Genomic DNA, 58,229 nt, shown 5'->3' with positions numbered 1-58,229 from the left:
ACCTGACTCTGCGGTTTATGGATAGAGTCTCTATATTAATTAGTGGGAAACCCGTGCGTCCGCACCTGATGTGGGTTTGACTGGGTTTATCAAATACATAATAAAAATAAATAAATAAATAGTGTAATTAAAAAAATAAAATGCCATATCAAATAGTGTAATTAAAAAAATATAAAATAATTTTACCAAAATAGTTTAACCTTTTTAAAAGAAAGACATACTTTTAAAATCTGAACAAAATTCTATCAATTTTTTAATTATTTTTTAAAGAAAAACATAAATAATATATATTTTAATTATTCATATATTATATATTGTATTTTAACTTAAAAAATAAAACATTTAAAATATTTTTATCGGGTTTGAATTTATACATTATTTTAAATATTTTTACTTTTATTTTTTTTAATTGTACAAAAAAATGTAATAACTCGTGCGTTGACACGGGTACTGGTGTGGGCTGGATCGGTTGAACCAAATAAGATTTGTATTTAATTAGAAATCGAGAAGTATTTCATGAAAATTAATAATATATATGTTTTAATGTAGAAATAGCACCACAAAATCTTTGTTCAAAGACAATGATATAATTAATTTTTAAAAAAATATTGTCAAAAACAATGATATAATATTTAAAAAGTTAATTAAATAGGAAGAATTTAAAAAAAAAAAAAAAGTAGTCACCTGGTAAAATAAAGACATTTTTTTAAATAAAAACAAAATTGAAAATTTGAAGTTTATTCAGATAATTAAAAGGTAAACAAAACCCAACATAAGCTTACATACAAACTATTTAACATAATATCTAAAAGATCAATGCAGGTTCTTACATACCAACATAAGCTTATAGCAAAACCACCATCCATATTACTGAAGGTGTTTTCATGTTAGCTGCATTAGTGGTAAAACATACTTGGTTGATATTGTGCTATGCAGGCTGCATATGTGTGAAGCTAATACAGGTTCTGTAGTTAATGTCATGACCGATGGCATGACATCCCTGTGTGACAGCAGGAGCTGTTATTATTTATTAAATGTGTTTCATGATTTATCTCAATTATTAGTTTAGGAAACCTTTTATTGTGTGCTGAATAATTCGTCCAGAAGATCCTGCTGACAACACATTTTGTAACAACCAGATGGCGTGTAAATTAGGTTAACTTGGTTAACCCTAATTTGTTTCTAAAAAAGCCCAAGGCCCAAGACTGCATATAAAAAGACTACAGTCCTATTTTGGAACGCAGACAGAAGTTTGTGTATTGTGAAGAACCATAGTTTTGTAGCTCTCTCTTGTGATCCAAGCAACTGTCCTTGATGATTGCGTTGGAATAGGTTGTGTGTGTTTATTGTCACTCTAAGCTTTTAAGCACGAGTGTGTGTCTCTTGATTGAAGCTTTTAAGCAGATCAAGGTGTGTTTTTGAAGAATGTCTTCTCTCTGTAATTGTTTATGTTTATTTGTAATCGCTGTTGTGATTGAGAGGGAGTGAGTGGAGATACTTAGGTCTAGGAATAGGTTGGAATTGCATTGGGTAGGTTTTAAGTGAGGAGTTGTAAACGGGAGAGTTTAACTCCGAATTAATTCTGCTTATATTGGATTCCCTCCCTGGCTTGGTAGCCCCTAGAGTAGGTTGTTTGAACCGAACTGGGTAAACAATTTTGCGTATTCTTTAGTGTTTTTATGCTGTTTTGTTATAATTATATATGCTGTGTAATTGTGGATGTCATAACATCCAGTAAGACATCGAGCGTGTGTTACTAGAATTTTCAATTACAAGTCCAATTATGATTACAAAGCTCCTAGTTCCTAATTTACAAGCAGAACAATCTGAGGAATTCAGTGATTGTGCAGGGGCGTAAGAGAAGGTGTCATTTCTTCCAAAATTGCATATAACCATAATACATATCAAACACTTGTAACCAAAATTAATATAAAAAACACATAAAGTTATTAATAGAATTAAACAAAGAGAAGAATGTTTTTACCTTCTTAAAAATATACAAGAACCATGACCTGCACTCATTCAGAATAATATCAACAATGATCTCTGTAACACTGCCACCTCTCAAAAAAGTGTGTTGGATAAAATATGCACGATTGAAACTTGTTCTTTTTTGAAAGCAATTCACTTATGCATTTTGCATCTGACCAGACTTGTGCACAATCTTCACTGACGATAGCAAGAAGCTTTCCACTTTTATCCCAACAAATGGAAGCAACATCTTTAACATGTTGCAAAACCCAACATTCAAGCAGTGAAATGAAAGTTATGAACCATGTATACTATGGATAAGAATCAACCTTTATGTTACCTTTAGATTGCAAACAACTATAGCAGTTTGAATGTCAATTAGTTTAGGAATGTTTCCAATAGCAGTAGACATAAATTTCTCATGAACAGGCTAAAATCTAACGTGTTTACTACCTCCCTAATATTGACAATAACAGGCATAAGTTAAGAATAAAAGACATAATATTATATTCAAGCGATAAAACTTTTTCAGCAGAAGTTATGAGGACAAAACCTGCATATAACTTTCTCATTCCGCACGAAAAGCAGCATGTATCAATGCAGCTTTCTGAGCTACATTTCAGACAGTACAACATCCAGAACATTAAGAAAGGAACAACTAATTCACATAATTCACATAAGTTTCTTCTACAAGCAGGATTTGAAAATATCTTTTTTACGCAAAAGTATCATTAGTTAAACTACAAATGAAATTTAATAAAGGGAGGTGAAAGGAATGGAATACCTGAATGTCAAGGTTTGTCATGCAATAATGTACACCAACCTTTGAACAACCTTTTAAAAACCTTTCACCAGGCCTTGCTCTAAGGCCCAACTCAATGTGACCTTGCTCTAAGAATATAAAGTATTCTTCCAAATTAAGCCTAAGAACAATCAAAATCAAATTAGTGAGATAGTTATCTCCAATATGTGTGTGCGGGTGTGAAGAATGTAAGAATAGAAAGTTTACTTTGAACATCAAGACTTATTTTGTAGAAAAGCAGTAAGACACTTAATGGAAGTTTGAAGAGTGCAGGATTCCACATAGCAAAACATGATAAAATGTATATACAATAGAAAAATCAGTTCAGTGACAAACTTTCCATATGATACAGTAACTACAGACCTGTTTTTCAGCTTCTCTTTCACATCAAAACTCCAAATTAGTGGACGAAGCTCTGCACGCACGCGAATCTTCACAGGGACGAGCCACTGTGCTCAGGCCTCAAACACGTCATACAACACCGTTCAACCTCGGCCCTCGACGGACTGCGCGACAACCACTCAATGGCGAGCCCTAAACCGCAAATCAGAATCACACTGCATTCATTGTGCATCTAAGTTACAATAGATCTCCTTTACCAATAAGGCAGCCAATTACCAATGATGATACCAGCAGACTGGCAGTGAAAGATATTATTACACATTCTCTTTCATTTTTTCACTGCAAAAAGAAACAGAACCAATGCATTATTGTAATGATGAGATGATAATCTCCCACCCACCAATCTCACACACCATATTCGTGATATGCCATCCATCAAGCCAACTTTATGTACCTGCATCACATCAACCCAGACAATGCTCAGCAAACTCAAACAATTCTCATCCAAAGACATAAATTGTCTTAAAGAAGGGGTGGTGAATATCCTTTAATTTTGACAACGTATTAAATCACACACACGAACAGTTTCGTCAAGAGAATCACTAAGCACAAAATTGTTATTTGCCATAAAATGCATAATTGTAACAACATTAGTGTGCTCAGAAAACGAAACAAAGAAAAAGTCATAGAAAACACTCCAAACCTGTAGCAAAAACCAGAAAATACAAAACAGCAACAACCATTTTGGAGCACAAATGTCCAAAGTTTATGCTGGTTCAAAGCTACAATATAAGAAGAAAGGAGTTCTTATTCTAAATGAATGTTTGCAGCAATAAAACATAGGTAAATAAGGTAGATAATTTTATTGGAATTTAGATTCTTTAAAGTTACATACAAAATGACATGTATATTTCACCATTTCAAAATTACAATGCCATGAGATGAATAACTCACTTGTGTGGGGAAATATCTTATAACATTGGCCTGGTTGCCTCTCCAGAATAGAATTCAAATTAATTTGTTATTATAAGATTCAAATTAACTTGTTATCATAATATTCAAATTAATTATTTGCCATGTAGCTTAGTTAATATTACCTCGCGGCATAGAGGAAGTACATCGACAATAGATATCGATGCAGCCGAGCAAGCACAAATGTAACAGAATATATGACCACAAGTTAGAGAAACTGGATCAAACACTGTGTCCTCTCATAAAAGAGAGAACGATGAAGAAAACCATCCTCCCTCGAATTCGTAAGAATCTCAAACTGTTTCTCAACCTCAAACCATCCAACATCGTCATCCTCCCTCAACAACAGTTCTTGGAAGCATATCAAAACCAGAAACTAATATTTTAATATATATTTAACAAATTACTAAAAAATTCATGTCCATCTATATAATGACATGGGTGATGATACCGATACCACCCGTAGTGTCATCAATATATTGAAAACAAAAAATTAACATAAGTCAGACAAATCAATACATACCCAGTGCTTGTTTTTTATTGAGCCAACTCCAACTTTCTCATGAGAAAGATGATTTTTAAAAGACACATCCTCGGTGCAAACCTTAAGCTATGGAAGCGTTAGATCTGGAAAAAAAAATGAGAACATCAAAACCCTCTTCATCACCACTTAGTAACAACAAAAAAACTCCAGATCTAAAGAAGAAGATCCTCACATCATGTATGTGCCATGGTGAAGTAAATAATTGCATAAAATGAGATGAGTACATACTTGGAACACATCAACAGCGACTGAATCATTGCGATCCAGATGATAATGTCAATATTCATCAACAACTGCTTCATCTGGCCGACCATCTCCATCCTCGGCTTCAACATAAGGCTTACATTTAACACGATTCAAATCTTCATGAAGGATCTACATTCAAAGCTTTTGTTAATATCCCATTTCTTTGATTTGAAACTCTGCTCGTTAAGTTTTTGGGTGTGTTATTTATATATATATATATATATCAATTTCCATCAGTCCCACACAAACTTCCTTGCATCTCCCAATAATAACTTATGTTACGAAACTAATGTATTTCTCTTTTGTTCAAAAAATAGCTCTACAACATTCTGTCCATCAAGGAGCTACTTAAACTTGAACCTGCTTGTAACCAAAATATTAGTTCCAACACTAAAACAATTTATCATTTATTCAAACAAAAGATAAGCATTTCATCAAACAGTTAGTGGGGATTCTAAATCATACAAACACAAAAAAACTTGTAGTATATGAAAGTTATAGACTCACATAACTTTCCAGTATTTTCCAGCTTAGAATTTCAGACATACTTGCTGCAAAATAAGAACAAAAACTTATATTCACATAATCAAACTATAGATCTAACTTCTCAAATAATCATAATCCAGGAAACACAAATACAAACAAAACAAAAACCTAAAACGATGTTGTTACGTGTAACCCACCCATTTAGCTTCTCAACAACTTGTTGATAAAACGGTATAGATCAACCGATTTCTCGAAACCTTCAAAAATAAAAAATATCAACAACATCATCACCGGATTGTTACGGTGTAATCTACCCATGTAGCTTCTCGACAACTTGTTGATGAAACGGTTTAGATCAACCGAATCCAATTTATCGAAACCTGCAACAACAACAAAGAATATATCAACAACATCATCGTCGGTGTTTTGTAAATCTAAACAGAGAAGGAAAGGCGAAAGAAGCTGAAAATGGTGAAGAAAGAGATGAGAGAGATGAGATAGGTGATATCAGAAAGACTGTTGTTATGTGATATTAGAAGTAGGTATGAGAAAGTGTAAATGACACGCATAAGAAAGGAGGAGCAGAGCCAGCATGGGAAACCGTGATATGGGAGAGAGGTTTGAAAAATTGGTTTAGATGTGATGGAAAGGTAAGTCATCGTTGAAACAATATTGGTTAGTAGTACAAATTGTGAGTAAATCGTGTAATTTCATAGTAAGTAGTAGTTGTATATTTATGAGAAGGGTAGAAAAAGACACAAAAAGTGGAAATTTGGGTTATGTGGCAATCAAATGGAAAAGGGTAAGAAAGGGTTTTCCGGAACCACAAATCTTCTTATTTGGTAGATGATGTGGTCTCATTTGTTTGAATTTGTTTCAACCCCTTTTTCGATGAGGTAGAATTCAATGAATTTAATGACTTTGACCTTGAATGTGCACTTCTCCATATTCAATCTCATGTCGAACTAGTGTACCGGTTGAATACGATAGTAAGATTGTCTTCGTGTAACTATTCGTCCTCGAATTTGACAATCAAGTCATCTATGTAGGCTTATAGCATGTCAATGTTCTCTTGATCAAAGATCTTATTCATCATCCTCTAGTAGATACCACCTGCATTTTTAAATCAAATGGCATTACATTGTATTTGTAGTTGGTGTGCTTCGTCATGAACATTGTCTTATTATGACTCTTCTTGTGCATGAGAATTTGTTGTACTCGAAATAGACGTCAAAGAGAGATAAAACAATGGGGAAGATAGAGGATAGAATTAGAGAGAAAAGGATGATAGAAAATAAAGAGATAGAGTTTGAGATATTACACTAGAGATTTATACAGGTTCAGTCTACCATTTGATCTACTCATGTCCCCAAAAATTTCCTCTAAAGAGTTCCACTAATAAAATGTCTTGAGATTTTAACAGGATATGTCCACGAACCTTCTTACAACAAATGATAGATTTTACACAAATTATCTCCAAACCAAACAGAGTTTTTAACAGACTAAACTCATGAACGAAACAGAATTTTTAATCGTCTAATCTCAATAACCAGATAGAGATTATCTCAATAACCAAACAAGGATATTACACAAGTGAATCACACTATTGAATAAGAAAAAACTTAGAACAACATCAATGTACAACAACGGTATCACATGTATTATCATACTCGCGGCACAAAGGTAACCTTGGTGAAAGGATATAAAAAATAAAAGAATAGAGTAGAAAGTGAGAAAAGATGATTTCAAAGTTGAATAGGGGTGTAAAATAAAATGAGAAAAAACCCTCTATTTATAAGAAACAAATTGGCTCAAAAAGGAAAAGATCCATGGGCATTTTTCATGTTCTAATCAATTAAACCTAGATGCTAATTTATTAGACAAGCCAACTATGGAAACAATTTGAACTCTGTCGTCATTAAACAGTTAAAGGATTCTCTAATTGATTGTAGGTGTTTCAAATGTGCTAATTGACTAGCCCAAATCAGACAATTAATTGATTAGCCCTAATCATGTAATCAATTAAACAAATATGTTAATTGATTAGCCCTAATTGATTAAATAAGTCCTTACTCGATAAAGCACGTGTATAAAATATTTTTCAGTTGTTTTAGTAAATTGAGAGAGGATTCAAAAATATTTTGAGTGTTTGTGAGTTGCCTTAATGTATCTCAAGATTTACTCTTATACCTCTACATTTAATTGATCACTCAGACACAAGATAAACGCATGATCAGACAAACTTTCACACTTCATCTTTTTCACAACTTTGAAGCTTTAAGTCCCTTTTCTAGATTCAAAATTGACTTTATCAATTCATATGTAACTTGGATCTTATGATTGATGAGGCTTGAGATATATTCTTGATTAGATGCCATCACCTGAGATTACAGGATAACTTTTAGCAAGGACTTCATCGAACGTCGTTTGAACTAAGGTGTTATCATCACCGAGCTGGCTTGACCTTTGACATCACAAGGAACATATTGATTGTTAAAATGACTTTGATAAATATAAACTTTATTGGTTGTCATTGGACATAAGGTGTTGCCATCATCAAGTCTTACAACTTCAACTAACGGTTGTAGACAATTGTACCTACAAGCACATAGATTCATACTTATCAATGTCGGGGAGATGATTCGAATCTTTGGGAGAAATTATGTTGAGGTTGGTATAGTCAACACATGTGAACTATTTTCCATTCATTTTCTTGACTAACACTACATTAGATAGTCATTTTGTATAGTTTAGTTCAGATATGAAGTTTGGCAACTCTCATGCACGGTCGAAGTAGAATAAGCCAACTTTATGGATCCCTTAAATGTCGGAGAAGGTTCATTTACTAAATATCCCTACCAGCTCTCTTCATGGAAACCATATCGATAAAACCCCATCTCGACTAACAACCTTTTCTAAAAAATTTATCACTGACACCGGCCTTCTAATGTCCAAAGGGAGCAACCTCGACAAAGTTTACTTCCATCACATAAAGTTAATAAAATATGTGTATTACCAATATTAAATTTAATCCCCAGTTTTGTCCCTACCTCCCGCGTGATGTCAATGACTTTAGCCACCTCTTTTGAATCTTCTATGATGATCTCATCATTAAGCTACCAAACATGAAGACAAAAATTTCAATTGTTTATTATCTTATGAATAATAGGGTGTAACATAAGAGCAAAAAGGAGATGCCTTAATGGGTTTCCTTGTTGCACTCCAGAGGCTAACATAAGAGAAAAAAAACTCTCTCATGATTAATCTAAAAACTATTCTCCATGGTATGTTATTATTGTTCTTGTTGTTATTGTTGTTGTTTGTGTTCTTCATTACTATTGTTCTTGTTGTGTTCTCCAATACTGTTATTTTTGTTGTTCTTGTTGTTGTTGTTGCTCTCCATTATTGTTGTCCTTGTTGTTCTTGTTATTGTTGTGCTCCATTATTGTTGTTCTTGTTGTTCTCTATCATTGTGTTAGCTGGAGATTTCGATCGTTGTATATGCTTTTCGAAGACTTAGGCTTCAAAGAGAAAATGACTTTGGATGGCTATTTCTGAGAATGTTATTTGTGATGAAGATTCCTAAAATTGAAGCTGAATCGAGATAGGTGGTCTTCGGGACTTAAATGGTTTTCCGAAATACAAGGTTGCTGAAACTTAAAGTATTTCGATGCATTCTCACGAAGAATACGTTGCCACGTATCGAATAAGATTCGAGCGGGAGGTTTTGAATTTCGAAATGTTTTGTTTAAACCAACGAAGACAGATGGCGCCCCAGGGATTCGAAATACATGCATGTCGGCAACGTGGCATTTCGTTAGCGTAGGACTGTTAGAGTCGAATTAGTATAAATAAGGGTCTTAGTATCAGGATCCAGGGTGTTCATTTTGTACAAATTACTCACAAATCACTCAAGTATCAAGCGTTAAGAGAAAGAGTTGTCGCTGAAAAATGTACGTGTAACACCAACACTTTACATATGTTTGTATTTTTATTACAGAATCGAAGCATCTTTTAAATTCCTTTAATTTTTCGCCCAGTCTTTTTTCAATTTAAGTTTCTTTACTTTTTCGTCAAGTCTTTCCATTCCTGCAATTTACATTCCTTTTACATTCTTGTCGAAGTTTTACTTATGTTTATTTCATAACAAATTTACTTTTCGTTGTGTATTTCTCTAGTTTATTTCGCAAGTCACTTATACATTCACACCATAACTAAGTTTTGAAACCAATCAAAAAACCAAGAGAACATGAACCAAATCATCTTGAAAGACAACTCTTTGACACATGTTCTAGGATCAATCTAGTCGATCCTGCGAGTAACCAAAGTATATTTATAATTTGGAAGACTAGCGGTTGTTTACCGGAAATCACCGTAAACACATTGTTGTTCTCGTTGTTGTTGTTGTTGTTGTTATTCTCCATTATCATTGTTCTTGTTGTTCTCGTTGTTGTTGTGCTCCATTACTGTTATTCTTGTTGTTGTTCTCCATTACCATTGTTCTTTTTGTTGTTATTGTTGAGAAGCTTTATTTTATGGATCGTAGTTTGGCCTCTTCGCCATGTTCATTTCTTTTTTAAATTATGTGACAATAACTTTGGTTGTTTTAGGTTTTGGTTTTGGTGTTTTGGATGGTTATGAAAACACTTATTTTTATAAGAAGAATATTGGTTAACGTACAAACTGCCTTGAAGACTATGCATCTGATAGACAACAAGTAGGAATATGGGAAACACAACAAAATAATTTACTATAAGTTATAATTTCTATGTTTTAGATTTTGTGTATGAAGCATTAATGTGACATTCACATTACCTTTATTTTTGTTTTGCTGCAACTATGTTTTGGTTTTATTCAGATTTAGTAGCATATAACTATATGATGAAAGCTGATAGATTAGTGTGTATGAAAAGGGAGTTCTTGAATTCCTTGAATCCATAGAATAAAAGCCATAAATTAGTTGTAACCTTAAGCTAACATATAAGAAACTATAGAATAAAACTTTCATTAAATAAACTTACAAAAAGGTCATTTTTTAAATTAATCATTTATAAATCCTCTAGCTTTTTCACCCTTCTTCTTCTCGATCTCCTTTTCCTAAGAGCTCTCATCGGTCTCAAAGGTTCGGTAGCAAGGTCTCTTTCAATGACTTGGACCTCTACACCACAACAACTTCTATCCTCTCAGCATTGGATGAAGCACTCATTTTTGTGTTTTGGTTCTTCCTCTTCTCTGATTTCTTTGGATGAAGTTTCAACAGAAGTACTCATTTTGATTCTTCCTTTTCTCTGATTTCTTTGGATAAAGTTCTTTTTGTGTTTTGGTTTAAAGATGCTTTTCGCTATTATATTGATTCTTTTGATTCTTCCTCTTCTCTGATCGTTGAAAGTCTAAAAGCCAAAAGATTTCACATATTTCAAGTTTCCTTCTAATTATTGCTTCTTTAATTCTCCATGTTCTATTCTCTTGGAAGTCGAAAAGGTCTTATGGTTGACTAGCTACCTTGAACTGTTGAAAAATTACATCTCTTTGTCTTTTTCAAATTTCTTTTCCCCTTCTTTGATATTCCTTCCACTCCTTCTTACGCATAATTTGATGTAATAATGTGTACATTGTAGGTTGTTTGGTTCCTAATGGAATTGTGTCAATGGTGTTATTATTGTTCTTGTTGTTCTCCATTATTGTTGTTCTTGTTTTTATACTTTGTTACTATTTTTGTTGTCCTTCTTCTTGTTGTTGTTCTTCATTATTGTTGTTCTTGTTACCTCAGTTCTTCAAAACACCGAGTGTTAAAATTGGGCGCCTCATCCAATTCTGAAAATAAAAAAATGCTAATGCTGAGAATCGAACCCACGTGTAGCTAACTTTACCACTCTGCATTTTAATTTCCAAGGTGATAAGGGGAAGATTTTCATAATGCCCTTCGTTACCTCGCTCCTGTAGCTGAGGTCGAACACATTTCGCGTCCGATGTTAGATGTGTTTTTTGTAGTAGTGTTATCTTCATAGGTAGCACATAATGATTCAAAGATAGTCTTAGCAGTTGACTTATCTATGATTTTTATGTACTAAGAGTGAGGTAAATCATAAACAATAATACCTCTTACTCTGTTGTGTTTTCTGTACACCTTATTTTGAGCTGGTGTAAGAACTTTTCTATCAACAACCATTCCCACACCATTTACTTGAATATCAATACCATCCTCAAGGATGTCCTAGATCTCATCATCAAGCCAAATAATGTATGTGTACATTTTACTCTTCCACCATTCAAAGTGAGTAGTATCACCACTAAATACGGGTAGTTGGGTCGAATAATGACTCTTTTCAGGAGCACTATAATCATGTGGAATACTAGTTCTAGTAACATGACTATCACCAATATCTCCCATCTAGTATACTTCTTGCTCAATCACACCTGAAAGAGACTTCCTTGCCTAAACACTCTCGTTTAGGACTCCCTTGCTCAATCACAACTGAAAGAGACTTCCTTGCTCAATTTAACCAGAAAGAGATTTCCTTGTCTAAACTCACAGCTCAGTACTGTTAGCTGAAGATTTCGACGACTAACTATTATGAAAAGAAGTTGAGTACTTCGAAGAAGAATGGCTCCATAAGGCCGTTTTAGGGGTTTTAAGACTAAAGTATCTGCTAAGTCGAAGCAAGGCAGGGGTTACACTATCCCCGAAGACGACAAATTGAAAAGAATTAGAAAGATTCGAAATATTTCTGAGAAACACGTGTCGATTAAGTCGCGTCGTTTTGTACTTCAGAGTTTCGAGCGGGAAGGTTTGAATTTCAAAGGTGTTATATTTGATTAACAAGACACTTGGAAGCAACGTGACATTCTATTAGCGTATGACCGTTAGGGTCGAATTAGTATAGGTGTTGAGAGTACGGGGGAGCTGAGTACGGGGGAGCTTAGTACGGGGGAGATTTCGCCATTAAATCAAATGTTTGCCATCATCAAAAAGGGGGAGTATGTAAGTACAAGCCTATACTCACCAAGAAGTTTTCGATTCATGGCAAACATCATAAGTGAACAAACAACAAAAGCACAAGTGAATGACTCAAGGAAAAGCAAGCATTGGATATCCAAGACAATGTAGGTCGACATACCATGCATCAACTAGGCCGACCCAGTGCATCATTTGGTCGACTCAAATTAAGGCAAACAAAGAAGACACAAACATGCCACTGTTAGGTCGACCCACTCACCTTCCTAGGTCGACCTAAACTGAAGGAATTTACACATGTCACTGTTAGGTCGACTTACCCACACTCCTAGGTCGACCTAAACTGAAGAAAAGTCACAAAAATGCATTTCAACTGACTTTAGGTCGACCTAAACCTTCAACAGGTCGACCTAACTGGAAACAACTAACTTTAGGTCGACCTAAACCTTCAACAGGTCAACCTAACTGACTTTAGGTCGACCTAAACCTTCAGCAGGCCAACCTAACAGATTTTAGGTCAACCTAACAGGTCAACCTAACTGGGACAATTTCAACTCAATTAACTATGCTTCTGTTAGGTCGACCTAAGCAATGCAACAGGTCAACCTATCTTCTCAAAAATGCCAAAATTGTAGGTTTGCTCGGCACTAACACACAAGCTCTCATATATATTGTCTGCTGTCAATTATTAAGCGATCAACACCAACGACTGAAAGATACACAAAGGCTTCTCATCTTCGTTCTTTGTCATCTCCAACACAATTACACACAATCATTCTTGGGTTGAGGGTTAGTGATCAAGTTCGATAACGTCCATGGAACGAAATTGAAGATTTCTAGTGGGTGAAGATTTGTGGGGTTTTTGGTGAATAAAATCCGCGGGTTTTGTCCTCCAAGATAGGTAATTCTTTGGGGGTTTTTATCAAGAGGTTTCATCAAGGATCAAGCTGAGTGTGAAGATTGAAGAACTAGGGTTCAAGCAATTCAAGGCACTGCAGAAGGGATCAAAGTGAAGCTCTTGGAACACCTTGATCTGGCTCAAGATTAAGGGGAAAGAAGATTTAAAGGATCGACATAATTGGTTTATCGTTTATCACTTTGTTAATCTTCTTTGTATAAACTGTTTTCATAGTAATGGAAAACTTCCCAATTCCCGTTTGGAATTGGCGGCAGATGTAGTCGTAGCGAGGACGATCGACGAACTGCCTAATCAAATATCGTGTTCTTATCGTCTTTATATTTCTGTTTATGTTTTTTTCATACCTGGCTATAATTGCAATTTGATAAACGATTCAGGTGTTAAAATTGTGCATTAAGAGCTTGTTTAAACAACACAATTCACCACACATTGAATCACCATCAATTGAGATTATCACCAAGTGTTTGTCGTTTTGCTTCAACCGTTATCAAAGCATTGCAAACAACGTTCATCATATTAGAAGTTAATCGATTCTCACTAGAGCGACGTATTGATTCTATAGGGTATCCTTTTATCGTTAATCTCAAACTGTTTTGTGGTTTTAACACATATACAATCGTTTCAATAGCGGTCCGGAATAGACGCGAGTCGATTCAGAACCGCTTTCGCTTAAAGTTCAAATAATTCCGAAAAAACTCTGAGAGATCTATTCACCCCCCCTCTAGATCCTTAAGCCTAGCGTCTAACATAAATAAGGATCTTAATGTTAGGATTCGAGGTGTTCATTTTGTACAAATTACTAAAAAAATCACTCAAGTACCAAGCGAAAGAGAACGAGTTTCATTGAGAATGTACGTGTAACACCATTTGTATTTCTTTTACATTCAGTTTCAGTCTCATAAATTCAAGTCATTTACATATATTGTTCTTTCCTTTCGAATCTCGTCCTTTATCATTGCAATCGAAGTCTTTTAGAGTCTTTTATTTAGTTTCACCTTTATATTTTTGCATTGTTTTAGAGTTCGACTACACATTTAAGTATACTTTTAGAACATGAACTGGATCATAAATCTTATAAACTTTCAGAGACATGTCCTAGAATCAATCTAGTCGATCTTGTAAGTAACCAAAATATATTTAATAATTTGGAAGACTAGCGGTTGTTTACCAGAAATCACTGTAAACAAGTACTTCCTTGCTCAATCTAACCAGGAAGAGATTTCCTTACTGAAACTCTCAGTCTGAGACTTCCTTGCTCAATCTAACCAGAAAGAGACTTTCTTGCTCAAAATCTCAGTCTGAGACTTCCTTTCTCAAACACACTGTTTGAGACTTTTACAAATTATAAACAATTTGTTTAGGATTACATCAAGATATACCTGACATGCAATCAGAGGTATAAAGAATACATCAGAAGCAAAGGCCTTGTTACTTGAGATTTCTAAGATATACAAATGTAAGAAACTCTCAAGTCTATGTGCAAGACAACAACTATATATACAGCTTAGAAAGCGAAAAGTTCTTGAAATATCTTGGTGCCTATTGTTGTTCTTGTTGTATGTATTCTTGTTACTTCTTTTGAATCTTTAGCTTCTTATATAGAGAGAACAAAAGAGATGTTGGAAGCTTGCTTGCACTAGTATCTTTGCTGAAGAATCGGTTTTCAAGAGAGAGAGAGATGTTGGAGTACCTACAATAAATATCTTCATCTTCTGAATAATCTTTTTACCCATTGTGTCTTTCTCAGGTAAGGCGTTCATATGCAAGCTGGAGTAGACTGAAAAAACCGTGTCACATAGCCTTGAGCCTTGCGCTAAAACCTCTATTTAACTTTCTCCATAACTCTGATAGTTGATAACATAGAGCTGCTTTTGCACAGAGTACGAACCAAAATGCATTGTACTACATTTCCAGCTTATTACAGGCTAAGTCAATATGGCAGTGAGGTTCTATTTGAAAATCAAATTTTGATCTATTATAATCTGAATGATATGCTTCTTATTTGGAAGCCCGCATTAAATCCATGCCATGATCTGCTACTTACCATTTGATATAATCTGACGACTCCCTGTGTTCTACGTCGGGAAGCAAAGGATTTCCCTAATCGTCCACCATATATAAGTCATCATGTGCAAAGTCTAAGCCCTAAGGTATGATTTAAATTCATCTCCAATCTCACATCATTTTTTATTTTTTCACTAATTTAAACGTTAAAATGCTAACCTTGCAGATCCATTATTGCACAACCGCATCAAAAACCTACACCACTGCACCATTGTATCACGAGTCCATCTCACCGATTCATCAATAATTTTAATATTAATAGAATATATGACTTTTGTTTCAACTTTGATTTTTCTTGCAGTTGTTTTTTTATTGAGATTATTCAATTCTAAACTTAATGACCTTTTCTTGATTAATTAATTAATGTAATGATGATTAAATTTTAAAAAACCATTAAGACAACAAGTGTAGTTTTATTAAAAGATTCACAAAAAAAAATAAACAAATAAAAAGAGGAAGACAGAGTATGAAAATAGCAGTGCCGACTAGTGAGTGAGATTTCCAATTTCCAATTCCCAACTTGATGATTCCGCGTTAGCTCATTCTCCACTTCGATTTGATTAATCATTCACCAAAACTCTCTTCCTCTTTCACTCCAATCTCAATTTTTCACAAAATCCAAAACACCATCAACAACAACACTTCACAATTCAGATCTACCCCAACACAAAAGGAAACAAAATCAACTTCAATTTTCCTCACCGCCCTCAAAATGGCGCGGATGCGGATACTCTTTACTTCACTTTCCTTATCTCTCTTTTTCGCGTTATCAATTCTCAACCTTGCACACTGCAAGACCCTTAAGCGTGATGGTAACGATACCTTTTTCAATCTTTCTCTGATTCCGTTAATGGGGTTACTGTTTTTCGCTTTTTGATTTGATGGGTTTTCGTTTTTTGTTTGTTTTGTTTTGCAGTTAAGGCTTTGAATGAGATCAAGGCTTCTCTGGGTTGGAGAGTAGTTTATGCTTGGGTTGGAGATGATCCTTGTGGGGATGGTGATCTTCCTCCTTGGTCTGGTGTTACTTGTTCCACTGTCGGTGATTATCGGGTTGTAACAGAGCTGTGAGTATTTTATATTTGTCACAACTTCTGTTTTGTGGAATAAAGTTTGGTTTTTTATTTTAGGAAGGTTTGATGTTTTTGTAATTGTTATGGATTAGATTTGTGGTGTTGGGGTTGGTGTAATTGGGATTGGTTTGTTGTTGATTTGTAGGGAAGTGTATGCGGTGTCGATTGTTGGGCCTTTTCCTACTGCTGTTACCAGCTTGTTGGATCTTACACGGCTGTAAGTATTTTCTTTAATTTGTGTTAACTTATGGTTTGATCCTTTGAATTGATTGAAGAGTATGCATTGTTGCTTGATGCGAAATATTTGAATGGCAATTGCGGTTTGCAGTTGTATTGTGATTCTTTGTGTTATGGAGAATTGCGGTCAGAGATGACTGAATACTTATGCAGCCTCAATGGAATCCGCTTTGTGGTTGTGGAGACAAAAAATAAAACATTTTCGTTACCTGGAAAATTTAATCTGTGTGGCATGTTATAACTTATAATAACTGGGGAATAACACAAACAACACATTGAATAATACCTAAGGTTTTTTCATTTTCAGAACCATGTTTGGTACATATGGCTGTGTTGGAGTTGGATGCCAATTAGGGTCGGGGATTTGTGTGTGTGTTGGTCATGTAGTTTTGCAAAACTATAGGGATTTAACTGGTTTGGTAAAATATAGTACCTTGGTAATGGAAGGTTAGGTTCCTATTGTACAGGAGTATATTTGAAGAGTTGTTTGTGGTGGGCAATGAAATTAGTCTCTGGTATGATGTAAGATTGAAGTCCAAACGATTTTTTACTCGTGACTTTTCATGGTCATAGCGATTTTTGAAAGATTTAACATAGGAATAAATTGAGCATGTTTGAATTGTAGAAGATTTGCGTTAGCTAAAAGGCTATATAATTTATTTAAGAATTTAATAATTGTGATTTGTTTCTGCGTTGATTTTCTGTTTATAAGTAATAAATGGAAGATTCGGGGACACATGTTAAGATGACATGTTGCTTGCCTACTATTTCTCTACCTTTGGTTTCATTTTTCATACATTGAAAGATTTCCGGTTTACTGCTTTTTCAAGCATAGTAATTGAAGTAATGTGCACTTTTGGCAGGGATCTCCATAATAACAAGTTGACAGGGCCAATTCCTCCTCAAATCGGTCGGTTGAAGCGTCTTAGAATACTGTATGAATATTTTCTAATCCATCTTAGATTCTGGTTTCTCTTTGTTCTATTATTTTAAATATATAGTTCATTTTTTACCTTTGTTTCCTTGCAGAAATTTGAGGTGGAACAAACTACAGGATGCAATTCCTCCAGAAATTGGGGAACTTAAAAGTTTGACGCATTTGTGAGTAACTCTTACCCTCCTTGTTAACTTCGGGTTTGTTAACAGAATTGTCAATTTGTCAATCATGGAAAACAACGGTTTGTTCAAATCCCACTACGGTGCTATAGCCGCTATTTGGTAACACATAATACTAAATGGCGTACCGCAGAATAGTAGTGATTTGTTAAAATTCCATTCTACAACACTCTCTGTTAGTCCTTGTTAACATTGAGATATGATATCAGGTACCTAAGCTTCAATAATTTCAAGGGTGAAATTCCCAAGGAGCTCGCAGATCTTCCCGACCTTCGCTACCTTTACCTTCATGAAAACCGTTTGATGGGAAGAATACCGCCAGAATTGGGCACTCTACAAAACCTCCGCCACTTGTAATTTTCAAATCCTTTTTAGAATCTTCTACTTCAGATGATAATATATATATCTCAAACGAATTGCCTCATTATATTACTGTCATGTTTATAGGGATGCCGGTAACAATCATTTGGTGGGTACCATAAGGGAACTCATCCGTATTGAAGGTTGCTTTCCATCACTACGCAATTTGTAAGTTCTTGTTTGTCACAACTCGAAACATTGCCATTTGATATTAAATCTGCATTTATCTCTAAATATTAACAAATTTGTTCTGCAAACCAGATATCTAAACAATAATTATTTTACTGGAGGAATACCTGCACAACTTGCTAACTTATCCAGTCTTGAAATCTTGTGAGTATTCGTTTCTTACCGCGTATTTTCTTCCTTCTCTTTACACGTGTTTTAACAGGGCTTTCAAACATGATTTTACTGTTTCAAGATCTATTTAGCTTGAAAATTTTCATATGCGATGTTTGTTTGTTGGAGGCAGGTACCTGTCCCACAACAAAATGTCAGGAGTTATACCATCCAGCGTTTCTCTTATTCCTAAATTGACGTACTTGTAAGTTTTTCACTAAATGTTATGTTTTTGATAGTCTTGGATCGTTTGAATAAGAATTATCAACTTGAAGATTTTATAATATTTTATTTCAGGTACTTGGATCACAATCAGTTTTCAGGGAGAATTCCTGAACCCTTTTACAAGCATCCATTTTTGAAAGAAATGTGAGTTTCCTACCTCTTGCTTTGAGTAAATCATACATTTTTTTGTGTTCATTGAACTGAACAATCATATCATATGGTATTTGCAGGTACATCGAGGGAAACGCATTCCGGCCTGGTGTCAATCCCATTGGCTTGCACAAAGTGCTTGAAGTTTCTGATTCAGACTTCCTTGTTTAATAAAACTGTCTATTTTTTTTCTTTCTTTCTGAAAGTCTAATAGTTCTTGTTGTTATCTCAATGAAATAGCCAAAATAGGTGTTTCAATTTTTGCCAAATCTATGTTGTCACTATCAATAAACAATAGTTTTTTAAGCTTATTATTTATGATCTTTTCATGTATGTAGGAAGTTCATTGTACTATAGATAGTTATAGTTATGTACTCTTTATTTCAAATTTAAAAACAGAGGAAGTATATTACTACCCCCTTCAATATACTGCAATACCATTTGGAGAAAAAACATGTTCTTATTAATTCTATTTCAAATTTCTAGATATGATTGCTTTTAAAAAAAAAAAAAAAAGAAGTTCCAATTTTTTTTTCGTACACAAAAATATATACATTAATTATATTATAACTTTTATTATTATATGTAAAAAATGTCGAGAGTATTATAAAAACAAAGGATAGATTACATTCTTAAATAAAAAAGATAATGCTTTACATGAGATCTAAGATGAATCCCTATTGGAAAAGGGACTCCAGCAAGCTAATTATTAAACAGGATAATGATTTTAATAGAAGTTACTTAAACCTTGAATTTCTATTGATTATTATAGTCTAACTGCATATGCATTGTCTCCAAAACTGTGTGAATTTCTTCCATTAGTGGATGTGTTTTTTCGCCTGCAATGAACTCGCTTACAACACCATCAATCTCTACTGAGCTACAACCTGGTGTCTTGTTTGCTCCTTTGATTTTCATCATATCTCTCACCCTTCTAGCATCACTATGTTTCCCAGATGTTGAATACAGATTAGAAAGCAAAACATAAACTCCACTGTGAATGTGTTTATCCAAATGCAACACTTTTTCAGCAGCAAGTTCAGCCAGTTGAGTTTCTCCATGATTACAACATGCACTCAAAAATGCTCTCCAAGCCAATGTCTCTTCCGAGCCATTCAATGAATTGGTTATTTTTCTTATTATAACCATAGCTTCTTCAAAAAGCCCTGCTCTACTTAGTAAATCAACTAAACAACCATAATGTTCACTTTTTGGCTCAATGTTGTAAACACTTAACATTCTATCCAATAACTTCAAACCTTCATGCGCCATTCCTGAGTAACTACAAGCAGTGAAAACAGCAATGAATGTTATATCATCAGGTTTCATCCCAAATTTTTCCATATCATAAAACAGCTTGATTGCACCTTTTCCGTCTCCATGCATTGCCAAACCAGAAATCATAGCATTCCAGCATACAATGTCTTTCTCTTGTATTGAATTGAATAATCTTTTCGCCGTTTCCAAATCCCCACATTTGGCATACATATCCAATAAACTAGTACTCAAACGAACGCTTAATGGTACTAGCTTTGATCGATTCAAATGTTGATGGACCCAAACACCAACATCCAAAGCACCTAGATGAGCACAAGCAGAAAGAACACTCACATATATAGATTCATCAGGTACTATATCAGTCAACTGCATCAATCGAAACAAATAAAGACTTTCTTTAAAGCAACTATTTTGCACATAACCAGAAATCATAGCACCCCAAATCCCTTTATCCTTCTCCGGAGCTTCATCAAAGAACAACCTAGCTGAATCAACATCACCCACTTTCGCATATCCCGAAATCATCACACTCCAAGAAACTGCACTTAAGCAAGGAATTTCATCGAACACATACCGTGCAGCTACAACATCCCCAAACACACAATACATCATCATCAAACTATTACCCACATAGATATCAAACACAATACCCAATTTAGAACCATACCCATGAATCATTTTCCCCAAAGATAAATCCTGAAGTCCTACACAAACCTTCAATACATAAGGTATAGTATAATTATCAGGCCTCAATCCATTCTGAAGCATTTTAACAAACACATGGAGGGCGCTTTTGAACTTCTCATTAACAAGAAAAGCTTTGATAATTGTGTTGTATATACAAACTGTAGGGTTCTGAATTCGTTCAAAGACTCTACAAGCATAGATTAGACTTCCATGATGGTGTTTGTGTGATGAACAGTAAGCTAAAACTCTGCTTAGAGCAAAGGTATTATTCTCAAGACCTGTAGTGAAAATTTGTGCATGTGCTTGTTTGAGATGATTCATGTTCTTGCATTTTTCCAATAGTACTAAGCATCTTTTGGTGCTACTTGACATGAGAATTAGGAATGAAACTACATGCAAAATCAAATTATCATATTCGTCTATGTTTTTTCTCTAACAAATTTGATTTTCTCTAGAAAATAAAAAAATTACAGTTAATGGTTCAAATCAGTTTTTTGTTACAAAAAATTAGATAGTTTTTTTTTTTTTTGTTAGTAAAATTTAGATATGTTTTTGATTTGTTACATATATTTGATTATCCTACTTTAATAATTACTATTTAATGATAGATAATATTAAAACAAATTATATTAGGTAAATTTCAAGCTGTTTAAATTTTTTAAGATAAGATAAATTTCAAATTTTTTATTGCTCTAAAATAAAAGATAAGGATTTTATTTGATTTTAATAAAAATAAATAAACTAAAATTCTCTCAAATCTTTGAAGTTTAACTATATAAATATGGTATACCAAACATATTAAATATAACTTTCAAAAGCTAAATCCAATTTATTTCTTTTGTCATCCTTGTAAAACCAATTCATGGACTGCTACTTTAGTCTAGAAATAATTTCAATTCAACAACCAACGTTTTCAATCCCAAAACATGATCCTTTTAGTAACAACTTCTACATTAATTTGAATTTCACCCAAACTAATTATCCCTTGCATTTCAATGCCTCAAACTCAACCTTTGATTGTATCACGCAGGTGAATAGAGTCTTGTTGGTTCCTTGTGATGTCTTATGTAATTGTAATGAAGTTACAATATTAGATGAAGATGCCAATATTTTCTTATATGACTCTTTCTCTTCTGTGCCTATTTCTTCTACCGTATTAAAAGAAATTCTTCCTCACCTTGGTGAATATGCTAGGGAGATGATTGCAAACAATGATGAAGGTCATAGTATGTGGGAGCTAGATGTGACACTTGATGTTCTTAGTACATGGTAGAATGAAGATCATGATGAGGTGGCAACACTATTTAATGTGGATAGGTTGAAAATAATTGTAATGGATGATTCTTTTTGCTACTCTACAAATCAGTGTCCAATTTGTTTGGAGGAATTCTTTGATAGGTCAAATTCAAAGTTAGAATATGTTATGACAATATGTTTACATATTTTTCATAGAGGATGGATTTTTCAATGGTTTAATTGTGCCGTAATCATCAATTACTCTAAAGGCATTATTTCACTCACCGCATAAAGTTAGGGGAATATATTGAAAAATCTGATTTTTGTCTTTTCCGCATCTAATACACACAAAAAAAAATATATTGCTACAGAAACACTTAATATTTATGTCAAAAACGAATTTGAAGATATATGTCTTAAACAGGGCCGGTCCCGACTTTTTAGAGATCCTGGATAAATATTGAGTATTTTAAATTTTAATTTATTATATAATAAAATTTAAAAAAAATAAAAACTAGACACAAATAATAATATTATATTTTATCATATAAAGGATTTTTTAAATCTAAAATAAATATAATTTATCTATATTATTCAAAATTTATTTTTAAAAAATTGAAAAAGTTCATATATGATTTTGTTAGTTAATACAATTTTTGTTTGAAGCTTATGTGCCATTGTTGTTTATAAAAAAATAAAAATTTGAAATGGAATTGTAAAACTGCTACATTTGTTTTCGGATGTTTAATGTGTCATGGTTCATAATAATAAATATTAATAAATGGAAAAAATTACTACTACATGGATCGAACTCAATACTATAGAATTTCAGGGAAGAGAATCTAACCGCTCAGTCGCTGCTACATGTTGAGAAAATATAGCAAATAATATATTTATTATATATTATTTATTATTTTTTACCTCCCGATTTTGAGGCCCCTGATTTTTTGAGGCCCTGGGCCGTGGGTCTGATTGCCCTGGCCCAACCGGCCCTGCTCTTAAATACTCTTAGATGTTATTAATGGTGTTTTAAATTGATTGAGTTAGTTTAATCAAATCAACAATAATTTCGGAGATGCATCTTCAAACACATGTTGGACAAAATTTGAGAGACTCACTCACATAAGAGTTGAAAGTATATAAAATGAGTTTGTCCGAAAATATATCTTCAAAATTTAAAATCTTTTCTGCCGTGGTGAACTATCATCTCAAAGGTGAATAAAATAATGTCATAATCTAAAAGTTAATAGGACAATTTTAATAATTTTTATCATAATCCTTTTTCTCATTCTTTGTTTTCTTGACATTAATCTCTTAAATTCTTGATCAATCACTTATTATAAATATATGATATAGTAATTTGTATCTAATTTATAAAGATAATTAAATCTATTATATTAATTTTTTGTTATGAAATTTATCAAAACAATATTGAGATGAAGGAGAGAAATAGAAGAGAGAAAATAATATAATATTATATTCTTCAAATATTATTTACAACCTTATTTATAGAGTTAGGAAAATGGAAAATCGGTTAATAAGGAATAGAAAATATATAGACTACTAAATAAGACGGACATTCATATTTATATTTATTCATATTTTTGAAAGATTTATCGAAACATGCGCATACATTTTATATATTTATTGTAATTTATATTTATAAGAATAGATAAATCTATCAATTGGTATTTGTTCTGGACTGGACCAAGATTCGGCCAAATCTACTTTCGGCCCACCTAACCTTAGAAGCCCAAAATATCCCTGAACTCATAAAGGGCAAACAGTGCTCGTCTCCCCGAGGACCCGACAACACTGGAGCAGGTTATTTGGTGCCCGGCATGAGTGCTCCCCGCGAGCACCTGCTCCACCGAGGACCCTCCTCCTCGTAAGGTTCCTTCACATCCAACCCACCGAATAATACGGAGTCCACGTGGTCCTTAAAAGACCGCGTCTACCTTAAACTTCGGAGTGGTTGACCAGGACGGAGAGCACTCACGCATCTCTGATATTTCCGCCTAGGAAACCTGGCAGTCTCCTAATTGGGCCTGGGAATCCAGCCCAGTAGCGAGATCATGACCCAGCGCTGGGGGCTATAAATACCCTCTTTCACTAGAGGGTCAGGTATTCATTCTCTTCTAACCTTTAGCTCATACTTGCGCTCTGATTGCTTGCTTTCTTACTTTAGCATCGGAGTACGTTGCAGGTACACCCCCCCTTCACTTCTCAAAGACCCAGTTCCGAGCAGGCCTTGACGATCCGTCTGATCAGGTACGATCAGTATTAAAATCAAATAATTAACATTAATTATTCTGTTTAATTTTGAAAGATTACTCAAACTTTATGCACACACATTTTATATGTTTATTTGAGAAAATAGTATTTTTTTTTGGTATGTTTGGATTGATGGAATGTGATAGAATGGAATGGGGTGGAGTGGTATTTAATTAGATTCCATTGTTTGGATTTATAAATAATGGATGGAGTGGAATGGAATATGATGGAATCCATTCCATCCTATTCCATCATATCCTTCAATTTTATGTTTTTTATAGTACAAACTTTAGCATCACAATTTTTTTCTTCTCTTTTTGATATTTGTTTTTCCAATTAAATAATAATAAAATAAAGAAAAAACCTAATTATTAAACTCATGTTTCTAAATAGCTAAAAATATCCACTTGCTGATTTTTTTTATTACTATAAGTCAACATTAACTAAAAAATAGGATTATATAGTTTCTTCTCATCGCTAAAAGATAGAAAATATACTTTTCTTAGTCATTCTTATGTACCATTCCACTATTTTACTCTATTAAATTATATTCTTTTATTCTTTTATTTTTTTTCTTCTTCTTAATTATGTTAAAAATATATTTATTTATTTTTCAAAAATAAAATTGAAAAATTATTGTCAATTTATTTTTATAAAAAATACATCCAATATAAAAACCATTAAGTACCACTATTTTAAAATTTTCTTATGTTATTTTTTTTTGGAGAATAGTTAACTTTGTATTATTCCTCAAAAAACAGTTAAATACAACCGATCCATAGGATCCAGGTAACCAAACTACCAGTTAGACAAGACATACACCTATAAATCAAGTAATACTAAGGTGTTCTATGCTAATATGATTTCTCACTACTGTAGCCATATTACCTCTCACTGCTATAATATACTACAATTTCTTGACCAAATGCTCTTCTGGACTTTTCTGTTGGAAAATGAAATCATTCCTCACCTTCCAAATCATATGTAGCGTTTCTGCAGCAGCCACTTTTAACAGAGTTCTTCTCCAACCTTTTTTGCTTGTTTCTTTCATTATCCATTCCTTCTCTCTACTCCAATTCCCACACTGCCTTCTATAACCGATCCAATTCAGGATTAGATTTCATATCCTTTTTGTGTACCTGCACTCAAAATACAAATGGTCTATTGTTTCTTCCTCATGACAAAAGCAACAGTCTTTATCAACAAGGATCCCAAATTTATTCAGTCTATCTTTGGTTGGAATGCGCCCCATTAGTACAAGCCAAAGGTGAAATTTTGCCCTGGGTCTAGCATGATTCTGAAACAACATTTTCTTCCACGGGACATCTTCTCTATTTCCTCTAAGCAGCAAGTAATTACCCCTGATATGAAATTTTTCCAGATGCAAACCTTGGTCCCATTTCTGTCTATCACCAATCAGGTCTATGCTTTTCCCCATTTGCTTGATAATCCAAGAGCAATCTGCTGGCGGATTCCACTGCATTATATCCATACCTTTTATGTAGTATGCGTCAAGCCATTTCACCCAAAGCTTATCTTTTTTTGCTTGCACATTCCACAAAAGCTTTAGCATAGATGCCTGAGACCAATCCACCAGTGCTATAATGCTGAGACCTCCAACATTTCTAGGTTCACACACTTTCTCCCACGATACTGGTGCCTTCTTGCCGCCCTCTGCCTTCCCACTCCATAGGAACATCCTACAAATAGATTCTACCCTATGAATGAGTTTTTTAGGTAGAGGAAACACTTGAAGCCAGTATGCAGTCACAGAAAATAGTATACTCTTCACTAACTGACTCCTCCTTGCAAAGCTCAACAGATTGGCAGGCCAATGGTTGATTCGCGCCACAATTCTATCAACCAAAGGCTGACATTGATTAGTACTCAGCTTCTTGCTAGACAAAGGAACACCTAAGTATTTGAATGGTAGTGTTCCTTCTTCAAAACATGCGATACTCAATATAGTCTCTTTATCTTTATCCTTAGTGCCACCAAAATACACTTTACATTTCCTTGGATTGGCTTACAGTCCTGTTGAATCAGAAAAAACTTTAAAAGTACTCATCATATGCTGCAAAGATTGCTCATCACCTCTAGCAAATAACATCAGGTCATCTGCGGTGTCGATTGTTGGGCCTTTTCCTACTGCTGTTACCAGCTTGTTGGATCTTACACGGCTGTAAGTATCTTCTTTAATTTGTGTTAACTTATGGTTTGATCCTTGAAATTGATTGAAGAGTATACATTGTTGCTTGATGCGAAATATTTGAATGGCAATTGCGGTTTGCAGTTGTATTGTGATTCTTTGTGTTATGGAGAATTGCGGTCAGAGATGACTGAATACTTATGCAGCCTCAATGGAATCCGCTTTGTGGTTGTGGAGACAAAAAATAAAACCATTTTCGTTACTTGGAAAATTTAATCTGTGTGGCATGTTATAACTTATAATAACTGGGGAATAACACAAACAACACATTGAATAATACCTAAGGTTTTTTCATTTTCAGAACCATGCTTGGTACATATGGCTGTGTTGGAGTTGGATGCCAATTAGGGTCGGGGATTTGTGTGTGTATGTCGGTCATGTAGTTTTGCAAAACTATAGGGATTTAACTGGTTTGGTAAAATATAGTACCTTGGTAATAGAAGGTTAGGTTCCTATTGTACAAGAGTATATTTGAAGAGTTGTTTGTGGTGGGCAATGAAATTAGTCTCTGTGGTATGATGTATGATTGAAGTCCAAACGATTTTCTACTCGCGACTTTTCATGTACATAGCGATTTTTGAAAGATTTAACATAGGAATAAATTGAGCATGTTTGAATTGTAGAAGATTTGCGTTAGCTAAAAGGCTATATAATTTATTTAAGAATTTAATAATTGTGATTTGTTTTTACGTTGATTTGCCATTTGTAAGTAATAAATGGAAGATTCGGAGACACGTGTTAAGATGACATATTGCTTGCTTACTATTTCTCTACCTTTGCTTTTCTTTTTTAATACATTGAAAGATTTCCAGTTTACTGCTTTCTTTCAAGCTCTTAGCAATTGAAGTAATATGCACTTTTGGCAGGGATCTCCATAATAACAAGTTGACAGGGCCTATTCCTCCTCAAATTGGTCGGTTGAAGCGTCTTAGAATACTGTATGAGTATTTTCTAATCCCTCTTAGATTCTGGTTTCTATTTGTTCTATTATTTGAAATATGTAGTTCATTTTTTACCTTTGTTTCCTTCCAGAAATTTGAGGTGGAACAAACTACAGGATGCAATTCCTCCAGAAATCGGAGAACTTAAAAGTTTGACGCATTTGTGAGTAACTCTTATCCACCTTGTTAGCTTTGGGTTTGTTAGGAGAGTTGTCAATTTGTCAATCACGGAAAGTAACGGGTTTTTCAAATTCTGCTAAGCTATAGCCGCTATTTGATAACACCTAATACTATAGTATAATTATCAGGCCTCAATCCATTCTGAAGCATTTTAACAAACACATGGAGGGCGCTTTTGAAATTGTCGTTAACGAGAAAAGCTTTGATAATTGTGTTGTATATACAAACTGTAGGGTTCTGAATTCGTTCAAAGACTCTACAAGCATAGATTAGACTTCCATGATGGTGTTTGTGTGATGAACAGTAAGCTAAAACTCTGCTTAGAGCAAAGGTATTATTCTCAAGACCTGTAGTGAAAATTTGTGCATGTGCTTGTTTGAGATGATTCATGTTCTTGCATTTTTCCAATAGTACTAAGCATCTTTTGGTGCTACTTGACATGAGAATTAGGAATGAAACTACATGCAAAATCAAATTATCATATTCGTCTATGTTTTTTCTCTAACAAATTTGATTTTCTCTAGAAAATAAAAAAATTACAGTTAATGGTTCAAATCAGTTTTTTGTTACAAAAAATTAGATAGTTTTTTTTTTTTTTTGTTAGTAAAATTTAGATATGTTTTTGATTTGTTACATATATTTGATTATCCTACTTTAATAATTACTATTTAATGATAGATAATATTAAAACAAATTATATTAGGTAAATTTCAAGCTGTTTAAATTTTTTAAGATAAGATAAATTTCAAATTTTTTATTGCTCTAAAATAAAAGATAAGGATTTTATTTGATTTTAATAAAAATAAATAAACTAAAATTCTCTCAAATCTTTGAAGTTTAACTATATAAATATGGTATACCAAACATATTAAATATAACTTTCAAAAGCTAAATCCAATTTATTTCTTTTGTCATCCTTGTAAAACCAATTCATGGACTGCTACTTTAGTCTAGAAATAATTTCAATTCAACAACCAACGTTTTCAATCCCAAAACATGATCCTTTTAGTAACAACTTCTACATTAATTTGAATTTCACCCAAACTAATTATCCCTTGCATTTCAATGCCTCAAACTCAACCTTTGATTGTATCACGCAGGTGAATAGAGTCTTGTTGGTTCCTTGTGATGTCTTATGTAATTGTAATGAAGTTACAATATTAGATGAAGATGCCAATATTTTCTTATATGACTCTTTCTCTTCTGTGCCTATTTCTTCTACCGTATTAAAAGAAATTCTTCCTCACCTTGGTGAATATGCTAGGGAGATGATTGCAAACAATGATGAAGGTCATAGTATGTGGGAGCTAGATGTGACACTTGATGTTCTTAGTACATGGTAGAATGAAGATCATGATGAGGTGGCAACACTATTTAATGTGGATAGGTTGAAAATAATTGTAATGGATGATTCTTTTTGCTACTCTACAAATCAGTGTCCAATTTGTTTGGAGGAATTCTTTGATAGGTCAAATTCAAAGTTAGAATATGTTATGACAAGATGTTTACATATTTTTCATAGAGGATGGATTTTTCAATGGTTTAATTGTGCCGTAATCATCAATTACTCTAAAGGCATTATTTCACTCACCGCATAAAGTTAGGGGAATATATTGAAAAATCTGATTTTTGTCTTTTCCGCATCTAATACACAAAAAAAAAATATATTGCTACAGAAACACTTAATATTTATGTCAAAACGAATTTGAAGATATATCTCTTAAATACTCTTGGATGTTATTAATGGTGTTTTAAATTGATTGAGTTAGTTTAATCAAATCAACAATAATTTCGGAGATGCATCTTCAAACACATGTTGGACAAAATTTGAGAGACTCACTCACATAAGAGTTGAAAGTATATAAAATGAATTTGTCCGAAAATATATCTTCAAAATTTAAAATCTTTTCTGCCGTGGTGAACTATCATCTCAAAGGTGAATAAAATAATGTCATAATCTAAAAGTTAATAGGACAATTTTAATAATTTTTATCATAATCCTTTTTCTCATTCTTTGTTTTCTTGACATTAATCTCTTAAATTCTTGATCAATCACTTATTATAAATATATGATATAGTAATTTGTATCTAATTTATAAAGATAATTAAATCTATTATATTAATTTTTTGTTATGAAATTTATCAAAACAATATTGAGATGAAGGAGAGAAATAGAAGAGAGAAAATAATATAATATTATATTCTTCAAATATTATTTACAACCTTATTTATAGAATTAGGAAAATGGAAAATCGGTTAATAAGGAATAGAAAATATATAGACTACTAAATAAGACGGACATTCATATTTATATTTATTCATATTTTTGAAAGATTTATCGAAACATGCGCATACATTTTATATATTTATTGTAATTTATATTTATAAGAATAGATAAATCTATCAAAATTGGTATTTGTTCTGGACTGGACCAAGATTCGGCCAAATCTACTTTCGGCCCACCTAACCTTAGAAGCCCAAAATATCCCTGAACTCATAAAGGGCAAACAGTGCTCGTCTCCCCGAGGACCCGACAACACTGGAGCAGGTTATTTGGTGCCCGACATGAGTGCTCCCCGCGAGCACCTGCTCCACCGAGGACCCTCCTCCTCGTAAGGTTCCTTCACATCCAACCCACCGAATAATACGGAGTCCACGTGGTCCTTAAAAGACCGCGTCTACCTTGAACTTCGGAGTGGTTGACCAGGACGGAGAGCACTCACGCATCTCTGATATTTCCGCCTAGGAAACCTGGCAGTCTCCTAATTGGGCCTGGGAATCCAGCCCAGTAGCGAGATCATGACCCAGCGCTGGGGGCTATAAATACCCTCTTTCACTAGAGGGTCAGGTATTCATTCTCTTCTAACCTTTAGCTCATACTTGCGCTCTGATTGCTCGCTTTCTTACTTTAGCATCGGAGTACGTTGCAGGTACACCCCCCCTTCACTTCTCAAAGACCCAGTTCCGAGCAGGCCTTGACGATCCGTCTGATCAGGTACGATCAGTATTAAAATCAAATAATTAACATTAATTATTCTGTTTAATTTTGAAAGATTACTCAAACTTTATGCACACACATTTTATATGTTTATTTGAGAAAATAGTATTTTTTTTTTTGGTATGTTTGGATTGATGGAATGTGATAGAATGGAATGGGGTGGAGTGGTATTTAATTAGATTCCATTGTTTGGATTTATAAATAATGGATGGAGTGGAATGGAATATGATGGAATCCATTCCATCCTATTCCATCATATCCTTCAATTTTCATTCCACCCAATTTAAGGTGTATGCAATGGAATGAGCTAAAATATTCTATCCCGCTCCATGAAACTATAAAATATACACAAACAATGAAATGGAATCTCAATATCATTCCGCTCCGCTCCACTCTATTCAATCATATTCCACTCCATTCCGCTCCGTTCTAGTCCATCAATCCAAACATAGGGTCAAGAATTGAGGAAGTAGTTTTAAGTGTTCTCAAAATGTCGTCTCCAATATTTTAGCAAGGTATTTTATGATATACCTCTGCCTCTTAATGAAATGTGTTAATAAGTAATTTATTTAGCAAGACAATCAACATTAATATTTCTTTCACATAAAATGACACATGACTATTAGCATTTAGTATTATTATTGTATTACAGATGATATAAATGTATTTAGATAATTAAAGTTTATACAAAAGTAGAAGATAAGCGTACAATAAGTTGTGCCATTATTTCTTTTTAGATTGCAAAATCAATCTTCTTAAAATCAATCTTTTTAGACTCTATGTAAAAGATAAACTGCTTCTGGTGCTATGAAACCATAAGTGTCAAAAGCAAATGGCAAAAATGCATGTTAGTTGTCGAATCACGTTTTCTCATATTTGACCACTTTATTTGAAGTAGCTTTGAGAGTTGTTTGTCCCATAGTAAAACCAATATTCCTCAGTCCCACCAGTGGAAAAACTTCAGTCAAGTCCCACAAACATGTTTTCCTCTTACCCACCCATACACCAGAACATCTGTTGGTCTAAGTGTCGATATCCCCTCATGTAGATCAGTCAAGAAATTCACAGGTGTCTCTATCTTCATAGATACTCCAGCCCGCTGAAATATATCAAACAAGACATCCCTTATAGGGACATATCGGTATTTGAAGCTTGAAAGCTCCCTACAATGAATTGTGTGTTCCCTAAATATATCCAAACACGTCTTACGACAAACAAAACAAACCTCATCAATAGAAAATAAATGAATCATAAAACGGTATCTTAGGATAGTATAGTACTCCAGTGGTGACATATGTTCGCATAGCCCATCAATAGGAATAACAAGGAGAAAGTCCTGAGCATGTACGGCTTGCAAACAACCAAATATTGTTTTCTATCATGTGGTCACAGGGGCGGATTCAGACAATATATATTAGTGTGGCTAAACATAAAAGAAAATATAAATGATATTATATTTAAAATAAAAAATAATATAGTTTAATGAATTATATTTACTAATGACGGATCTTGTCAAAAATATTAGAGGGAGCATCAAATATTATCATTACAAAAAATTTATAATCATATATAATTTTTTTTCAAAGATTTGAAATATATTAACACATTAATTATAAGTTATATTTTCCTTAATTATATATATATATATATATATATATATATATATATATATATATATATATATATATATATATATATATATATATATATATATATATATATATATATATATATATATGAGAGTAGTTATATTTCTTAAATTTAAAATTGTTTGAAATTTTAGAGGTGTCTAAGTTTTATTTGAGAACTTTAGAATTAGTTTCCTATCAACTTTATTTTGAAGAATTTTTTTAAGATTATGATGGTCGTCTACACGGTTTATTAATTTAATTAATACAATATTTTTGAATTTATGTCAACTATTATAAGTTGTTATTTACACTTAATAAAAAAAACAAAAAACTTATTTTAACAACATATAGTGCATAAGAGTTGTAATTTATGATGTCTTTATTATAATTTTTTAATTTATACTACTATACTTATACATTAAATCTATTTGAAATTGAGTTGACAAGAACTCACAAACTTATGTATTATATATTTTTTAAGTATTATTAATATATATTATAATAAATTATCAATTACATAAGATAATTACTGAATATATTGGTTAGTTTTTAAAAAGGAAGTCAAGGGTTCCAGTCTTTTAGATTGTAGGTTTTTTTATTCTAAATAAAATAATATAAATTATACAACACAAAAAATATATATTCAATAACAAAGTAACTTGTTTCACTAAGTTAGTATTAAGCTTTGTATGCAGATTTATTTAATTTAATTAACTAAGTGTGTATATATAATATTAAAAAAAATTGAAAACTGGTATGGCTATAGTCACACCCTGCCACAATGTAGGTCCGCCCCTGTGTGGTCATGTCAAATTTTACATTCATGTCCTTAACAATTTTACTGAAAAGTACACTTGCTAAAATATGTTGTGCTTTTGGAGGGACGGTGTCATTGCTAGTAAATTTGTTAAGGTCAAAATTTGGAATCGCAACCCTAACACCACCCAAAACTCTGTCAAAATTTGAGTCCATACCATATACCCTACAATATCTCAATATATGATCTGTAACACCTAACATAAGGTCCTAGAAGCCACAAAAGCATATGAGGCAGCCTCTATTGTCGAGTACAAATCCAATCCCCCAACTCTAATGGATAAAGAAGTCACCCTCCATTGAATGTCCCCGAAGAAAGGACCTCTTCAATCGCCTTTCACAACTCTTTATCAAATCAAATAGATGCTTCCTCCATATGATTAAGTTGACATGTTTTTAGACCAAAAAACAATTTGGCAATACCATATAGGATCACAGTAGAAGAAGCACACTCTAAGGATCCCTTAGTTACAATAGAATATGTATTAACTCAATAGTTGTGTAAGCTCTCTTCATGGGCAACCCTTTGATAAAATCGTCATCTTGACTAACAATCCCTCCAAGCAACTTCTTCCCCAACACTGGCCTCCCAATGTCCGAGGGAACAAATCCTCACGAAGTTTACTACATCACATGAAGGCCAAAATATCTCAATCTTACCAATATTCCATTCGAGTCCTAATCGTGGTCCTGTCTCCAGAATGATGTCTAGGGCTTTAGCCACCTCTTGTGAATCCCCTATAATAGTCACATCATCAATATATCAGGCATGAAGAAGAAGCTTACAATTGTCTCTAATTTGGTGAATGAGTGAGTGTAACACAAGAGCAAAAAGGAGTGGCCCTAATGGGTCACCTTATTATACTCAAGTGGCTGACATAATATGTCCATCCTCAAGGTAAAACCTCGCTTCTTAGCCACAAAGAAACTCAACCCACAAAAAAATAGATGGGCATCTCACGCTCACCTCACACAATAAGGTGGATTGATCTTCCATGTTAAAAGCATTTGATAAATCTATCGTGAACATAGCCAAAGAACCATTTTTCGTGTTGTTTGCTTAAAACCATGTTGGCACTATAAAAAATGGCCTCAACACCGCCTGATACCTCAACCCCAAACTGAAAGTCATTGAAACTTATTCTTACCCGTAAATTTTACTAATTTCCCAATTATTTTGTTAAGTTGGATTGAAAGTATTGTGATGGAATTTTTTTCGATAAAATAATTTTAAAAAAATATAGAGAAAAGTTTGTGTCGGTATAAACTATTGTCATGCTATTAATTTTTTTATAACCAAATATTATATTAAAGAGAGTACAAGAGTACTTAACTCTTAATAGAAAAGGAGAGCAAATACAAAGAAAGTCTAACCAACTTAATGAATACAAGTAATCGGATCTAAAAACCAAGCTCTGTTATTACCACCAATCGCTCTCTTAGATCTAGCAGTTAAGCAGTTAAAAAAAAATATTTAGCCAATATAACATTATCAATAACACCTTTTGAAATGCTATATATTATAGTGATTTTGGTAAATGAAAATTAAATTTTGGATGTACTTGTCACATATACAGATCATCATCATTATTCTCGTATATTAAGCATAATATACTTGTGAATGCTATAATTATTTTGAATATTTTTAAGGTAAATTAAAACTATTGTTTCTGGTCGGTTCTATCAACCCCAACTAACCACTCTAAGGAATATTAACCTTTCTAGAATTTTCTTAGTTCACGAGATTTCTCCTCATGATGCTAACAAGGATTTCAACTACAAGAGCATCCAACGGCTCTCCACAATTCAATCCTAACAAATAGTGAGTTTCTCTCTCTCTCTCTCTCTCTCTCTCTCTCTCTCTCTCTCTATGTGTGTGTGTAGAGAATACGCCAAATTGAGGTAACAAGTTTAAAACATAATTTGAATTTAATATTCTTCCACACATAATGACTTGAGCATTGGAGTGTTAATCTCACACCGCGTGGAAAGCTTGTATTCATCATTACTTCCGATCATCGCTCTATTTCTAGTTCTAGAACAAAATAGTGACAAAGTATGTGGGAATCAACTTCTAATTCATGCGGTTTCCATAATTTCATGTTGGCTCTATAGTTCGTCATTTCATAATCTTCTCAGATCACCAAATCAACAACAATCATAATCAAAATCGGAGATCATTCACATTCGATCAAATCAAGCATCATTTCAAATTCAATTTCTTTGAATGTCCAAATATCTAATTCCTACGGTTTTAAGTGATGGTTGGATCCATAGCCACTCGATGCGGTGTGGGACGTGAAGCGTTTGTCGCTGCTCAAGTACTGATCAATCAACCACATCTACCTCCACCTCCTCAGTAAAGTGTCATGAATCCAGAAGCACTGATTCCGCTGCATCCAGACCTAGTTCAAACTCCTCAAATAATTGGATATGTCAAATTGACTCCGATTAGACCTTAGATTCCACCTCCTGCTCCACAACCAAAAGTCTTGTCTGGTTTTTAATTACTGCAAGAAAACCTTACACTAAAATGAGCTAACGGGCTGTTGAATAACATGTACAATTTTTTTGACACACAATAGAACTCGCGTGCAATAGAAGATAGGTTATCATGCCTCGAAGAGAGCCTCCACAACGCTTCACCATAAAGAAACACCATCCAAGAAGTCATATCAAGAAGAACTCGTGTTATCGTTCTGAAGCCGACCAGAACGAAGAAGGATGAAGCTCCTAAATTAAGAAATCAACACAGGAGCAAAATACATCAAGGTCTTCCTCAAATATTACACACTTGTGAGGTCATAAAATCAATTATTAATAAATTGAATTATGCGATGTGACTACTCGCTTTAACTTCACTTTAATTGGCTTTTAGGACATACCTGATCCAGATAATCCACCTTACGTGCATGGGGCCGAATATCCATGTCTCACAATTTCCTATCCAAGGAAGTTACTTATTCTTCATAACTTTGCCTTTGCCTTCCTTCTGGTCTTGCAGCAGAGCCTTGTAGATCCTTTTCGCTCTAGATAGGTTGACGCTTGTTGTCACCAGTTCGTGGTTGACGTTGTGGTATTTCAGATTAAGGTGAAATGGGGATGCCACTACATTCAAGGTTTCTACGAAGGGTCTTCCTAAGATGTTTTACAAATGACTGCCAGAAATTGAGAATCGATTGTCCTGGTATCTCGTCCATTCCCCAATGTGACCATCAACTCAATGTACCTCCAAGGACATGTTATTGTGTATTTAAAGGCTTGTAGGTATGATCATTCGTAGGGTCACAACTTCTCTTTCTTCAGTCCTTTTTAGCTAAAAGATCCAAGTACATGATGTCACAAGAACTGCCACCAGGGTCGTCCTAAATAGTTTGGAGGCCCTGTTCTATTTTTAAAATTTAGATAAAAAAATATGAAAACTCTCGCGTGTGTTTCCCTTCCATTTTCATTATTATTTTTTCCTTTTTGTTTCCTTCGACGTGTGCAAAGAGAAAGAAGAACCAAGAATAGTTTGGACCCTCAAATCAAATGAAGAGAGAACAAAAACACATAGAGAATGAATCACACATACATACGCCGTTGTGTGTTATGTTGCACAAAACACATAGATCTCACTAGTCTAGGATGACACAAAAAATTCAACATAAAAAATAATAAAATAAAATGAAATAGAGAAGAAAATAAAAGGAGTTGATCCAATTCATTGTTGCCATCGAAAATCACATTTCAATATCTCAAACTTTTGATTTTTATTCTTTTTTAGGAGTATTATAATATATCAATAATGAAACTTTTATATGGAGTGGTCTTTTCCCTCTTACTCTTGCTCAATCTCCTTCACTTTATACTCGAAACTAATCTTACATTTTTTTATTTTTGACGTGAAGTTGAATAATTTTTTATTTTGAGTGATCATGGAATTTCAATCGATCATATGATGTGCTAACATCAATCTTTTTTATAATTTGAAAAATAATAATAATTTTTTATTCTTCGAAGACTTGAAGAAAACTATTATTGTTGATTTACAAAACTATGATAGTTTATTAACTTTTAGTTTTTCTTTTGTTTTAATTGATTTTTTAATAGAATTACTACATATATTTGTAATCCTTTTCATTTATATGAAACTAAGTAATTTATAATTTTTTTATTTGTTTATTCAATAATTTATAATTTTGTTTAATAATAATAAAAAGGGTCATGCTAACGAGTGCCCCGGGGGCACTCTTTAAGATTTCCATATAAAGAAAATATTATCTAAATAAATTAATCAATTCAATTTTCAATGCATTGAATACACTTTTTTTTAATGAAACATACATTTTTGGTCATTAAAAGAAGTCAATTATTTCTATTTTTAATGTATTAAATACAAGTGTACTTAACAAAATATTCCTTTTTTAGACTCTTAACCAGTGCCCCTGGGACACTCGTTAGCATTTCCCTGATAAAAATTATATAACCATTTTAATATATATAAAATTTAGAAAGGAGATACTAAGTCTCTTACTTATGCTAGCATGGCAGAACTTAATGTCCCCTCTGACTTGTTTGAATTGAGTTTTTCTAATAAGTTTAAAATCCAATAAGTTATAAAATTTTCAATATGTGTTTATTATATAGTATAAAGTATAGAATGTATAATAAAACATGTCCATAAATATGTGCTTCTTGGAATCAGTTGTATTGGATTGAATATAATTGTTCTATTGCATTTGCATGTAGATATATTTATTAGAATCTCTTATTTTAAAAAATTTGTTTTGATTATCAAATATAAGAATAAAGAACAGAAATATTCAGTCCCACATAGGGCATGTAGTATTTACTTAAGGCAAAGTAAGTTATATAAATAAAGAAATTATCGTTCACAAATATTCAGTTTTTATTGTCTTGTGCTTATTTGAGAATGCTTGTTTGGCCACTTTCCAAAACCTACAAATTAGTTTAAATTTTTTATTCTACAAGTTTAAAGAATCTATTCTCTAAATAAAAATTAATTGAATTTGGAGGCCCTTATGATTGGAGGCCCTATGCAAATGCTCTAGATGTACGAGCAAGAGCTGGCCTTGAGTGCCACCATTGATAAGCACTCAGAAAACGTCAAAGTTAGTGATCATGACCGTTATCACCAAAAGAAAGATCTCATTTGGGATCCTCCATATTTTCTTGCTATCATAGAATCCACTGATCGGTCTCTTCGGCGCCCTAGATGAAGTGCCTCCCTCTTTCTTATTGACAACCATCAGCTCAACTATTTTCCTCTTCTTCGTCCCTTTGAAGGGATTCTTTTCTCTTGGGGTGCAAACATTGTTGGAATCGATGTAATGACGCTTCCCTTTATGTCCTTCTCCTTCTTCAATGATGGTATCCATCCCTTTGGTTCTGGCAACAGCTTCAACAATTTTCTTTGGAGATTATTCCCTCTAGGGGGAACGCTTCTTCTTTGATGAACTTTCCCGACCTCTTTTGTTATCTCTGGTGTACTCAGCCAACCTTCTCTTTTTTATTGCTCTTTCAATTGGATGCAATCGTTTGTGTCATGGTTGTGATTTTGTGGAACCAACAGTACTTATACTTATCTGTCTAGGAAGATTCCCTAATTTGATACATGTTTTTGATCATGACTTCCTTGAATTATGTATTTAAGCATTCCTTCTAAAAATTCTCCCTTGAAGTATCCAGGGGAGTGCAAGCGTAAAATCTGGATTGAGGGTCGCGATCTCATTCTTCTTTATATCGACTAGCGTCTCTCTTTGGTGCCCAGTTGGGTTTGGTGTTTACCTCTCCCCGGTTAACTCCCATGGCAAATAGTTTTTTCTCATAGTTGATGTAAGGTTGTGCTCTGCTCAATAAGTATTTTAGGATATGGGCTTCATTCAGACCTATCTTCTTTCAAAACATGCAACTTGAACTCAAACACCTTTCAAAAATACGATATTTTAACCTATCTCCTGAGCCCATCACAACCTCTTCCACTTTGGTAAAGTGGTCGATTTAACAGTGAAATGTTTCCTTTTTCCCTTTAGTGATCCCACTAAGCACAATCATTATTGTCGGTTGCCTCTTTTGAATGGTGAAGTAGGGAGTTAAAGATTTAGAGAGATCTTTCCAAGAGTCTATGCTCCCATTGGGGATAGTTTTAAACTAAGCCATTACTAGTCACGTCAAAGTTAATGCAAAGAGTTTTCATTTAACAACCCACAAGGCGTGGTAGTAGTCCAATCGGCCGTCTAGGTGCTCGATGTGTGCATTTGAATCTGTAGTCCAATCATAACGTTGGAGCTTTGAATTTTTCTCTAGCAACCTCGAAATTCAACTATCGAGGATATGAGCATACATGGGATTTCTCTTCCACTCCGGGGTCAGAGAGGGCCTTCCGGGGAGTGTGGCTATCTTTCCCCCTTCAAGGTCAGGGGAAGGAGTACGATATCTTTGGTGGTGGAGGCAACTTGGGGACCTTGGAGCTTCTCTTTGCGTTGTTGCCTCTGAAGGTCTGATCAAGATTGGCGACTTCATTTATTCAGGGGGATGCTTCTTAAACAATGATGTTATTTAGATTAATTTTTTTTAGACTCTCTTTAATTCTAAATAGTCTACAGTCGTGAATTTTAAATTCTACTGTTGCACCATACTTTAGATATTGTACAGAAGATCAGTAGTCTCTTTCTCTCCGGGGCTAGATTGTAATAGCTAAAGGTAGGGGAAAGCTTCTTGTTCAGGAATCGTAGATAGTGGTGGAGGTCCGTATGAAGGCTCGCCTTGATGAAATTGTTGTGTGGATCAGAAAAAAGAAGATTATGGAATACTCTTTTGCGGACTCTTGGTTGACCATGATATTGTTGTGAGGGATTGGACGGAGATGCTACCAAGACTGGACCGTCCACTATTTAAGGAAGAGGAAGTGGATCTTTGGAAGCTTCAGTAGCAGTGACTATAACCTGTTATTGAATGGTAGAGCGAGTGACTTTGGATTCTACCATAGTTGATGGATTTAAGGAAGGATTTGGTGGAAAGGAAGTTGAGATTCAGGAAAAGTGATCAAGGAACAAAGATATGAAATTCTAACGTAAAAGATCGAAACATCTAATAAAAGAGACCTGAACTTAATCGAAGGAGATATGAACTTCTAACGGAGAAGATATTAAACGTCAAAATGCGGGGGAATCAAGTTTCGATTCCCCAGACGACGCTACTTTTTCATGGTGGAACCATAATTGATTAGTGAATAATGAAACAGACCTTGATGCAGTGGGTCTGAGCTTCTGATGCAATGGAGAAGAGGTTGGCCTACAAAATTAGCACTCTAACGTCGAAGTCATTAAAAAAGTGAAAGAGATATGCAAATGAGAGTGGATTTGAATTTATGTGAAATGACACATCTTTACTTTTAAATAGGAGAAACGGTTAACAGCGAAAAGCGTGGAATGAGCGAGGATTGTGGTCATCCATCAGATTGACATGGCGATCAATAAAGGTTTAATGGATGTAATTGTTTGTTTCCAGGGAGAAAAGTTATACTTGTTCCATGCACTTTACTACTCCCGCTATAACAATGGACCTTTTTTCTTGGGCCTTGTCAATGACCCGTAACACATACGACAAGAGGAAGGATTCAAAATTAGGGTTCATGGAACTCCATCGATTCATGTTTTATTATGCTAAAACCATCATAAATCGTCTAGTTTCATTCTCGTCGCACACCATCATCTTTGTCCAGATTCGTTCGCAGAGGTGTCTAGTTTGTTATGAGTTTTGTCGGTTCTTGGTTTTTAGAAGTGTCTTCATCTTTTTTTCGTTCGTTCTGATTCGTCTTCAACTTCGTTTGGTTTGTCTTCAGTCTGGTTCTTAAATCAAACACATATATGAAATGAAATTAGATGTTGAGCATTACGTAATCAAAACGAAACAAATGGAGCTTAAAAGGAATCAAATTTTAGATATGAATTTTTCTATTATGGCCAAAAACTTCTTGGGAAGGGAGCACCAATTGTGGATATGAGATTTTTATTGTTGTAGTTAGAAACTTGATGTGAGAGAGAGAGAGAGAGAGAGAGAGAGAGAGAGAGAGAGAGAGAGAGAGAGAGAGAAAATAAATGTTTTTAAAATGTTATTTCTAACGTACTTCATCTTTTTCACCTTTAATGACAAATTTTTTGTGCGTTTTTTCATCGCTGATTAGCCATATGGCATACGCAGTGGCATAAATAATGACACATATCGATAAAATATTCCACATCATTGCCACATAGTCTCAACCATTGACTTTGACTAACAAATTATGACAAATTTGATACATTTTGAATAGTTGAGAAACATAAATTATCATTTTAAAATTACGAGACCAAAACAAATCCTGCATACAAAATAGGAGACGAAAAAATATTAAACCTTAAATAAAATATCATATAAAAACTCAAATGATTATCTAGTACTAGCTACAATTAAAAGAGGTTAGTTTCATAATGGGGATAGATGGCTTTTTTTCCATCCTTATTCCATGTTGTTTTGACAGAGCACTCAACTAGTGATTCTTCAATTCTTCACCATAAAAAATAATAGATTAAAAATTTTGGTCGAGAAGATCATCAGCTAAGATATATTATACTATATATTGAAAGCTAAGTCCGCAACAAAGAAAAGAATACCTATCTTTCTCCAAAAGGCACTTGAGTTCCAAACCAGTTACCATATGCAAAGTATATTTAACCTTGCTTGTTCTCCTCCAAATGATGGCCCCATAAATATTCAACCCAGAGAAAGTTTCCTTTCCAAGGTTTCTTCTATTTCAAATAAGCACGTGAAAGAAGATAATTGATGATGATAAAACATAATAGTGATATAAGGGAAACCCGAGGATAAAATTCGTGCAGAAGAATGGAGAATTTATGGAATCAAATGAGGTTAGTTGTTCTGACTTTTCTTCCTAGACATCTTGTTGTATGATAAACATGCTTTACATGGACAATTTTGTTAGGGGGGAATCTACTGGTACGAATGAGAAGAAAGGTGATCTTGGTGCCACAAGGGATCAGAAAATACCTATACAGAAAACACAATCTTTCAAAGGTAATGTGTCTTATCTTTTTTTCTCTTACCTTCATTTCTCATAAACCGTGTTAACCATTTTCAGCAGAGAAGAAAAGGGGTCAGAATTGGTTTCTGAAACAGCTTCCAATGAAAAGAAGTCATGATTTTGACTCTTTCGAAATAGAGCATGCTGCAGCAGTAGCTGCTGCTGCATTCTCGATTAATTTGCAAGAGGCCTCTGAGAAGACGAGTGAGACGCCCGAGACCTCGTTGGCCAAGACAAAAAGTAAGCTGGGCAGCTCAAAATCTTCAAAGTCCTTACTTGCTAGTGCTTCCAAGAGATTATCAGGTAAAAATGAGCACATGGCACTCTACATAACTAATAATTACCACTGCCAGAGGGAAAAAAAACAAACAAGTTTATTAAACTTTGTCTCCATCATTTTTAGGTTCATTTAGATATAAAGATGATCAGGGTGACAAGGTGTCGACATCCTCGGTTTCAGAAGAAAAGAAGCCAGAAAAGGCCAATGCGCCTGCACCATCAATGAAAAAGGCTTCAACTTTAACTGATAAAAAACCTGATATCCCAACACCAAAAGCTCCTACTCCTACTCCTACTCCTCCTCCTCCTCCTCCTCCTCCTCCTCCTCCTCCTCCACCTCCACCTCCACCTCCTCCTCCTCCACCACCACCACCACCACCACCACCACCACCACCAATTCAGAAGACTTCAAGGGAACCTAGCCCTCTAAGACAGACTACAACAGGCGCAAACTTTCAGGAGACAAATGCAGATAAATGGGAGAGAACCGAGCTGAACAAGATCAGACAAAGGTACTTGAAAACAAGATTACATTGAATTTCTACCATTGAATAAATGCTATCATCCCTTGACTCATGCATTATGCGTAGTTTATATAATAATGAAAAACATTGTCAGGTATGAGAAGCAGAAAGAGATGATAGATTCATGGCAAGACAGGAAGAGGATGAAAGCCAAACGAAAGCTAATTAAACATGAGGTTTCACTCAGACTCTTATTAGACTTTATAGATTGTATTTTAAACAGATCATCAAATTCTTCCTTAGTTAATATCAGATAATGTCTTAGGTTTTGGCAAAATTTGAGTCTTTTACATTGCCTTTTCAGAATAAATAACGTGTAATGATAAAAACAATTACAATGGAAAGATAAGAAATGTCACGGAAGATGATAATTGAACCTTAATGGAAAGACTAATCGCGAATTTCTAAATTGCAGAGTGAACTTGAGCGGAGAAGGTTTAAAGTTTTGGAGAAATTTCATAATAAGATGAAGTACGTAAATCTAGTTGCAAACGGAGCGAGAGCCATGGCTGATGAAAACCGAAAGAATGAAGAGCAACAGGCAAAAGGGAAGGCAGGTGCTATTCGAACAACAGGCAAACTGCCAAGGAGTTATTTCTGCTTTTGAAATTGTCAATAACATCAAAGTGATCCATATCTTTTAGTCATCATCATTTAGAGTAAAACTATACATGATGTTATAAAATTTGAAAAACAAAACTGTAAGCTTCAACAAATGCATGAGCTGCTACTTGTGTAAATCAGTTACAGTTTTCATTCAACAAATGCATGAGCTGCTACTTGTGTAAATCAGTTACAGTTTTCATGTTTTAAGATTTAGTTTTGGTACCACACTAAGAACTGAACCAACGCATGACTTTCGCAGTTGATCGAATAGGGTCTATCCTCATAAGTTAATTCACCATATATGCTACCTCCATATCCATGAACAATGCACTACTTCCAGCGAGGTCAATCTCCGCAATAGGGTCTATCCTCGTAAAAGTTGACAAATTCACCATCAATGCTACCTCCACATCCATGAATATTGTACTACTCAGAGATCCGACAAGTCGGACAAATTGTTAAGTCCAAGAATTGGATTCCAAAGAAATAACACTTCTTATTTTTAAAGATTAAGAAATAATAAGATAAAGAGAACTATGAAAGAAATATCTTCTATTCTATCCCATTTCTACAAGTATTCGCATAACTGTTGGAAATTTTGCACATAAAATTTAAGCATGTAAAGGCTTCTTTGTACAATAGTTAAACTCGGCTTTAGGAAGAAAACAAAATTACAACTGACAATAATCTTAAAGTAGATATGAAGGTAGCACAAAAAACTACAGAAGAAAATAAATCCTATAAAATACAAAAACCTAAAAATAACAAAGAAACCACCACCACCACATGGTAGAACATTCAATCCAAAAGTATATAGTGAATTTGTTGAAGTTTGATAAACATGCCACAACTGACTGTAGAACCAAGGCTACATCTTATGATGTTATTTCTCTAATCAATCTTTGGATCGTTGGGTATGCAAAGTACAATACGAGGAACGATGGGATGGCAAAAACAATAGTGAGTAGGAAGTAAACGATTAAAATGACAACACTGCAAGGAATTACAAAAAAGGCTATCAGAAGCAAAATGATGACCAATGGGAACTTGGATGTAAAGTGAAGGAAGAAATCCAGAGATTTATGAAGGGAAAAATAGTGTCTCTCTCCATCACTGGCACGGCCTGCGTTATTAGATCCCAATTGTCCAGAACAATGACTACTTGAGGGCCTTCTAAGGTTACAACTAGTACCTTGACTTCCCAAAGGGTTGAACTTAGGAGACCAAATTGGTTGGCTGTCCACAGAACCAGAAACTGCCTTATGCCTATCACCATTCAGGCTCTCAACCATCCAAAGAAGGAAGAAATTTTTGCGAGGAAATTTCAGATTCCCCTTGTAGATGAACCGGAATGATAATAAGTGGCACCATGGACAAGTAACGAAGAACGGAATCTTGATTTGTTGGGTAGGAAATTTCATTACAGCCCACTGAAGTCCTAGGACGCAATTTTTACAGAGGGTGTGTCCACACCATAAGACATAAGGCACATTCTCAACTATATTGAAGGACTCCCAGCATATTGGGCATTCCAGCCCTTCATCTTTGCTAGCATTAGAGCAGACCTCATCATCCGAGCATTCTGCACAGCTTAGGATTGGCTCTGTGGAGCTTCTTTTCATTCTAATGCTTGTAAGGGCATGTGATGCGAAATTCCACATCTTTAAAGATGAAAAGTTTACAATGCAAAGGCAGAAATCACAGCAATATCTGTATATAAGCCATTGTCACACAAAAGAATAACCTTCCCATTAAGCTGAGCTCGAGCTGTTAGCTTCCTCTGTTGCTTACCAAGCCCTTTCAACCTCAATAAAAATCTACACAAAATAAAAAAAGAAAAGAAAATCTAAATTTGTTGTGTAGATGTAATTCTTAAAATAATAAAATCAATGCCCCTCTAAGATGTGAATACGAAAAGAAAAACAGACAATCGAAGCATAAAGAAACATAGTGTATGTTTGGTTAAGCTTTTGGAAGAGGCAAAAGCAATTCTAAAGGTGTAGAACTGTTTCTGGAATGATTTGGAGGTGTTTGATTCGTATAAAATAAAATTGATTTTGTCTTCAGAATTGATTCTATTTGAAACTTTTGAGTTTAAACCTAATTTTTACTCTAAATTTGTAATTCAACTCGCTTTTACATGTATCCAAACATAAATTACTTTTACATCCAACTCACTTAATCAGAATCAATTATACAAAATCAATACACTCAGAATCAATTCTCCTCACCGTAGAACCAAACATTCACATAGTTTATTGTGAATCACTGCATTAACACATTCTAAATGAATAAAAAAACTCTAAATAGCACATTAACCTAACTCCAATCTAAATAATAACTATCCATTAAAATTTAAATACCAAAATAAAAAACAAATAAAATCTGAGATCAATACATGAAGTTATAATAATCGGATTAACAAAACCTAATTTGCATTACAATTATAATATTCTCCCTTTTCTATCAAAAACAACAAAATAGGAAAATCAAAGATCTAGATACAAGACCTAGAATCTAAATTTTGAAAATTTTGAAGCGAGAAACGATCATTACAAGAAGAAGAAAAATCATACCGTTAACTAACATGAAGTGTGGAATTCGAGAATCAATCGAAAGCGAATTAGGTTTGAAATTTAGAGATGAATCAGAAAATTTGACGAATCTGGAAAGAACATGCTTTTTTCTCTCTCTCACTCTCTTTTTCTTCAGCTATGGGAATTGCATGAAAAAGATTGCGGTAATTTATATTAGGGGGAAAATGAGAGAAAACGACGTCGTTTTGGGGACGGTTAAGCTAGTTATTCTTTGGTATGAATGAGGTTGGCATTGCTTAATTTGTGATATAACAAACAACACAACTGTTAAGCTTAGAACGAAAGTGGATTTTCTTTTTGTTGTAGAAAACGCCGGTCAATTATGCGTTTTCATCGGAGTTCTATTATTAATATTCTTTCATCAGTCTTCACTAATTTAAAATGTTGGTATTATTTTATACATTATATGTCAAATAATGTGACAAAATGTTATTGAATTTATATGTAAAATAATTATATACTGCACGTATAAATTGAATCGATTTTTTTTTCAAAGATGAATATCAATCAATGCTCTTAAAAAATATTATCACTAAAAAAGAACTACGGTGTGTATTAAACATCACGTGTGTTTTTATACTACGGATTTATTTTTTATCACAAGTTTTTTTTGAAAAATATTTCTATACATCTGTTTTTTTCTTGTTAAATAAATGGTAGGCAGTACCACTAGTTCACCAGCGTGTTGCTCTACAGGATGTCATCATGAGAATGACATGCTTGGAATGCCCAAATAGATCCAACTAAAAGGTGTGGTAAACATGGTTAATTATAACTAATACCATTAATACCATTAATTGTGTTAACTAATTATATTACATAAGAGACAATACATCTAAATGTTTCCTTAAAGTTGCGGATAAATGGAAAGAAGTCCTGATTTAGATATAAATTTAGTGAATAGGTCGGATAAGGGGTTTGTAAAGAGGTTAGCCAGTTGTTGTTGTGTGGAAGAGATTTGAAGAAGATGAAATAACTTGCTCTATAGTTTTTCTCGCACAGCATGACTGTCCAAATTTATGTTTTTGTGCCTCTCTGGAATGAAGAATTTGAGGCGATGTGGCAGGTGGATGAAACTTGTTTTGTTTTTCGAAGAAAACACTTGTTTTATGGCTCGACTTCAACTTTGGTAGTTGGAGACAAAAAGCAGAGGAGCAACGAGAACGACAACGAGGCTTTCACGGAGATGAAGAAAGTAAAGGCTTTGAGGGTCTTGAATGAGATCTTTAGCAGTGGGGTTTGTTGTGGCGATCGTGTTGCGATTGACGGTAGTTGAATAATTTTTTGTAGGATCTTGCAAGGTGAGAGAGAGAAGAATTTAGGGTTTCAAAATCCTAGTGGAGCAAAGAAAACGAAGGAAATTGTAAATAAAAGTCAATTGTATGGCAATAAATGAAAATTTTGGGCAAAATGGGCCAAATGAAATGCCATTTGATACCATATTATGGTTGGGCCCAATATTGGCACATGAAAAATCTGAATGAAAAAGGTATACTTATATTAATGAGTTGATAACTCTGAGGCATTCTTAACCACACAAAGATTCGATACACAAGAAGATGCGATAAGGTGGATTAAAGAGGTTGAAATTAGAAATAAAGTGAATGTTATCATCATTCGTTCAGATATCGAAACAAGCAAAAGGGGAGAAGTAAAAAAGTCATATTTGGCTATGATAAAGGTGGGAAATATAAGGATACAGGTAGTGGAATGCAAAGTGTGACCAAGAAATGTGTATGTCCATTAGAAATCAGGTCGACTCCGGCGAATGATGGGTCTGGATTGAAAGTTAATGTAAAATGTGAACTTCATAATCATGGTTTACCTGATAGATTAGAAGGTCATTTCTTTGTAAGGTTGAGCACAAATGAGAAGCAACATGGTGTCGATTTGATAAAGATACCTAGACACATATTTTTCCTTGCAAGAGCGATATTTGGAGAATGTCACTTGAATCATGCAAATATATAAGCATAAGTGAATGTTTCAAAAAGAGATTAGAGGTCCTAGATGTGAGATACAATATTTATTTAAACTTATTAAGGACGCATGTTATGTTTACTAGAGTAGAAAAAGAGATGACTCAGAAGTTGTGAAAGATATTTTTTGGACCCATCGAGATTCAGTTAAGTTGTTGAATTTTTTCCTATTGTGTTAGTTACGGACAACACTTACAAGTGGACAACATTAGAGCTTCTTTTCAAAACAAAAATTATGAAGTTGAGCACGCGCAGACAAGTCGATTTTATGGTAATGTGTGTGGTTTAGTAGATGATGATCATAGGTGGATGTGAGTAATGCAATAGATGAATTGTGGAAAAGGTTTATGTCACTATATGTTGTTGTTGAGAAAAGAGCATTAAAAAGCAAGGCTTGTGAGCTTGCTTATATCACAACGACTTCAATGTGTCCACCAATTGAGAAATTAAAAACCAAAGAGTGAGTGAAAAAGAAAGGGAAGAAACCCATGGGATATGATGTTTATATGGATCCTTCATATCATGAGTATGTTGATTAAGCATCTCATTCTTCAAAGAGGAAATCTTAACCATCTCAGACTTCCAAGAAGCTTTCATAATCAAATAAGCAACCAACTTCAAAGAATCAGTTCACTCTTTAATTTCCTAATCATTTAGGTCATATGTTGAAGATGTAGTTAATGTTGCATCAGATGGTAATTGTGGATTCAGAGTCATTGCATATACGCTCAGGTTACACAGTTCCACCTACTAGCAGCTCGATGCCATGTGAATAACACGTGCATCCACACCCTTATAATAAACACCCATGTAGCGACGGACATGGGTTATTGTCTCACTATATGGCACTCATAAGTAATCAACAATCATTTCAACAATAACTTCTTCATTGACTTCTCGTAGGGGGTCTAGAACACGCTTTTAATTTGGAGGTGAAGCAGACAAGAGACATCGTCCAATGAATAGTCATCTCACCAAATGGAATGTGAAATAAAGATATCTCTAAATGCCATCTCTCTACAAATGTTGATCCTAGGTTTATGTTTATGGTCGTCAAACCGGTCATCTCAAGTGAAGATAGACCAAACCTAGTCATCGAAGCCTCTATATCTCATGGGAGACAATGAGGAATCCTTGTTGTAAGCATTAAACCATGTCCAATAACCATCAGCTCTTTTTTCGACCCTCTCTCTTGAAAACAATAAAAGGTATACATATTATAAAACACAAAATTATAAATTAAATATTTATACCAAAAGAGACTATCGTTTATTTACCACACCAACCTGTAAATGGAGAGCAATTTGATGCTCGTACTTTACTAGAAGAGACGTATCATACGACCCTCCTGGAAAGTGGGGATGCAGATGCACCAATATGCCCATCCTCACATACCAACTTCAATGTAGTGCTATATCCTAAACCATTATCTAAAATTTGACCGTCCTTGCCTCGTGTTCGCGTCACTGCCAAAATAATAAAAAATAAAAATTAAGGAAAACTCAAATCGAAACACATGATGGAAGAGTTTTGGAACTCATGCAAAAACTCAAACTGTAACACATGTTAGAAGAGTTTCGGTGAGTGTTTCAACCAAACTGAAACACATGTTGGAAGAGTTCTGGTATGCAGTTATGTACCAGAAGAGTTTTTCATGAGTTCCGATTATATATTAAAATTGAAAGACTTACTATTTAAATTCCAATTCGTATTGTGTCTACCGAAAGTCTGGTGAGAAGTGTTCTGGAATACAATGCAATTTTTGTGGATCGAAAGACTTAAAACGAGAGTGAAGAAAAGTAAAAAATTATGAAAAATAAATAATTTATATGAGAGTATTTTGGAGGGGTAGGAGAATAAATGTAAGGTTATGGGGTCTAATCTTTAATGTTGAACTCTAACAACAACAAAAAACTGAAAAAATAATTATTTAAATCGTAAATAATATTAAAAATATAATTAAAATAATTAAAGTTCAACAAAAATACATCTTTAAAAAATTATATGTCTTTTTATGTGGAAAAGATCAAGTCACAGATGATACTATATAATAGTTTATCATAAAAATTTAATAACAAATGAATGAGTTATAAAATTGATCTTTAATATTATCTACAATTATTTTGAAAAGAGTGAAGACCCATTTTGGTCCCGTACAAATATTACACAAGTCAAATTAGTCCCTTATAAAAAAATTGACCCAACTTAATCCCTTACAAAATTTAACCGGATCATATTAGTCATTCTGCTAATATTTTTCTCAAATCGGTTTTTTTCTACTTCTAAACCGGTTCTTTTCATACTTTTAAACCGTGACTGAACTGACACGTTGGATTTTTTTTATTTTTTAAATACTAAATTAATTTTTATTTTTAATTTCATTTTTAAATAGTTATTGATGAATAATATAAAAAAGGCAAAATTATTTCTTATAAAGTAATTTTTAAATAAAGAATTTTCATGATTTCTACTAATATTAACAAATTTTATACATAATTTTTTACCTTTGAGGTCTCAATTCTAAGTCCCTTCAAGTTAAATGATTTTCACTTTACAACTAGACAAATCAATTTCTATCGTTAATAAAGTGACTATCATTTACAATTAGAAAAATCAATTTCTATTATTAGTAAATTGACTATTATTTACAACAAGACAAATCAATTTCTATTGTTAGTAAAGTAACTATCATTTACAACTAGATAAATCAATTTCTATTGTTAATAAAGTGATTATCATTTACAACTAAACAAATCAATTTCTACGGTTAGTAAAGTGACTATCAATAACAACTAGACAAATCAATTTCTATTGTTAGTAAAGTGACTATCATTTACAAATATACAAATCAATTTCTATTTTATTAAATTGACTGTCATTTAATCTGAAGAGACTTAGGTTCGACACCATATTGATACAAATTTTGTATTTTTTATTTTAAATTTAGAATTGTTTAAGATTAACAACATGGGCATGAGTTCAATTCCTTATAAGAAACAATTTTGGCTTTTTTATATTATTAATTTATAATTGTTTAAAAATGAAATTAAAAATAAAAATTTAAAAAATGAAAATAAAATAAAATCCAACGTGGCAATTCAGTCACGGTTTAAAACTAGGAAAAAATCGGTTTGAAAAAAATATTAACAGAAGGACTTATATGATCCGGTTAAATTTTATAAAGAATTAAATTGGGTCTATTTTATTGTGAAGGACTAATTTGACTCGTGTATTATTTGTGAGGGACCAAAATGGGTCTTCTCTCTTTTGAAAAATAATGACTATTCTTCTTGTTCCTAGAGTCTAACAAATGAATGAGTTATAAAATTTATCTTTAATATTATCTAAAATTATTTTGAAAAATAATGACTATTCTTTTTGTTCTTAGAGTCTATATATAGAAAAAGTTTATATAATTTATCCATAATATATAAATAAGTGATAGAGTTTGAAAGGTTATAACAAAGGTTCATATAATAAATCTAACAAAATATTTATATAGTAAATATTTGTTATATTTTAAATTTTGGGTCTCTGACTTTTTAGATCATGTGTGGTGAGACGCCTGCACACCTCACTACGCCAAAAATGATTTTTAAAAGCGCCCTTACGAAAGCGCTTTATAGTGAAAGCGCTCTCATAGCCTTTCAAAAAAAAATTCGCTAAAAAAAGTGCATACCCTACGAAAGCGCTTTTGAAAAGCGCTCTGATAGGGTGGAAACATAAAAGCGCTTTTTAGTGAAAGCGCTCTCATAGCCTTTTAAAAAAATTTCGCTAAAAAATGTGCATACCCTGCGAAAGCGCTTTTGAAAAGCGCTCTTATAGACTGACATGTGAAAGCGCTTTTGAAAGCGCTCTTATAGCCCATGCTACGACAGCGCTTTGGTTGTTAAAAAACGCTCTGGTACCCCATGCTTAGAGAGCGCTTTTTAAAAGCGCTCTGGTACCCCATGCTTAGAGAGCGCTTTTTAAAAAGCGCTTTGGTACCCCATGTTATAATTAAAATTAATAAAATTGAGGGCTTATTCTTTCAGATACGCTTCTGTTCATTATCTTCTTCTCCAGCAATTCATCTCTTCACCAACTCCGTCCGTCTACTCGCTCCGTCTCGTCGCCGCCATCCGTCTCTTCGCCGCCGTCCGTCTCGTCTCCATCCGTCTCTCCTTTGTCCGTCTCCAGCCGTCGTGGTCGTTACCTTTCTTCTCCGGCATCACTGTTTTAAGGTAAAATCTTCTTCTCCATATTTAGGGTTTTGTTCAAGCTTCTTCAACCTTCAGAACACGAACTGCAAGCTTCTTCAACCTTCCACTCTATTGATGTTATATGCATTTTATTGACAAGTACCCAAATTCTATTGTGATGAAAAAACAGAATAAAACTCACGTTCATAATCTATTGACATGTTTTGATTTTGTTTGTTTACTGATTCATAGTAAGGATTTTGTTGGAAATGGTCAATCCTGAAAAATTTAGTTTGTTGTTTTTTCTGTTGTGCCTTCCATAACTAGAAACTTACCGTCAGTGTCAAAATTATCAAGAGATAATCATGTTATGTTGAGTTATTTTTTCTGATAAGTGTTATGTGAAATCTGAGGTTTAATGCAAGTGGTTTATACTAGTTTCCAAAGTTTCTAATGGAGTCTTCAAGATCCTTTTCAAATTATGCTAGTTATACAATACGGTCCCTGCAACTATTCTTGTGGTAACTCATTTTGTGGCACAAGGTGTGCATGATAACCACTCCCCTGCCGAGTCTTAAACAAATCGGTTCAATATCAATCGAGTTCATAGACATAACTATAGTAACAATATGAAACATTCATTGTCTTTGAAAAGGTAACTGTTATACCCCAAAATTTGCCCGCATCATTTTTCAAGAAAACTCCAATCTGAAAATTAAAAGTCTCATATAATCATAGATTTTTATTTCAACAAAGATCATGATATATAAAATACTTAGTTTTTAGAATTTTTCTTATACAGTAATTTGGCTTGCAGTTGAATTTATTCTTACGCAAACGCCAAATACTGTTTATTACTTCACACATGCTATTTATTTATTTACAGATAAATAGTACTGACGCAATTGGTACAGAGTTAAATCTTTTTGCAGGCGCAGAATCAGGAAACTCAGACTGTACTGGTAACAAGTAGATTATTATTATCTTTTGTTTCCCACTAATTTTTGTACTATATTCCATTATTTTCAAAAATCTTTTCAAATCTCTTTTTCAAAAATCACATCTCTCTTTTTCCCAACACTATCTCCACTTTCTTTCAAATCTTACTTCCACTCAAATTTTCCTTTTGTACGGAATCACATCATTCCCCAACGTCTCTATCCTCCTTTCCATTCTATAAATACCTCTCATTTTCTCAAAAAAATCTCACATCAAATTCTAACTCACCTTTCAAATTCCTACCTCATATCTATTTTCTCTTCTTCCCTGACAAGAATGGCAAAGTGGATAGAGACACTGTTTCTTACAGTCATCACCATTGCTACGGTGATCATGACTTTCTTCTGCCTGCATAGTCCTGAAGAGTGTGGACCTGCAATGGTTGCACTCCCAATCATCTACATGTTATTGTTCATAGCATGGGTCATTAACCGTCATTTCTGAAATTTGCCGTATTTCTTATTTCTTAAATGTACCGTTTATTCGTCGTACTGTTCAATATAGTATGTAATATTTGTACTGTCAGTATTAAATGTTGTACTATTTGTCATAATATTGCTTAATTACTAAGATAATATTTTGTGTGTTTTCTGCCAGTCAAATATTCCTATTTTTGTGCATTAAATGATTTTCAGGGTTATTATCGGTAATTTTGCCCGCATACCGTAAATATTAGTTATTTATTATGTCTATGTTTTTTTAACAAGTCATGTAAATAAACTTTCATTTTTCACATAAAACATAAAACAAAAACAAAAAAAAAATAAAATTAACTTTGACTGTTGATTTTTCACTCTAACTGCTACGTCAATACCTGAACAGTCAGTTGACAGCCAAACTGCTGGCAGTACAATTCTCAGTGTTTTGTACCATCAATCAAATCAATCTTTCACAATTCAAAATTCCAAGATCTTTGTGCTAGAAGTCTTCTGAATATCACGCGATTAGCAGAAACTCAGCACTGCACAAAAATCAGGTACGCTTAACTGTCTCCTACACAAACAGTCCCTAATCAGGGTTTTTCTTGTTTTTACAGGAGCAACAAGTTTTTGAGAGCTCAAATGGATTTCATACACATCCATATATCTCAAAGTACCATCATACAAATTTTCAAACTTCAATTCACTCAGACGCACCGTCAGCAGCTCAAACAGTCAACAGACGACCCGTTTGACCAAAAAAGTCAACAGACAGTCAAAAATGAAATTTTTTGTCAAAGTCCATATTTTGTCAAAGGATTCATCATTTGATCATTGGATGATCATAATTCATCAAGAAAAGATCAAAAATCAACAAAACCCTAAGATTCAAAATTAGGGTTTTTGCCTGAAAAGTCAACTCAACTTTGACTGATCATAACTCTCTCATCCTTCATCCAAAAAATTCAAACCAAAGCTCATCTTGAAGGAAATTCAATTATCTTTCAAATGCCATTGATCCCATGGTCATTGGATTCACCATTTGAAAAATATGATCAAAGACATTACAGGTCATTTTCAAAGTCAACAAAAAGACACTTTTTTCAAAAGGACACACAAGGAGCATCAAAAATCATTTTGACATGAGACCAAAGACATTGGTTAGAGGACTCTTTGAGGTTTCCAAAAAGTGCAAGATCTCCTTCATATGACAAAAATTGAAGGATTTACACCTTGATGAAGTTGGCTAAATTTTGGGAAAATACATGAAATCAACATTGCTCAAAAATGTATTTTTTCCAAATGGGGCCAAGTTTTCAGCATTCAAACATCATTTCCATGATGTTATGGGCCTCCCACGACCAAGACTAAGCCCACACCATTTTTATTCATTTTTTGCATGATTTTATCTTATTTTAAGATTAAAATTAAAAGGAAAATGGATGGATAAATGGTAGCTTAACTTCCAAGCATGACTCACCCAAGGAATCTTCATCTTTCTGCAGAGAATTGAAGAGCAAGGCAGATGCATTGAAGACAAGAGGACTTGGTCAATAATTCAAAGCTTTTTTAATATAAAAAATGCAAGAATTCCACAAAGGCAACTAGTTGCTTCTTAGCTTCAATTCTAAGCACTCAATGCTTATAAATAGGCTAGCATGCTTCAGTAACAGAGGAGACACGAATCAGAAACAAAGCCTTGCTCATATACACTTGTAACCACTTGAAAAAATTCAAAGAAAATTCAAATTCGAGTTTTTAATTTCAGTCCATTTCAATACAAACTAAGCATTCAAACATCATCCTCAAGCATTACTGAACATATCTCAATCATTTCCAAGTCTTGAAACCTCATAAATCGAGCTACCTAGGCCACGGTTTGTTCAAACTAAAACCAACTTATATCTCATAACTCACGCATATTTAACAAGATGTAGATGCATAATTATGTTTGGTTTGAAGCTCTGGTCGTTTCTGGAGCTTCAATTGGATTTTAATGGCTGTTTGTAGCATATACCATTTTAGGGTTTCCTTAGCTCAAAATTAGGGTTCTTCAATAGGGCCAAAATTAAAGCTAATTAAAGACATGGTTAAATTCAGTGGAACAAGACGAGTTGAATGGTACCATCGCGCCAAATTTATTTGCTTGTTTACCCCTATTCGTTATTTTGCAGAATTAGGGTTCACTTACCATAGCGCTTTTTTACAAAAGCGTTGTTAAAGGCCTTGTCTGAAGGTTGAAGACGAAGACGTGTCTTCCTCCCATTGGTTCAGAAGCGCGCGCGTGTTTTTTAAATTTATCTCTAATCAAGTGTTTTGCAGGTGTAACGTGTACCATGTGCCTCAAAGTCTGGACCATCTGATCTTGCTTAACAGCTCATCCAACGCCTCAGAACACGCATGCGCATCATACTCCCTCATTTAATTTCCACATCTGATCAATATCCTTTTATTTCTTATTTTTATTTTAATTTCTTTGTTAAATTAATTAAAAATAGTTTTAAAAATCCAAAAAATACACAAAAAATATTTTTAGACTTCTAAAATAATATATTATTTTCTGAAATAAAAATATTTTATTTTTCTTCAAAATTTCAATATTTTGCATAATTAATTAGTATATATTTATATATTTGCTTTTTAATTATTCTAACCAATCAAAAAATCATAAAAAAAATTGTTCTTCATGTTAAATATTGTTTATATATTATAAACTAATTTTGTACATATTTGGGATAATTTTATCTTTAAGTTTTAATTATTTTTATAATTATTTGCATAATTATGTTTTAATTAACTTAAATCAATTTCAAATCAATTCCAAAAATTCCAAAAAAAATTAGTTTTGTTTTAAAATTAATTAACAAATATTTTGTACATATTTTAAACTTAATTTCTAGGTTTAAATCTATTTTCATCTTTTTCTTCATTTTAATTTAATTAATTATGCATTAATTATAATTAAAATGAATCATAAAAAATCCAAAAACATGCCTTTTATTTTTCTTGCAATTTAAATTCCTAGATAAATGTATAGGATGTCAAATTCATGTAAATAGGCTAGTTTACATTTCCTGCACAATCGATGTAATAGCGTAGATTTACTTTCCGCACTTTACATTTCCGCATTTTAATTCCCCGCATATATAAACTGGGTGTATGTCAAAGATAAAATTGAACCGTTAGATCACTAACTTCAAAGATAAAATATCTGAATCCAAACACCATCACACTTGCACCTCTTCAGGTATTCCCTTTCTCATTCTTTTCAAAATCAAAGTCAAAATTCCACTGTTTTGAGTACAAAATCGAACCTTGCGTTTGTATCCGGTGAAAGGATAGATTTTTAAAGGAAATAGGATAAAGACCTTACAACTCAGGGTAGACCTCCTAGTTTGCTTGCTCAAAATCAAAACAAACAAAATTCTCATACACTGTTGTTTTTCAAAACAAAACTTTCAAAAAAGACAATACTTTGTATACATCCAAACACGGATTATTACAAAGTTAACGTTCTTTTCAAAACATCTTTCGAAAGATAAACAAGCATTTTGTATACATCCACACACGGATCATTACAAAATTCAATTTACAAAAATATTTGAAACCACATATGAGCAATTTCAGAGCAATTGAAAAGTGATCGAAAAACAAGTGAGCTAAGCAAACTTAAGAGCCCATGGATAACCATGGATACAAAGGGTGCTAACACCTTCCCTTTGTATAACCTACCCCCTTACCCAGAATTTCTTAAAGGTCTTTTTTCTGTTTCTTTTATAAACCTTTCCTTAATTGGATAAAATAAAAGGTCGGTGGCGACTCTGTGAATTTTCAAAAAAATGCGAAAGCATTAAGCGATAAAAAGAGTCAGTTCACGTATCTCTACAGAACAGAGGTATGGCCCGGGATTAAAAAATCGGAGGTCCACAGAACTGGCGACTCTGCTGGGGAGTCACTTTCAAAAAACAAAATGTTTTTAAAAGGGGTTACCTTAAGAGAATAGATCACTTCGATGTTTTCAATTGATTGACTTGATTGCTCTATTTTTCAAAGGTTTGTTTGGGTATTTTGCTTGTGTGAAAGATTCTAACCCGAATCTCGAGATACCTTAAGTATATGACAATAGACCAAGGAAACTGTACGGCATGTACCGATACGGTTGATCTGGTAGTCATCATTAGTGCGATACTTTGGTTTATACTGATGTCCCTTGAAAACGATCAAGGAGTATATTAGGCTTCCGAAATGTCATTAAACACTAATTTGTCTTAGAACCTTTTTAGTTGAACTTGACTTGTGGCCTATTAAGTGGCTAGCTTTGAAATTGATCGAAGTTAGTTATCCTCGAGGAATATTTTGATCGGCCGCTCGAGCGCCGTATTGAGATGTTACTTCCAAGGATCATAGAACCCGAATACTATTCTAGGACAGGTTTTAACCAACTTAACTTCAGTGGGGAGGGTATCACCTATCAGCTCCATGCAAGCCTTTAAACCTAAGGCTATTGTTTGATTT

At 33.6% G+C, this 58,229-nt stretch overlaps 5 protein-coding genes and 2 pseudogenes across 6 annotated transcripts; 5 read left to right on the top strand and 2 right to left on the bottom strand.

The window, feature by feature from the left end:
- The first annotated feature begins 15,734 nt into the window (after positions 1–15,734).
- On the top strand, positions 15,735–19,225 carry LOC131643162 (probable leucine-rich repeat receptor-like protein kinase At1g35710). Its single transcript, XM_058913311.1, has 11 exons — positions 15,735–16,113; positions 16,218–16,365; positions 16,517–16,588; positions 17,472–17,543; positions 17,638–17,709; positions 17,934–18,077; positions 18,172–18,252; positions 18,346–18,417; positions 18,557–18,628; positions 18,721–18,792; positions 18,879–19,225. The coding sequence occupies exons 1-11, from the start codon at positions 16,014–16,016 to the stop codon at positions 18,967–18,969; spliced, it is 996 nt and encodes a 331-aa protein (XP_058769294.1). The 5' UTR covers positions 15,735–16,013; the 3' UTR covers positions 18,970–19,225.
- A 154-nt stretch (positions 19,226–19,379) lies between these two features.
- Positions 19,380–21,208, bottom strand: LOC131643160 (pentatricopeptide repeat-containing protein At5g66520-like). Its single transcript, XM_058913310.1, has one exon. It carries the CDS (start codon positions 21,133–21,135, stop codon positions 19,555–19,557), a length of 1,581 nt encoding a protein of 526 aa, XP_058769293.1. The 5' UTR covers positions 21,136–21,208; the 3' UTR covers positions 19,380–19,554.
- A 389-nt stretch (positions 21,209–21,597) lies between these two features.
- Positions 21,598–22,291, top strand: LOC131643235 (uncharacterized; annotated as a pseudogene).
- Positions 22,292–26,034: 3,743 nt separating this feature from the next.
- On the top strand, positions 26,035–27,876 carry LOC131643234 (leucine-rich repeat receptor-like protein kinase PXL1). The gene is made up of 5 exons (XM_058913385.1): positions 26,035–26,110; positions 26,263–26,455; positions 27,349–27,420; positions 27,515–27,586; positions 27,732–27,876. Exons 1-5 carry the CDS (start codon positions 26,035–26,037, stop codon positions 27,874–27,876), a joined length of 558 nt encoding a protein of 185 aa, XP_058769368.1.
- A 631-nt stretch (positions 27,877–28,507) lies between these two features.
- Positions 28,508–29,201, top strand: LOC131643232 (uncharacterized; annotated as a pseudogene).
- A 12,359-nt stretch (positions 29,202–41,560) lies between these two features.
- LOC131643191 (formin-like protein 3) lies at positions 41,561–43,725 on the top strand. 2 transcript variants are annotated; one of them, XM_058913344.1, is made up of 6 exons: positions 41,561–41,957; positions 42,032–42,123; positions 42,191–42,433; positions 42,534–42,921; positions 43,028–43,109; positions 43,349–43,725. In XM_058913344.1, exons 1-6 carry the CDS (start codon positions 41,932–41,934, stop codon positions 43,538–43,540), a joined length of 1,023 nt encoding a protein of 340 aa, XP_058769327.1. In that variant the 5' UTR covers positions 41,561–41,931; the 3' UTR covers positions 43,541–43,725. The 2 variants fall into 2 exon arrangements, with proteins under 2 accessions (XP_058769327.1, XP_058769326.1); XM_058913343.1 differs by having other exon boundaries at positions 41,562–41,957; positions 42,188–42,433.
- A 424-nt stretch (positions 43,726–44,149) lies between these two features.
- On the bottom strand, positions 44,150–46,452 carry LOC131643192 (uncharacterized). The gene is made up of 2 exons (XM_058913345.1): positions 46,116–46,452; positions 44,150–45,356 (listed from the first exon to the last, which is right to left on the bottom strand). Exon 2 carries the CDS (start codon positions 45,198–45,200, stop codon positions 44,415–44,417), a length of 786 nt encoding a protein of 261 aa, XP_058769328.1. The 5' UTR covers positions 45,201–45,356; positions 46,116–46,452; the 3' UTR covers positions 44,150–44,414.
- Positions 46,453–58,229: the final 11,777 nt, after the last annotated feature.

This window comes from Vicia villosa, unplaced genomic scaffold, assembly GCF_029867415.1.
Source record: "Vicia villosa cultivar HV-30 ecotype Madison, WI unplaced genomic scaffold, Vvil1.0 scaffold8, whole genome shotgun sequence".
Taxonomy (NCBI): Eukaryota; Viridiplantae; Streptophyta; class Magnoliopsida; order Fabales; family Fabaceae; genus Vicia; species Vicia villosa.
Note: the sequence above shows the minus strand (reverse complement) of the source record. Positions and strands in the feature narration are given on the sequence as shown.

Excerpts from the sequence above, each read along its gene's own strand:
- LOC131643162 (XM_058913311.1), top strand. The coding sequence starts at position 16,014 with ATGGCGCGGATGCGGATACTCTTTACTTCACTTTCCTTATCTCTCTTT. Across the intron at positions 16,589-17,471 it reads TTGTTGGATCTTACACGGCT|GGATCTCCATAATAACAAGT; the intron begins GTAAGTATTTTC and ends CACTTTTGGCAG. Across the intron at positions 18,629-18,720 it reads ATTCCTAAATTGACGTACTT|GTACTTGGATCACAATCAGT; the intron begins GTAAGTTTTTCA and ends ATTTTATTTCAG.
- LOC131643160 (XM_058913310.1), bottom strand. The coding sequence starts at position 21,135 with ATGTCAAGTAGCACCAAAAGATGCTTAGTACTATTGGAAAAATGCAAG.
- LOC131643234 (XM_058913385.1), top strand. The coding sequence starts at position 26,035 with ATGCAGTCACAGAAAATAGTATACTCTTCACTAACTGACTCCTCCTTG. Across the intron at positions 26,111-26,262 it reads AACAGATTGGCAGGCCAATG|TGCCACCAAAATACACTTTA; the intron begins GTTGATTCGCGC and ends CTTTATCCTTAG. Across the intron at positions 27,421-27,514 it reads TTGAAGCGTCTTAGAATACT|AAATTTGAGGTGGAACAAAC; the intron begins GTATGAGTATTT and ends GTTTCCTTCCAG.
- LOC131643191 (XM_058913343.1), top strand. The coding sequence starts at position 41,932 with ATGGAGAATTTATGGAATCAAATGAG. Across the intron at positions 42,124-42,187 it reads GAAAACACAATCTTTCAAAG|CAGAGAAGAAAAGGGGTCAG; the intron begins GTAATGTGTCTT and ends AACCATTTTCAG. Across the intron at positions 43,110-43,348 it reads GAAAGCTAATTAAACATGAG|AGTGAACTTGAGCGGAGAAG; the intron begins GTTTCACTCAGA and ends TCTAAATTGCAG.
- LOC131643192 (XM_058913345.1), bottom strand. The coding sequence starts at position 45,200 with ATGTGGAATTTCGCATCACATGCCCTTACAAGCATTAGAATGAAAAGA.